The 72,089-nt window shown below is 40.4% G+C and overlaps 2 long non-coding RNA genes across 2 annotated transcripts; both read right to left on the reverse strand.

The window, feature by feature from the left end:
- Positions 1–8,578: 8,578 nt before the first annotated feature.
- Positions 8,579–14,497, reverse strand: LOC115344731. Its single transcript, XR_003924627.1, has 4 exons — positions 14,171–14,497; positions 12,951–13,023; positions 10,118–10,197; positions 8,579–8,727 (listed from the first exon to the last, which is right to left on the reverse strand). It is a non-coding gene; the product is annotated as an uncharacterized LOC115344731 (long non-coding RNA).
- A 13,073-nt stretch (positions 14,498–27,570) lies between these two features.
- On the reverse strand, positions 27,571–29,439 carry LOC121233503. Its single transcript, XR_005933081.1, has 3 exons — positions 29,404–29,439; positions 27,794–27,912; positions 27,571–27,662 (listed from the first exon to the last, which is right to left on the reverse strand). It is a non-coding gene; the product is annotated as an uncharacterized LOC121233503 (long non-coding RNA).
- Between the last annotated feature and the right edge of the window lie 42,650 nt (positions 29,440–72,089).

The following is a 72,089-nucleotide window of genomic DNA, read 5'->3' on the forward strand; positions in this document are numbered from 1 at the left end:
CTTGAAGAGACTCAGTTCAGTGACTTCGTATGCCAGTTCAGGTGCAGCAGACAGAAAAATTGAAGCTTCAGGTTGATTGAGATTCTGTTGCCCTTTTTTTACCTTTAGGTTTTGTTTCTGTCTCTTAATAGGAGACTGGTTTTGTAGATTACAAATTAACTTCGAGCAAAACCAGCAAGCAAATCCATCTGGCCTGAAGCAAGAAGAGCCTTCAGGTGGGTGTTTGTAGGCTTTCTTTAGAAGGGCTCCCTGGACACATAAAGGGAGTTCATTAGCAGTGGTTTGTATATCACTGCTGCTATCTTGTTGATAGCATGCTTGTCTCCAACCTTCTTTGTCTGAGTCCAGTTCAAACTGGAATTCAGACAGAAGTAATAACCAGAGAGGGATTCTCATTCATTTTTTCATCTCCTTCCAAATTCCTTGGTTGCAAAGGTAGTTCTTAGATTGCACTTTTGACAAAAAAGTCTTCCACTATTGCTTGTGCCTGGACCGAGATCAGTCTTCCTGAGATTATTTATTCTTTTGTGTGTGTGTGTGTATACTGAAGTTGAATATTAAGATTAAGAGGAGCTCTTGGCTCTTTCTCATCAAAGACCTGAACACTCCCTGACCCCTCAGTGACCTTTTAGGTGATGCTTTGGGGAGTCTAAAGTCTTCGAAAAAGAAAAGGCTCAAGACCATGAATGTTATTAGCATTAGATGCTGAGAAAGCCTTTGATTGGGTGGAGTGGAATTATTTGATAATAGTCTTAATACAATGCTGAATTGGAACCACTTTGGGAGGTGGATTTCTTTCTCTATGTGACCTATAGCACATGTCAGGATTAATGTAGACAAGTGAAAAGTTTTGTTCGTTTCTGGAAATATTTATAACACAGGCATATTTTATCACAAAGCTAACGAACAGGTTTTTAGCAGGAAGATTACTAAGATTACCATCCTGCTGAGTTGATCATACCTTGCTATTACAAATGTAAATCGAAATGTTACCTTTCTGAAGAGATGAGAAAAAGATTTTGCTGTGTGGTGTTTGAGACAAACTTTGGGACAGAACGGTAATAGAGAAATGGATGCATCAAATTAAAACTTGGCAAGAGAGAAAAAAAACAAAACCCTTGGGGTTTTTTTTCCCCTAAATTTTTAAAAGACACATTCTCCAGATGTAAGGAAATGAATCATGAGAGAGTAAACCTGGCATTATCCCTGTACTGAATCTGAGGAATGAAGCAGGATTCATTCAGGGCTGCTTTTTCTTTGAGGATGGCAAAGATTAGCTGATTTATGTGAGAAATTTTAAGAGAATTTTTTCCCCTAAGATTTCCAGATTCCCTTGTTTCAGGATAAAAATCAAATTTTGTGGGCTTTTTGGTTTTCTTTTTTCAGTAAGTGTCATTGTAAATCAAAACTTCTAGAAGATTTTTCAAAAATTCGTAAGTCTTACTGTCAGTTCAGCATTATAATCAGTGTAACCTTTTTGTTGCTTGTTTCAGTGTGCTAGCCTATTTTATATCTCCTGAAACCAACAAGGGGGGAAAAAAAGCCCTATTTGAACTTTATCCTGTGATGTAATATCTCTTTGTTTGTACTCCAAAATTTTATAGGCCTCCTTTGCTATTGTGCCTTATTGAAAACTCATGCTTTATTTGCTGTTCATTATTATCTTTTCAATATTTCTGCTTCTTAAGATTCCTCATCCTCTTCAACATTTGTTTCAAATGGATTTTTTTCTGCAAAGGTATGCACTTGCATTTTTGAAGGGAACTGGCATAGTGCTATTATCTATCCATTTTCTAATTCTCTTGGTCTCTGTCATGAGCTCTGTGCTCTCCAAGAGAGATGTTTGCAAAGTATATTAGTTAAGAGTCTGCAGATCTCAAATGTATGGCATGCATGGATGATGCAAACAAGTTTCAAGACAGGAGAAGGTAGGCTTGAGCTTTTGTTTACTTGTGAAACAGTAAAAATTAATAAATGGATGAGGAAGACAGTCCATTCTAAATACATATGATATTCTGCTAAAGTCAATTCTAAAACACAGTGCTGCTGTATTTTTAATGCACTTGCAAAGTTTCATCTGCAGATTTCATTAATATACTCCTGTAGATCCAGGATGGCTTCTCCTCAGGAGTCTCTACTTTCTGGATCATAAAGTTGTCTTCACTATAATTTAGGAACCTCTGCGATGATGCATGTTCAGCTGTATTTGTTACTCAACAGATGTCTGGGTAGTTAAATTCCGCCATGAGCCTTTATCAGTACTTCTATTCTGGGATTCCCAACTGGTTCAAGATGTACCTCTCCTAGTCGGCAGCAGTACCACTGCTCAGAGATCAATATCCACAGCTTGGGTCAGGCTTGTTCAGCATGGATCTAGAGTGGCTGGTTGCCCTGACCGCCACCAGTCTCGTTGCTCAAGTTGACCATGTAGGCCTGGAGTCAACATCTTGTTCGCTCCTGCTCAAGAAGGACCGGGTTATAGGGGCAGCTGGGGATAGGTCCCACGTTCATAATTCTCGAGACCATCTGCTGCAGTAACTGTCGCTGCTCTTCCTGTGGGGCTGCCGCCTGGGCTTGCTGCTCCTCCATAAATTTCGACAACACCTGCTGCTCTCGCTATTCCTTCATATATTACATCTACAACAGAAGCTCGAAAACACGGGATGCTCACACTTCAGTTAAACAGCTACCTTCCCAACATAACGCACCGATTCCAAAGCCACCCCTTCAAGCAGTGTGGTTTCAATAAAACAGGCGTGATAATGAGTTAACAACGCTGAGGGTAAACATCTCTTCAGCCCTACTCCTGGTTCTTCAACCATCCCAGCTGCTCTTCCCACTCCCTGGGTCATCTCTTGTCTTGGAGAACCACTTGTGCCTGCCTTGGCCACTGGTTTCAAGGATTCAGCAGGATGCATGTAACCTTCTGCCATAAGGATCAACACCCGATAGCAGTGTGGGAAGGTTTTAGGCAAATGATGTCAGCCTGCTCTATTCCCTTAGGCTACTTCTTTGCATTACATACTCAGGAGCTTTCCCTAGAGCTGGTCAAAGAGTAAAATAATAATCTGATTTGCAACTAGAAGTGCTGAATCTAGATTACTATGATTCACAGAATCATAATATTAGTTATTAATGAGTATTCAGCCTACTGCTGGGTATCTGTGAAAATGCTCCCAAACCCTCAGAGTTTAAGGAATTTTAGCCTGAATTATATTCACCCAGGAATTTACATGTTGTCATTATTCCATCTAGAAGTATTTGTCATCCAGAGACCAGAAAAAATCCCAGCCGCTTTTTGGTTTTCTGAGCAATCAGAAATGAATAAACACAGTCAAAATAAATGGTTTTTGAGTAAGCTGAAAAGCAACTGTTCTCCTTCTGCACTGGCTGTGCACCCACAAGTATTAAATTTACAGGTGTTGGAATTGGTTTGCAAAACATTTCTTATTAAAAAGAGGATTATATTTCCACCTCCTAGCAAAGGCATAGTTAAACTTTGCTGTAATTTCAGCTAGTCCTGTTCTGCACTGCAGCAACTGGTGAAGTAGCTCCTCTGGCATGGGAAGTTTTGACTCCATTATGGGCACCTTTCACTTTGAAGCCAAAGTGATTCCTTCTCCCACTGAAAATGGGCAAGAAAGGAAAGAGGTGAGGCAGTATCATTTGAATATTTCCATCAGTTTGGGGATTTTTGTCCCTCTGCTAATTTTTCTTCCCGGTCACTTAGACTATGCTAATAAAAGGCAGCATATGTTTCAGGACACTACTTGCCATTTAAAAAGAAGATAAAGTGCAACCAAAAAGAATTGCCTCTTCCTTTTCAACAACTAAATTGATCTCCTTTGCCTACACCTCTCACCAAGAATCTGACTTCTTCTGGCTAGCTAGCAAATACAGTCAAACACCTGTTTACCAGACACAGAGCTATATGTCTGCTGTTGCTGATCCATCTGTGGAACATAAACATAACTTTCACCAGCTGCTTCTTTTAGCATGGGCTGGTAATGGAAGCCATTATAGAGCATATCAACAACATACTTTCCTAATAATCATGGGCCAGAGCATCACAGGGTGTAAAATGGCAGAGCCTCATGGAAGGTGATACTGATTTACACCATCAGAGGACCTCACTGGAGGATGTGTTTGTTTTCTTCACACTCTTCTTCTTTTATCACCCTTATTTTCCTAGTTTCTATTTTGTTTCTGTTTTTTTCCATTATATTATACTCATGAGGCAACATGTTGTGGAATAATTCCTGGGCCAGGCTCAAGCAGTAATGGATAATTACCTTGGGTACCACACAGCCTCAATATTAATGACTCTAAGAAAACCTCTGAAGATTCAGAGGTGTGATACTGCAAAGACTTCAACTGGATTTGGGCCAAATGCCCCATTCTCATAAACACGCTCGACTCTATTGACTTCAGGAGAATTATGCCTGCTTTTGTTTGTAGCAAATGTGCTGTAGGTGATTCACAAAATCATACCTAACCATGTCCACACTCTTTAGATTTAAGTCGAGCTTGAAATCTCATACTGCAAACAGCAGATTCCTTTTTGTCTTGCATGAAGGCTAGTGTGTTACAACTATAATTAAATTGCTGATAGATCCCCTTATCTCTCAGGCTACTCCAGGATGCAGTAATGAGGCTCTGCTCTTGACGACCATCAACATACCTCTTTCCCTGTGTCACATCAGTTACGCAGGTCAGGATCTTGATGGTGACCCAAGACAACATTCATCCTATGACCAGGCAGTTCATTTTCCTTTCAGTGTAAAGGGCAGAAAGGCCGCGGGACTTTTTGACTCTTCATTTTCCAGTCAGGAGACAACCTGGAACTCAGAAAAGAAATTCCATTAGTACCTGAGGCTCTCTAATGAAAAAAACTTGTACAGCTTTAGAGATGTCAAATTTGGGGAAGCCCATCCTGTTGAGTTCAGCCCAGAAATGGTAGCAGTCCCTGACACTTACCCATTAGAATTTGCTTTCCTCTTAGCAATTTTGTAACATATGCTGAACACTGAACGGTGCTTTCCAGGACTTCTGCAATTGCAAAAATCAACGTTCACCTCTAATATATTCCGACTTAAAGTGTGCAACCTTGTTTAAAATGCACCGCTAAAGCATATATTTTCATGTATCATTATGTCTAAACGCATGATAACCAGGTTGAAAATCAAATTATCTGTGTTAAGGTGAATATTACAATGTGACTATACTGCCTGCTGTGCCACGAATGAATCTTGTAAACACAATCAAATCTCTCTCTTTCTCTCCCTCTCACACACACAGAGAGACACATGCATGCCCTTGCACAAGAAAAGGGATTCTTCACCTTCTGCCATCGTATTGTCACAGCAGCTCATGTTTATTGTGAATGACATCTTCAGCTGCAACTCAGCATGAGCTCCGGTATGCTGAGGCTGAACATCCTACCAGGAAAATCAGCAGTGACATTAAAGTTGTTTCATGAATAATGAAAAAATAAATATCACATTTACTGTAGGTACACAAAATGCTTTGTTTAACTAAAAGCGTTTGCAGAGAAATTCCAGGTCTCTGAGGGTAGATACTATTTTATTAACTGTGGATAGAGAACTTACTTAGATGGAGCTGTTTTCATTATATTGGTAATTTTCTCAATTATACAAATGAGACAACATGTGATCAGTACTATTAGTAGGATACAGACTTCTCTTTTATAAAACTCTAAACTCTCAGAAAATCACAAAACAGCAAATCCTCCATGCTTGCAGCCGGTGAGTCTTTCAGCCACTTACATTCTGTATAAGGAGGTTTAAATATGTCTCTCAAGTCCAAATTTGTGTAACAACAGTTTTAATCATTTATGGGGGCAAAAAGGCTTCAGAGACAGTAATGCAATTATATAAGTGTATCATGCAAAAGAGAATTCAATTGTCTTGATGCCATACAAGGCAAGCTTATTACAGGATCCCAGCAAAAGACACTCAAAACAACTGCACTGGGTCCAGAATTTTGCTGGCAGCATCAGTGTGTGTTCCTGCCAGCCGTCAGTTCATAATCACAAATTTCAGGGAGAAGAAACAAGCCTACTTTGAATTACGGGGTTACAGTGACCAGAGATTTATATAAAAGTTATTTGTAGTGGAAATGCTATATTTTGTCCTATTAAGGACTGAGCAAACACGCTTTTTACACAGCATTAATGTGTCAGGCAAAAGTGAAATCTTTCAATGACTTCAGGCCTTGTGCTAGACTGAAACTTGTGATCCTAAAATGCAACGGCTTTTAATGAAACGCAAATATACTTGCCTCCAGAAGTGGAAAACAGTCTCACTACTGTCCCTTATAAAAAAAAAAAGGGGGGGGGGGGGCTGTTATTCCCCATTCTTTGGAATGTTTCATCCATATTCATAGCAAGAACCCAGAGAAATGTTCCAAAGTGCCAAAAAGTATGAAAACTAATATCAAACACATTGTCAATATCCTACTAACTATTGCTTATGAACTTATCAGCATGGGAATAGTTATTCTCAGTAGAACTTTCTGAATGGCAATCATAAATAATCAGCTTCATAAATAGTGCAACTAGAAAGTACAGGCTTAATATTAGTGATTCAAAAGACCCACCTTCTCTCTCAAGGACGGTGAACAGATTTAGTTTTTAGCTTTCACTGAGGCAGGCACAAAAATGGTGTCTCTTCCATAAACCTAGGTCTTCCATTTTTTATACAGAGTAGTATAATTTATGACTTCTTTCTTGTGAGTTCAAGTTGCCTGTATTTCCTATTCATAAAGAAATGCTCATTTCCTGTTTAAAACCACACATGTATTTAGTCTTATTTGTTTAACAACATTCTAAGTGGCAGTAACAAAAAAGAGCAGTAAACAGAAATAATCCACCTTATTGGTACCTGTACACAAAGCGTCTACTCCTTCTTATTCTTTGCCTTTAAACAAGAGAGAAAATTAAGAATATTTTTTTTCTTTTTGACATGTGCCAACGCTTGCAGCAAAAAAAGTAAGGAGATAAGTCTAAGGTATCTTATCTCTTTAGGCTCCCACTACTGTCAGGTGGGCTTAGGCAGGTTGTTTAGAGTTCCTCTGTACCAGCTGCAAGGCCAAATCATGAATTGAGAGAGGGCCAACATTTAGATCTGATGTGCAGGAAGAGGTGCATCAGGTATCCCTTGTCATGCAGTCAAAGAGTTAAAAGTAAGCAAATGTAAGAGCAAGTAAAACCCATGTATTAATGGGGAATGTGTCAGTCAATAGCAATGCAAGCTGTGTTTCTATCTATTATACAAGAAAGGTAAAAGTATTCTACTAGGTCACTTAGTTACTTCAACCAGATGGAATCCAAAATGTTCAGAAAATTAAAAATCCATTTATTCCTCCAAAGTTGCATTCCATCTGTTTTCAGACATTTATGGAATCTTTTTGCATACAGGATATGGCAACCATTGGTGCCTTGGAAATATTTCTTCCCTGTGCAGCTCACAGAAAGCCAGGCTGGATATAGAGGGCACTGGAGAAAGCCCTTTTTTCAGGTGCTCTTATTTCCTTTCAAATTATAGGAAACTCTAGTCTTGTTTTAAATGGAGGAATCACAAAATCCAGTGTATTATTGTCTGAAAAAATGCAACAGGAACTTTTAATCTAAAAAAAAATAATAAAAAATCAGGCTATTCCCTGCTCTTTCCACCTTGAAAATTTTAACTTTCCTGCCAGTCTGTTTCTCATTTTCAGCTTGTGGAGACAATAAGAATGATTCAGACGCTATAAAGGAATGCAGCCTGGCATGTAGTGATCTCCACCCTGAAGATAAAAGTGACAAAATTACCCCAGGAGTTATGAGCTCTAGTCTTCATCAATCATTTTTCAAGAAATATTTTATTTCATTCAACTACATATTGTGCCTGGATCTAACTGGGGTATGGTCCCCTTCCTTCTATCCTTGTTCTCAGCATCTTCAGCTTCACCAGATGGAAGGATATCATCTGGCACGCAGGCCAGGCCAGATTTTCTGTATATGACACAAACATCCACATTTCCTCTGTTTCCTTAGGACCTTCTTTCCTTCGCAGTCAGTGGCTCATACAATAGTTCAGCATCAACGAGCATTATCCTGCTTGGTGCAGAGAATATTTTATCCCCCGGTGAAGCTCACCCATAAGGTAAGTAGAGGCTGTATCTAGACTGTCAGCTAAGTTATATTCCCACCTCTCCCCTGATTATCCACGCCTCACATTAAATGACTCCCAGTTTCTGTGTTGAAAGGAGCCAACTGCAACACTCTGAGCTGAAAGACATGCAGCAGGTAACTCTGCGCCAGGACTATTTCTTATAGGTCAAAACCACACCAGGTTTGGTGATCTTACAGAGTCCTCCAATGCTACATCAGCAGTCCTTTGCACCATAAACACCCTTCATGCCCTTATGCCAAGGCCCAGATTACTTCAGAGTATGTGACTTGGGGGGATACATGTCTTCCATTTTCTACAACTGCATTTTGTTCACCTCCCCAAATCATTTGGGTAACTGGCAGGTGACTGTCACATGGAAAGACAAAGCACTCAAAAATCCCAAGCAAGCACATCAAAAAGTAGAGAACTGACTTTTAAGCATAAGACTGCATTTAAAAAAAAAATACAGAAGAAGAAAATCACAAATGGTACATGATTTGTTTCGGTCTTTGCATTTTGTCTTGAATGTCGTGTCGTGTCTTCACATTTTCTTCTGCAACCCCAAGGGCAGGGAAAAAAAAAGGAAGTTAATATTCATACTTAGTCTCATGCCATCCAAAGCTGACACTTAACACCCCCCCCCCCCCCCCAAATTCAGTGAGAGTATTGCAAGACTCTTACTGAAAACTGGTACTAGTGACATCAAGTTCTGCTATAACTAGCCTGTACTTTTCATCACTCCAGATTTGAAATCCAACAGGTTTGACTTTGGGATTGAGGACCACAAGCTAGAAGACCATATTCAATCAGCAGCAGAACCAGAGACTAGATTTCCTCCTTTTTTGGACAAATATTCTCCTTCAGTCATTGGGAAAGCTGACACTGAGGAAGCTTGCTGCCAAGATGGACAAAGCGCAAGTGGGAAAACAGCAAAACTAGAAAAAACCTAACTGGTGCAAGAAAGGCTGCTGAGGAGCATCCTGAGAGTGCACCCATCCACGTGAGGCAGACACACATCTCCCTGGGTGTCATCTTCCATCCACACAAATAAAATACCTCTTTCTCAAGAGTTAAAACTAGTTAAAGGTTTCTTTTGATTACACAGGGGGACTTGGACTCACCCCTCCTTATCAGCTGAAGCGCCTGCACTGCTCCTCTTTAGTTTCACCCATCCCCTGCTAAGTTTAGAAGAATAGGCAATGGCTGTGGCTACTGACAAAACACGGTTGGCAGCTGCAAAACTGAGATGCCACATTTCAGTGTATAATTTTCTTTCCACAGTGTCTCTCCCTAACTTTCCTCTTTAAGAGGCACTTAAAATCCATGTGTCTGACTCAATTACTGTTATTGTAGCTATGGAACAGAATGTGATGCTGATGAGGGCCTACCTGTCTAGTTAGCTTCCCTTTCTGGATGCTTTCTTTCTTTGATTCATCATTGCTTGTGACACATGTATTGTCTAAACTATGTTCAAGAACAAGTCTCTAATACATTCAATGGAAGAAGGTGAAAAATTAGAAAACGGCTATCAGTCGCATGCATAAATTTATGTGCTAACTTTAAACACATTATTTCTGAGAAACATCTTATTTGGAAAGCATGGTTTCATTGGAAATTAAGAATAACATTTGCAGTAAAATTAAGAATAAAATTTCTTTTGCCTCCTTTGATTAGGAGAGCACCGACACTGCATAAATGCTCTGTCTTTATGAACTCATCTAGAGATTCTGCGTTCCTTCAGCATTCAGTACATTATCAAATCATATCCGAAGTACTATGAATTCATGCCCCAGAGGGCATGAACCCAAATTTAAAGTCATCATCATTCTGTATATTTTCTGCTCAGTTGAAGGTTTTATGATACAGGCTGAATGTCTTTTCAGGACAATCCTAAAAATAAGCTAATGCAGTGGGGACTGAATTTATTGGACATGTACACTCACCTTCAGTTGATGCTCTCCCTAGGTCAGTTCTCATGTGATTGGCAAGGCATCGTGACAGGTTGTATCTTCCTATGAGAAACCTGTGTAGACACTGGTAATTAGAACTGCCACTCAGTCCTCCCTGACAACAGCTACTGCAATGGCTCTGGGCCTCTGAACTAGCTACTGCCTCTGGAAAATCCTATTTCCCAGTGTCTTCTCCTCCGTAGGCACATACCTAATTGCATGTAAACATTCTGTAATTTATTACACGACACAAAAACATTGGTACCTTCAAGCTGAAAATACAGCAGTTGACAAATACCGAAAAACTACGATTCCAAAGTGTCACCTACAATGTAGCTCTCCAACTGCCGTCCCTGACTGGCTGCTGAACTAAGGATACTTCCTCAGTAATGGAAAATCTGAGAAGGGTCTCAGTCTCTTTTTTAAGTAGCCTAATTCTTAGTCAAAGGTCTGAGTGTTGAGGCTTGTAAGTCAGTTCACTTTTGGAAAAAAAAATACTCCATTTTGGTTTGAAAATATCAGTGCATTTTCTCTGTAGTATTCTACTTCAATCAGCACAAGAATAAAAAGGCTCAATTACCTATTAGTATATTTTTACCCATAATTGATTTATTCACAAACTGTTAATGACTGCAACTAACAAAGAAAGAAAATGAAAGGAAAGTAATGCAATAGGAAAATGAACATGAAGCATTTCTAGTTCATGGCTGCATTTGCAAGAGACTGAGGATAAGGCAAGATGTTTGGAAATATTTGCAAAGGAAAATGAGGCTGAAATATTTCCTTGTACTAGGCTATCTACAGAATGAAACTTGGATTTTATTCTCAGCTTTGCTGCAATTTGGAGGTATCATTTCAGATGCAGCTTCCTTGTCAGTGAAATGGGGCTAACAATAGAGCTGTAGTTTCCATGCACGATGCCCAGTTATTTAGATCTCATCATGTTAAATAGCACAGTAGGGAAAACAAGAGCCAGAGCAAGGCAGTCAGGAATCATTGAGATCCAGGTTTAAAAAGGCAGTGAAATCTAATCTCCACACCATGGAAATCAGTGGAAATTGTCTTCAAAACACTGTTGATTTCAGTGCTATTGGGATCAAGGTTTAGGAGAACAAACTTACTGCATAAAGACAAGACTGTTTTCCCAAGCACAGCTCGACTTCTTGATAGGAGCAGCCTGTCAGACGGCAACAGACTGTACCTTTGGGGCAAACCTATACTGAAGGGTTGTACATAGTTGTAGGGTGTCCAGGAACATCTCAGGGAAGGAGTTCCCCCTCTGCTCTCCCCACTGCTTGTTCAAGACAACAGGGAGGATGTTCAGGCTTACCCCTGTGGTTAAGCAGAAAATATTTGGCACCAGACCAGGTGTGCAGAGCCCTGAGGAGCAAGGAAGCCAGGCTGTGTGGGAAGGGGCAGGCACAGGGACCTGCTTCTACTTCCTACCCCCTCCCACTCCATCGGCATCAAGCCTGCTGGCTATGGGGATTTCAGATGCCTTGTGCAGAATCACATACAGGGCACTGAGTGTGCCAGAGCTGGAAGGCACTGCAACCATTGCAATGCTGAGTTCATTTTCCCAGTAGCAATCCACCCCAAGAAGAGCACAGCACAGTGTATTAAGCATCTTGATAAAGTTTTATGCAACCACGCTTCACAAAGCAACCCAGAAATGGCAGTGCTGTATTTTTAGACAGATAATTACAAGGGTACTCCCATATATGTGCTTCAAAATGAATCCAGTAGTGTAATCATGCAAGGGGTCAGAAAATACTGAGTGAATAGTACCATTTCCTTTTTAGACTCCTATTATAGCATGGTGGCAGTGTATTTGTGCTGTATTTGGGTAACACTTCAGCACAGTGCACAGGGGAATAAGTGTGGAGCTCTAACCCTGTTCACAGACACTTCTCGCTTGATCATCCGCTCACCACAGACACAACACACCCTTCACTTCTATCATTGTTAAACTATCTGTTCCCTGCATTCAGAAGTCTCACTAAATTCAACACCAAGCCCGCAGGTTTCTCCTCTATCAACTGCACCCAGTTTTCAGAGGATGCAAAACCCAATGTGTTGGTAGTGCCAAGCTCATTCAATATAGCCCATAACCCTCTTCTCAGGGATGGTGGGGGAGAACAATGTTAAGATGTAAGTAGCAAAGTATGCACTGTTAATCTGTGGAAAAATGCATTTTAGAAATGTTACAGAAAGCTCAGAACATATTATTGCAATCCCAGGTGACATAGGTGGAAGATGAAATCTAAAGGAAATCACAACATCTTAAGCACTGAAGTACAATTATGGCAGCCAAGTAATTAGAACTCTGCCCTGTTAGACAGCACACAGTATCATTGTGCTTAAGAGCTCATGGTGTCCATAGTACTCCAATTTTGAAACAAATAAGCTTTTGCTTATTCATCTCCCCCACCACTCTTACCTACTGTGTAATAATCTCTATACTAGTTTTCCACGTACTAGTAAAACTGGTACCTTCTGAGAAAAATATTCTGAATTAAAGATGGTTGCAATTTTATTTTATTTTTTAAATGTAACTGTTTAGATATTAGCAGAGGCTGATTAACGGAAAATTCTCTTTTAGAGAAATTTGTGAATGTGTTCCTTTTCAGAGCTGTTCATGTCTGACACTCCTTCCAGTGACCACTCTGTCCCAGCTCCAGCCTTTCCTGCTCCCTGTTGATGTGGTAAAGGAACTGGAGTAAGTGTGTACTAGTACCAACAGGTACTAGTAGTCAACCCCTAATTACACTTGACCCCATTTCAGTTCAGGTTTGATTCTAGAAATCTTACTAACTTTGAGAAGTACCTCATTTCCACTGGCGTGGTCATGAATATCAGCATTTCCTCTAGCAGGACAAGGTCAAAACCGTTCTGAAGGTCTACAACAGCACAAAGCATGATTCAGCTGGTACCCTGGGAATGTTCTTAGTTTACATAAAATAGAAAGACAGCTAGAAAATGATTCTTGCCGAATCTGACTAAAAATATGTTTGCAACATCATTAATGGATTCTATTTCCTGTAACTGAAAGGCAATTTGATAAATCACCCTTTGACACAGTGCCACTAATTGCAATGGACTCTGAAAAAAAATCCAAAATTATTTTTTTTAGAAAAGCCACAAATCCTGAAGGTGCACTGCTGGCAAGCCCTCAAGTGTTTATATTACAAGCCAAGCAATTTAAATAATCCCCAAGTTCATTACGTTCAGCTAGATGCTCAGAAGAAGTACTCTCATCCACTGGTTTCCAAGAATATTCCAAGATAGAGCATCTTATTTTTCACAACTGATAAGTTTTGTGTGGCTAGGACTAAATTACAGTAGCAGGATTTTAACAACTGCGGAAAAGACTATAAAACTTTCTACCCCTTATTAACTACTGTGTGACTATTAGGTTTATGGGCAATGTTAACATTGCAGCATAGGAACAAAAACATTGTAAACGGTTTCCAAAATGTTGGGAAGCAATTTTCCCCAAGAGAGGCAGGAGGCCCTTCCAATGCTGGTACGGTATGGAAAGGGTCATGTGGCACACATGTAAAACTAGATTAAACTCTCTGTTGCTAAGTAATTAAACCTAATTGTAAACCTGGGCAAGTGCTAATTTTAAAACTGAGCTCCCTGTTCAGAGCTCCAAAATCTCTATTGAAAGTTCATGGAAAATGAAAACTGCCTCTTTAAAAGAAATCAGCTTGCAGCTCCCCAGAACGGAGCCCCTGGGCAAGTGGTTCAAAATATGATTTTTATAAACAAATCTGACATAGCAAACTTAATGCAAAACCCTATGCATATAACATCACTTATGTGTGCAACTCGTTTAAATTATAGCTGTAGAGAGAAGGAAATAAAACTGGCATATTAACCTTTGGCACAACAGTGCTCACATACTAGCGATGTTCAGCAGCAGATGATATTATTGTGACTCCCACTAGTATTGTCATAGTGAAGGGTCTGTCAGAATTCATGTTTGAAACCTCTACAGTCAGAGTTTATTAATTCAGCCATGAGCATCCGTTCCAGACCTACCTTGGCATGTACAGTCTTAAGAGCAAAATCTTTTTTACTGCAACTTCCCTTTCCCCACTGCTGCTGTATTTAAAGTCACTGAATGCAAAAATAAAAAAAAAAATAATAGAAATTAATGAAATACAGCATTCCTTATCACTATCATATTTAAAAACACTGAACGCAAAAATAAAATAAACCAGAGATTAATGAAATATAGCATTCCACAGCTTACTGCCATAAGCTCATTGGATGCCTTCCTTCCCAAATGTCCTCTTTAAAGAATGGTCTGCTAATTCTTCCTCAAGAGAGAGGACCCTTTCCTGTAGTTCAAAAGGACAAGCTAAATGCATAAGCAAGATAGACTAAAAAAACAATTTACAAATGAGATTTAAGATATTCTCAGATGTTTTTTGGTGAATGCTCCACATTATGGAATACACTCCTATCTAACTAACAAAAGCAACATATAAAATGAGCTTTCCTTGTTAAATAATGACTTACTGGTGATCAGCTTTGACAACATCACTCAGGCCTTGATGCACATTCTCGGCCTCTCTATGCTCTAAAACATTATGGTCAAAAGTTTTAGACACGGGACTTACTTACACAACAGCTTAGGGTGTCCTTTGATTTGGTTTCTTTGTGCATCTTGAAAATGAAAAATGGTTCGTTACATATGAAGGTCATGAGGCTTACCTGTGGGTAAGGCTGATTTCACCTGGAGAACAGTTAGCCTTCAGAGTGACGGTAAATGGAGACACAACCCAGCACAGATCCAAGTGAGAACACTTCCTGGGTCCTTATTTCAGAGAGTGACTCATAAAAGGAAAAGCATTAAGCCAAAAATTTCAGAGCTAAACAAGTCTACAAAGTTCATATTAAGCGAACCAATCCTGAGAGGTATAAAATATGACAGCAAGACAGGTTTTGGAGTCCCATTGCACTTCCCTTGCCCACGCAATGAAAGTGAAACAAGTGCAGAGCTGCTGCTGCGCTGGAGGACACAATGGTTGAAATAATCACCTGGTTATTGGCAAACCCATTAGATTTGAGAAAAGTTACTTTACCAAAAAATCACAGGGCCATAGCAAGACACATTTATATTATATATATTTAAATGACATCTAGATAGATTGGTTTAAGCAATCCTCACTTTCTCTACTTTGTGGAAAAATCCTGAGAGCCACCTCTGTTTCCCTGACTCCCTTCTACCGGCAACCCCTTGGGCCAAGCTGTGACATGGGCAGTGCTAAGCAAAGGAATACGTGATGTACTCTTAGTATTGTGGGATTAAGTATGTGACGTCTTTTCTATCCTTATCTCCTCTGATAAAACTGGGACAAATCAGGACTGCAAAAGCTGCTATGCAAGCTGTACCTAGCGCAGGGCCAAAGATCAATGCATATGAAGCAGAAGGAAAAAAAAGACAGATTTTGAATACCAAAAATAAGCTGCGAAGAAACTTAATCCTCAAAGGTCAGATGTTCATCTGAAAGACCCAGGCCATGCCTTTGTATCAGAATGTTACGACATTAGCCCTAATGACTTAATAGCTTTGCCCTTGACTTGTGTCAACAGGAACCTATCTTATTACATGGTAAATTAGTTGCTTCCAGCCTACTCCAGACTCCTAGGTGATGGGAAGACAGAGGCACTTCTAGCAAAATCAGAAATGTAACCTAGTACCTAAACAGTGTTGCTTAGTAGTATTTAGTAGCATTTTAAGTTTTGTCCATGTATTTGAGTAAAGAAAGGCTGGACACAGTGTGGGGAAGAAGCTACCATGTTTGGTATTCAGGGGCCAAAATTAAAAGGAAGGCATCTCCTTTGCATACTGTTGTGCAGTGTCATCAAAGGTCATCATCTGCTGCAAATATCAAGGGATAATGAGCTAGGGTCAGGCATAATGATGGTAGGCTCTAGGTAAGAGAGGACGCTTTCTTATGCTCCTTCCCTTCTCTCGGAGAAGTCTGCATCTTTTACAGACTTTCTTCACATCCACGCAGAAACGGTTTCCAAGGCTGGCACAGCACAAAGCCACCAGGTGACCAAGGTGCATTAGCACCTAACTATTCAGAGCCTCTCCTTGCATAAAACAAGGACAACCAGTAGTTTCTAAAAGAGTTACTGTTACCAGGCAATTGTCTCATTCCATTCAAATTGAGAAATTCCGTATTTTCTGATTTATCTGGAAGGCTTTGTTTCACATCTGTCCTAAAAACCCGTCTCCTGTCAGCTAGACAAAGAGTTACTTTTCACAATATATACACAAGAAGGGAGAGACATGCTTATATGGTTATGTAAGTCTTCTTTAAGGAGTTTTACAGGCAAGTAAGATGCAGCTCCAGACACTAGACTTTTAAATCATTTAAAGCTGACATAAGCTGATCCTAGGCACAATTTATAATCATGTTTTTACTCTTCAGCTCTGACAATTACAAATTGTTTGTATTAGCTCCACAAGTATTCCTATTCAGCAGTATTGTCAAAGTCCATTCATTCCAGTCTCATAACAGCACACGAATCCTTTGCTTTGCCAGCCTCCATCCATAACCTTCATCCAACTGTTACCAGCCTCATGGAGAGGGGCAGGAAAGATCTACAGCCTGCAAAAAAAAACCCCTCATCTGCAATCTGTGGTAGCTGCAGTTTCCCATGTTTCAATGTGGTCTTCAGACCCTCTCAGCTCGACAGGAAGAAGCCTGGCATCCTCTAAGCATGTTGCACTTGCAACCTTTGAAGATGTTCAAAAGAAAAGGAAAAAAAAATAAATGAAAGGTCTTAGCCATTTTGCATGAAGTTGCATGAAAAGTCTTGGGGCCTAACTTGACTGGAACTCTTTTAAGTACTTCTCTACTACAGCAGCGGTGCGTCATATGAAAGGATTTGTTTGGCATCTATCCACAGTTATAAATAAAAACCATATTTATCTTTGGTCATGCATATAATTTAAAAGTCGGACAGAAGAAACCTTTTTTCTCCTTTTAAATCTGTAGCAAGCCCAAGATAAATTCTTATAAATTATTTCTTTTAAAAGGAGGAAAAGAAAAAAACAATAACAAAATAGCTTGGCTATTTGGAAATCTGGAAAACAGATTATTTCTTTGGATGGAACAAAGTGTGTGTGTGTCATCATGACTTTAAACAGTTCCACGGTTCCCCATGGAAATACTTAATTGAAGCTAATAAGATGTGCAGTTATCAGTGGTTTGCCATGATAGATTTCATATGGTCTCTCCAAGATGTTTTACCTCCTTTAAAACTTACTGACCTGAGATTGTGTTAACCGATGATCTGAGCAGCAACCACCACATATACTAAATTTGAGTGAAACCCAACTCACAGAGGAGATAGGAGTTCGGGCAAACCCCTTATAACTCCAACCTCTATGCAACACAAACACTTCTGATTTGTAGAATGTGTGACAACCTCCCGTAGAAACCTTCAAACAAAAGACTTATTGGCCTCTTAACACTTGCAGCATGTGTCAGAAGTCCTTTCTTCTGGCATCACAAAATTAGGAAAGAAACTATTGTCAGCAGACTAGAGATCCCAACACAAATCTTCCCTCAATTACCATGCTTCATAAGGTGATCCTACAAGTTCACCCCCCTGACACTACAGAGGACCAGGCCCATCTTCTTCCACTAAGCAGATTAGTTGATCACAAGTACATGCTAAGAAAACTTTTGACTAGTTACAACAATTTAAAAAAAATGTGCCCTTCTTACATGCCAGTTTAGAAAAGTAAATCCCTGCTGTATCTGAGATGGATATATAGTTTGCATAGACAGTAGAGCATTTTTAACCATAAGCACGCATCTACACAACCTAATGGAGAGCCAGTAAAGCTTTCTGTATGTGCAGAAACAGGTTATTTGGCATCTGCAAAGTACAGCTGCTTTATAAGCATCTGTATATACCCATTTCTGATAATATCTCAAAATAAATTTGGCTTGAGCCAAGGTATCTGTGTCACTATACATTATTAAACCATTCTGAAGTTTATGAAGGAGGAAAGGTTTTTCCTATACTCATAGCAGCAAAGTTTATAAAGGACTTTGAGTTTGGCACTCATTTCACACCTACATTTTAGGTAATTAATTAAACTGCCTTCCTAAAATTGTCCAAAATTAAGCAGCTTATAATTATTTTCCTTCAGGAAGAGAAATTTGTAGACTTTTCTGGCAAAACCACCTTTTGCCTTCAGCATTTTTTTTTCCTGAAAACTTATTCCCTGTGCCTGCAAATGCATCCACTGCATATGTTTCTTTTTAATATTAATATTCCTTTCGAATATACCATCCCCACTGATAAAGTCAAGAACATGTCTATGGGCTGTAGGGTCAAGTTCAATGTACCACGTATCAGTAATTACGTCAGTCAGCAGCAAGCACAGTGCATTCATTAACCTATAAGCAACCTTGGTATTTAACCTACACTGACCAATATTATATTCAGTATTAAAGAAACTGCATGCAAATACCATGATATAGGAAATGCAAGGATACAATAAATACCATGGGATAGCATCGCGTTTGGAAATAGTGAAGTCAACATGAAGAGTGAATCATAAGATGAAACAACTACTTTGCAGCTGCTTATGGACAGGGACAGCCTGGGCAACCGACACTCAGGATTAATACAACCTTCTTTAGGCGGTGAACAAGGTGAATAGGAGCTCTGCGTTCATTTTCTAGCTAGCAAAGAGTAAAAGTCACCTCCTGAAGGCAATTCCCAACTTAGGTATCCAAACTCTGTGACACCTCTGACTCCTCATTGACTATACAGGGAAGCAAGGGCAACGGAGCTCCTAAGTCAGGTATCTTGTGTAGTTAGCAAGAAAAGAATCCAGGCTGAACTTTTTGGCATATTTCTGTTACCAGTTTCCCCGTAAGACAGTCTGTAACTTTATGTGTGTTCCCTAAAATGCAAAAGTGCCTAAGATTTACAACATTAGCAATGTACGCTGCTGTAAGCAGCACGCAAACTCAGATGCTGTGGGATTCTTTACCAGTGCAAGTTTTCATCCATCTCAGCATATGGATGAACTGAGCAGAGAAGAAGCAAGCCTGATTGTAATTACATTAAGCACTTTGGCAATAAGGAAAAGTTTGTACTTGTACACAGATGGCTTTATGTTACAATGCTATAAATGTGCCAAGTTTCATGGCTTCACTGCATGATGCAGGGAAGGGGCTTGATCCAAAGTTTGTGCAAATCTGCTGAAAAGCTCTCACTGATTTCAGTGCATTTGTATCAGGTTTATGATAAGACCACTGGGCACACCTGGAAAAGGGAATAGCCTTTTTTACTACAATGCAATTATTTTTAGACCATTTTTAGCCTGCTTTGCCTTTTTTAGCCCAAGTCTTCGTGCTTTGGTGACTCTGTTTTCCTTTAGAGGAGAAACAATAAAGTCCAGTTCGGGTTGATTAAAACTACTTTGACTGCCCACTGTAGCTCTCATCTAAGCTGGAAACTTAAACTTTGCAGACCTCATGGAAACTACCTGGGGGAAAAAATACTACATTCTTATTCTATGAGGCCTCCAGAGTCCTTCTGGTGTTTTTGATTCAAATCCTCTTTTCTGTGACCCTTCCACCTCTACTACTTCATGAAGGTAAGAGATTTTTAAACTTACTTTAAAAGTCCTTAATTTAGAAAAATAAACAAAAATTCTGTCAAACCATTCCCCAGTGTCTCACCATAACTTATTTTAGAGCAATAAATCTTCACCCTGACAGCTCTCTGATGATGCATTACATTAATACATCATAATGACAATACTTGTGATATATGATGGATATATTTTCTGAAAGGGATATCACCTATACATTCCATCTTCCCAGCACAGCAGAAGATTGTTTGGGAAAAGGGGGAGAAGGGGAGGTAAAGGATGTTCTTTACCCAGAAGGCAAAATCTCACAAGAGAATGTGGAATTAAGTTGATTGCCCTTGTTAAAATACCAAAGAGAGTAAGAAATAAAATGCCTTCCGTACACAAACAACTTCTATCAGTAAGATGACCTGTTTGTTCCTCAAATACTGATATTCAGGCTGGAATATACAAGGGAAATTCTTTAATATACTTGTATCAGTCATGGTAATACAGGAGAAACAGACTCTAGGAAATAATCATGACAACTTCAATAGGGTTGAAAGACTGTAATGACAGGTGTAATATTTAAAAGAGTAACTAAGGTGGTCTGCAAACAGAAATAACTGGCAGCCTCAGTGAATAACCTGGTGAGAGTTGTGTACACTCCAAAGAGTCACCCATGACTGACACAAACCAAAATCTTTTCATTGCCCGAGCACGGACAAGGCAATGACAGGGCTTTCAGTAGGAAATAAAGTTAATTTTTACATGGGTGTCTGGCCTTCCACAACACCATTGCACGTAATAACCAGAACATAGGCTGGTATTTGTTGTGCTAGGCTCTGCATAAACAGAATGAAAACAATCCTCGCCTCAACCAATTTAAACTTGATTTCCAAGGTTTAGAATGCAAAATCAGCCCCTGGCTTAGAAGAGCCTGTTGCCAGGGCAGAAGGTAATAGTAACTTTGCTCCAAAAGCTCACCTTGCACATGTGACTGTGTGGGCTGAACAGTATGAGATTCGACAGACACCTTTGACAAAAACTGGGCTAAAGTGGCCCTCCTGATGCACTTGGCTTGTGCACAGATAACTCTGACAATAACCTCAGTGCCCCTGTTCTTGGCATAAAAATCACAAGGGCAGTCAGAACCTACCTTAAGTTTACTGATAGCCTTGTTTTTTCAGAAACACGGTCTTTTCATTCACTACCAGGCTAGTGAATTCTTAGTATTCAGCTTAGATGCAGAGAAAAGCGGAACAATGGGCTTCTGGATTTTTAGGGGTTCTGACAGTGATCTGATATTTTGGTGAAAAACTTGACTTTTTCAAAACACTTACAGCAGACTCCCTTCAACACTGAATTGCTGTTGGCTACCCATATTCCACAAGTATTTGAAGTCCATTTGGACCATGCTATTAAGATTCCTCAGGTCTTATGCTGTGTGTGACTGGCAGAACTGTCTGAGAATAAACATCTTCCATGATTTCTTCTTCTCTTACAGACTTACCCACAGGTACCCACTGTGCCATTGAAATGGAGTCTGATGATAAATGTTCTGGCCTGGCAAATACTTCCCTGTATCTCACTGGACTAATATGAAGAAGAGCATACGAAGCACTTTCTGTTTCTGTTTGGTCTTGCTGATGCTGCACCAGAGGGGTAGGTTGGATGCCTGTTTTCTGAAACAACTCAGAGGCCTGAGGCATTCCTTTGTTAGTTGAAGAATTAGTAAACAAAATTCCTGTGAGACGTTTAATGTGAGAAAAAGATGTTGTGATTAAGATTCACAGAAAAGGATTAAAATATTACAGTAAGAGTGAAATCCAAAGAAATATGTATCTAAGCATATATTTCAGAGTGCAATTATCATAGTTGACAAGCAAAATTGAGTTTGAACGTGGTGGCCAGAGTATCGGCTCCAGTGTAAATTTCTGCATAAAGAGAGGCCTTGGACATTGCTGTTTTGACTTTGCTAGAAACACTTGAGGGAAGACCCCCAAATTCCTGATAGGGACTGGCAGGTCTCGCTCTGTCTCAGAAGATGGAAACATCAAGAGGGCAAGCAAAATGACAGGAGTGTCGATGTTACTCTGTTGAACACATGAAAACAAGCGACGATGCCCAATGCAAGGCAGTGCAATAACCACATTCTCTGAATCGAATTCAATCTGCAGAAGAGATATGAGTTATAATGAATATAGGAAGCCACTATGCAATAGCCATGGTGCCTTGCTAGCAAGCCTATTTCCTGAGGGTTGATTACAGGCAAAAAGCAAAAGGTTCTAATGGAAATCAGCTGATACAATCAACCTTACTAAATCCACTGTCACTTTTCTATGACCACTTGCAAGAGCCTATTGTAATGTTATTTTGCATTGCAAGCATTTGTCCTTTAGTTGTTGAAGGGAAACAACCAGCTCATTTTGTAGATGAGCCATCAGTTTCTGGATACTGCTGCTCTGAGTCAAGCAAACTGCATTACCAAGTCCCATCAATGCTAGATTCCTTGGGCATGCCAGATGTCCTCTCACTTACAGAAAAAATAAAAATAAAATCAGTGTCCTCAAAAGCACCAAGAAAAATGCTAACTGACTTGCATTGGGGCCAACTACATACTTAGGAGTTATAAAAAAAACCCTTCTTACTGACTTTACAGCAGGGATAGCACCCCATTTGTTGTCAGCAATGCGAAAGTGCTATTTTTTGTCCTAGCCCAGCCTACCCTGCTGTCTTACCCTAGGGTGAGCTGGGGAAGTAATAGTGCAAAAGCTTTTCAAAGATACTCCATGTAAACAAAGCAGAAGTGTCTGTATATTTTTCTCTGATGTCTTCTCTTAGAAGCAACTTTTGCTCTTTTCATCGAACATAGCTCTGGATAAGGTGCTATAATTTTAGTCGCTATTAGAGTCTAAAGTGATTTTCCTGTGTTCACTTGTTCCTGGCATTGAATATTCATAGCAGAGTTCTGTTTATTCTTTCACCCTCTTTTGTCTGATGTTATTGTTGTTGTGAAATTTGAAAAAGTGTCACAACTGTATTGCTTTTCATGCAGGAATACAGTGACTTCCAGGTTCACTTTTAAACCCAGTGATATGGGTTTAAAAGAAACTGTTAAAAAACCTGAAACAGGGCATCTTTATTACTAAAGCTAGCTGTCTCAAATGAATTTATTAGAATGTTCTTTCCTATTTTTCCTTGTATGTTAGGTGAGAAGCACATGTAGAAAGTCCTGCTAACCATCATACAAATCCATAGATCATTATTGGAAAAAAAGCTGCTCAGCTAAAGTTCACACAAAACAAAAGTGAAATTACTCCAAAGGAATCTCTGTGTTTCAAGACAATTTTCTTGCTGAGTTTCAAATATTAAAACTCTCCCAGTTGTTAAATAAAGAGTGATGAGAAAATGCATGCAATTTTAATTTCCACTGGGATTACGCCTGGTGTGAGACAATCATGTTGTTAGATATTTTTCTAAAGACTAAAATAATGTTATAGCATCTGTGAAGGATGTTATGAAGAACAAGGCACTGAAATAAAAACATTTTTATCCCAGATTGACTACTTGTTATGCTTTTTGCTGAAATTGCTTGTATTAGAATTTATGCAAAGCTTTATTATTTAAGACACTTAAGCTCAGCTTGGTTTAACTGTGGTATCTATTAGCTTATCTATCTTGTAGTTAGTGAAGGCTTGATACATCAGCTAATGAGAATCCATGCAAGTCCAATGGATATTTATAAAAAATGACATAAAGTTCACTTGTTTAGCCCCCCAGCAGCGCCAAAGCAACAGCATACTTTAAAATCAAAGCTGATGTTCATGATGCTCCTTGCAAAGCTACTGGTTAGTGGAATGGCTGGGTATTTGCAACACCTGTGCACCCGCCTTTGTCCTCTGGGGTCTGGTGGAATTTCAGATGCTCTTAAAAGATATTTGTAGGGAGACCAAAAAATGGGGAATGACAAAGAGGAACTTTAAAAAACAAATTACAGTCTTAAATATAACTAGTTCATAATCCCTAGCTCATAATCAGGCACTGAGAAACAGATATACAAGGTATGAAGTATCACATTGTAATTGTAAGGAGGAATTTGCTTGGGAGATGACTTTGGCTCTGGCTGGGAAAGAATTTAAAGGGACTTACTAAACAGCTCCATTGTCAGAAAACTAAAAATGTCAATAGTGACTATGAAAGCACACTGCCAGAAAAGCAAACATTACCTTGTTTAATTTTGTTTATTGTTTTTTTTGTCACATTGGTAACTTTTCCTAAACTGCTTCAACCTGGAGGAAGCAAATAACACTAATGAAAATACTTATTACCCGAAAAATGTGTCAGTTTTGTAATTTGACAATACTGACAAAATTGACATTAAATACTGGCAATAATGTATGCTTTAGTCTCTGCACTTCATTAAATGTGGCAAAGCAAAAAGACATGGGACCTGCCTTCTTCAAACTTGTTTTCCTGCTCACACAAGGGCCCATCTTGAACAACTTTCAGGAACCTACAAAGTCATTTTCTTCTTTTCTATTAGTGTTATTCAGTAATATACTTAGGACAAGGATGGGATAGGAAAATTACTAATTTTCATCTCACTCCACTTTCAGACAGTTTTCACAGTCAACTGCTCTCTAGGAAATGCGTAACCCAGCCAAAGTTTAGATGAAACCAAATTTTTCCAAATCCCCTTATATTTGATTGTCTCGATGCAGGAGTTTTCCAACGGAGATGTTCTAGAGGAATTTCCTAGGTTAGAGGGCAGCTTGTTTGCTTTGTGTTGTTTCCCGTTAAATTGCAAATTTCTTCATGGAATGGGTAAAATCTAGACAAGCAAATCACATTTGTGGATCTTGGCCTAACACTCGTCTGAGTGTAAGAAATGGGTAACAGTTGGAATTTTACCATGTATTCCTTGACAGGCAGCTGCATAGCTGAGAAGAGCTGTGAGAGTGACAGGGAGTTTATGTATCCTGGAGATATAGAGAAAAACAAAGGGAAATAAGAAAGAAGGGGGGAAAAATTAAGCAGCAAAATCAGCAGTTACTATAGCGGAACTATACTGCTGGTTCATTTTTTTTGGACTTGATTTAGAAAGAAAAATAATAGGCACATTTTTTCAGATTTATTATGTTTGGAGGTAGTATATTTAAGCAGAATAGACAGAGTGGGTGATATGAGTGAGAATCTAATGATAATACTAATTAAGGGGAATTTCAAGGCCAACCAAGAGTGAAAGAGACAAACTTTCTGCCCGCCCCCTACTGACAAAGTGGCACCCCTTCCATTTCTGGACATTTCCAAAGACAAACTGGGACAAAACAATACAAGAAAAGACAAAACAATGCCAAAATCAGGATCTAGGCAACAGCTTCAGCAAAAGCTGTTCCAAAGCCAAGTCAACAACGACAGCAAATCCAAAAGCAGCAATACGGGCTCTAGGAGGCACTGCACCTTCTTCCTTTCTTCTGGCCTCTAATCAGAGCCATCTGCAGGGTGTTAGTCCACTTCAAGGCTGACATGAAAGATCCTGACAGTTACATTCACGCCAACCCAGCAATGAATAAATTTCTCCAGATCAGTCCTACATGACTCATGCCCAGGAGGTAGAGAGCACATAAAGCTATTCCTACAGCCTGTAACTTTGGTAGTCTCCATGTGGGTTTCTACAGGGCTGCCCTGTGCTGTGGTAGCCCTACACTTCATCTCTAAGGTTTCTCCAAAGCCAATGCAAGCCCTTGACAGCTTTTGTAAATGACACAAGAGCTTATCTAGGGATGCCAGAAAGCCTGTACCAGTTCCAACAGCAGAGCTCAGACCTGTGTGGGGGCATTACCACATACCAGGGAACCCGTTTTTCCACCAAGTTGCTACAGCCTTACAGCTTGATAAACCGGTACCAAAGGGGGTCAACATCTGGCTCATTTCTCCTAAAAGTCCAACAAGAGTTTTTAAAACCTGCAGGGTCAGAAAGTTTCTCCACTGTGCTTCAGAAATGCAATGCCACTTGACCTGGTTCTTGATTTACCTTTACTGTATCTGAAGCCCCCAAAATAACAACCTCAAAAAATGTGTAGGACAGTTTTGCATGTGCAAGGACAGCAGTCAGTTACTTAAAAACTAAGAGAAGATCATTGGGAATAGAACAGTTCACAGTTTACTGTATGACACTGCAGCTGTCAAAAACATAAACCATAGAAACAAAAGTTGAAGTTAGAGACTAAAAGCAAATCTAAATGTCTTTGATGACTTCTGTGCAGTAAGGGGGGGTTCAAAGCTCATGCTGTTATAAACAGGAAGGAAAGAAAAGCCAGTCCCTGAAACTGCGAATAGGAGTCAGGAAAAGTGAGGTCCATTCCCCTCTACTCCATAGTTTGTTTGTGTAAACAATGGGCATATTTAAACTCAAGTCTCAAACACAGAGAATGGGAGATTAATACTCTCTTCTTCCATCCTGCCTAATGAGATTGTAAGATCTCTCATTAATTGTTTGTCCCAGTCATAGCACAGCTGAGACCAGACCTCCTTTGGGGCCCCTCTACTTTATGATGCCATTAATGCACATAACCCTATGCCATTTATAGTTCTCGAACCCTAACATGTAACGTGTGCTGGGATGATGGCTTTTTGTGATCAGCAGTGTCTCACTGGCAGCAGGCCTCCTTTCACTTTGCATCTACCTGTTCTTCTGTGTTATAACCCCTCTAAGCTCCTGAGTGCTGGAGCTGATGAAAAGCAAGAGCATCCTTTCATAGGCCAGAGTAAAGCAGAGATGCACTAGGTAACTACTCACAGACATCCAATGGGCCAACTCTCCCTTATTTTACTTACAAAGGAAGGTTAAGTGGAAAGAATGGTAAAACTCCCATTGACCTCAACTGGGCCAGCACTTGTCATTCTCATGTAAGTGACATTATTCATCAGTGCAAGGAGGGTTTTGCTCACTCTTTCTGTCCCAGCTCACCTTGTCCAACCACAACTGTTTCATCATTACATAAACTGCTTCTTTGTGCCAGAAAGATTTCATTCTATGTATTTGTTCATTTAATCTGTGTACCCCCATGAACTAACACCTTCTTTGCATGTAATAGGCAGTAGCAGGGCATGCAAAATCAAAGCTATGTTCTGCTGAAACTGCAAGATGAAACCCAAGAGCACTCCTAACTTCAGGGAGTGTTTTTCAGAGAGGAAATAGGAAGTAAAACAACTTTAAAAAATGCACACTTTTGTAATGTGTTAAAGCCTTCACTGCTTTTGCCAAAACTTCACTTTTAAGAAGAACCAGCTGTGGATTTGATTTCTATGTTTTTCAGACATAAGTCAATAGAGGATTCAATTTTAAAGCACAAGACCTATAACATATAGTGTGAATCATCTCTTGTCTGCATATAAGATAGCACAGATAGATAACATGCTTAGTGAAAGCTTTATCACCAAGGAAACACATTCATAAGCATTGAATCTAGCACCTTAACATTTACAACTCACTTTAAAAAAAATGCCAGCTGTAAATAAGTCCATACTCATAACTACAAATATGTGGTATCTATCACTTATGCCTATTTTAAGAATTACTCATTGCCTAGGACTGGCAATGGGCAAAGCCAATTTGCAAAAGTTCAGAGCTTCTGGAGATTTGGACTCTGATCTACCAGAAGTTAATTGTTTCAGAGAGATAATAATTTTTTGGTAATTATGTCCAACCAATCCATAAGTAACCCCTCACAGAATAGGTTTTATCTAGTGCCACTTGCTATTTCCTAAAGGTCATGGAATCTCTTTTCCTCACCTCTAACGGCTCACCTTTCCTGGGTGCACTATGGGGAAGCATAATTCCAGCAGAGTGGAAATTCAGTCAGCAAATGAGGCATCGACATAAATATTCATGGGGGAAAAAAACTTCTGAAAAAATGTTGAGAAAAGAGAGTAGGTAAATCATGGCATCCTCGGGAGACCACTAAGATATGCACTGACAATTTACATAGATTTGCTTAAAATTTTGTCTGTAATTTAAGAAGTGTTATCATACTTACCGACTTGCCACCTTCTTGCCAGTATTTGGGCAACTCTTGAGCACTGGACACTTGATTGAGGATAGAACAGTTGCCCAGATGCCATGCAGCACCCATTTGTCATATCCTTGATTTACAGTCTGGGAATTAGCAAGGGAAATTATTCTGGATTACTCAGGGAAATGCTCATGCCTCAGTCAATATGTAACAGTTGTTCAGTTTTTACAATGTGAATTTGACTTCCTATCTAGGATTCTTTGCCCACTTTGCAAACCAAGAACCTGATATGAAGGCAAGCCATGGGAGAAGCACATGATTCACAGGGACCATCTGCATGTACAAGGTTAAGTTTCTGCACAAGTGCTAGAAGACACGCTGGGCACTGGGTGTTATCTCAGGGTAGAGTCGCCGTGGAGTTCAGCACAACTTAATATGGTAATGATTCAGTTTCAAGAGAAAAAATTGCAGGAATAATTTTGAAAATGCTTGATTATGAATTGTTCTGCTTGTGGCTGTGGTCACTTTTTTGGTCACACTTTTATTGACCTTGGTAGGAAGAGAGGGAAGCTGATGCTATGTGCCTTTAGAAAGCCAGCTCTGAAAACACACAATATACTTAAAATATTTGACTCCTTGCAGCTAATCCTACAAAGACACATATTCATAGAGACCTTTGCTTAACTGAGAATCCTCTGAACTCAATTCATGTCTGGGTCCTGTCTGGTTCCATGAGGCTAAATAGATATAAACTAAGGGAGCCATTTGCCAACTCAGGACTCAAATCACCAGCAGTCATCATAAAATCCAGTGCCCACAAGAGTCTGAGGTGTAAAATACCAGACTCCAGCACCCAAATTTGACCATTCAGTGAAGAATAAGATATAAAGGATTTCTTTAAAGCCACTGACCATGAAGAAAGAGAACATCCACTGTTAGGTAATGACGCAATCTTGAACTTTCACACCACATCTCGGTAAATATTACTACACTGTAATTGAGTTCATCAGGTTCCATGAGCATGCCTGTTCTTCCTTCTCCATTTCCGGATGATTTCCATTGGTGTTATGCAAAGGACACTACTGTCTACTGGGAGGTTGTGCTAATCTGAAGCACATTCTTTTCAATTGTTTATATCACCCTTGTTTGCAGATTTTAAGTTCTCAGATCCTCCCTAATAAGGACAGTGACCAGAGGGCTAGAACATGTGTACCTTTTATAAGGACAAAATGAGGAGCAATAATAAGGTTTCCTCCCTTTTTTCCTTTTTCTCTTTTCTAAAGAAAACCTTTTATTCAACCTTGATGCCATAAAAGAAGGTGATGTCATAATTTATGATATTAAACTGGTTACTAAAATGTCATTACACAAGTGATGTTTTAATTGATGATGTTAAACTGGTTAGGAGGAAAGTGTCAAGTGTCACTTTCATGACATAAACTGCCAGTTATGATTATATAATATCAATTATTCTTCAGAAAACTGCATTAGATCAGTTAGTTCTGAACCAATGTAGTTGGGGCAGGTTCATATTTTTTTAAACGCTGTTCATCCAGTTCTCATTATTAGGAGTAAAATATACTTTCAATACAGTTTAGACTTTTATAACTCTCCCCTTGAAACATAACACCTACCTTTCTCATTTGCCCTTTCAGCTGCCATCAGATCAACAGCGAGCTAAAAAGAAAGCAGTGAGATAAATTTTATAACCTTAACTGAGCTTGCCTTGTTCTCCAATCTTACAGAAACCAAACTTTTGAGTTGAAGGTAGACAAAAATAACAAAACATAATTTTAATAGTAGGTTAAATATAGAACATTAGGATTTGCTGACAGGATGTTGGTAACTATGAGCCCTGCTTTGACGCTGGATCTCCTAAAGCTTTAGCGTTCAGCTGCTCTCCAAATTCCTCTAAATCTTATTCAGGCACAGAACCAAAAGAACGCATTAATATCTGAAATGCATGTAGCCAGATCTTAAAAACTTAATCCCTTCTAGGGATAGTTACAAGTAAAAGCAGCAAGTTTAGTTCATGTGTACTGTCTGGGTTCAATAGCAGTAGGCTGATTCACCGCTGGTGCTGATCTGATCTAGCAAGTTTATAACTTTTCCCTACGTCAAAGCTGCACTGTGTTCCTTGCTGTCAATGACACATCTCTGGCTAACTGGCAAAGCTATTCAGAGATGCCCTGATAACAAGTTAGATGCAACATAACAGGATGAGATTTTAATGGGAATTTCCCAGCTAAAATCTTATCTATTTTATAGGAGCACAGGTACATTCACATTAATGAGGGAGAAAGCAACAGGCAGGTCTATCTCTTGGTCAAGACTATTGGATTTGTCTGAGTTTAAATAAGAGGATTGCTCCCATAGATTTCCCCTTTTGTAAAATGGCAAAAAATTACAATGGAAAAATAAATGATCTACACCCACGCAACCACACTGACCCTGAGAAACAGTGAGGACTCCAAAGCCAACAAAAGTTGGCTGCTAAATAAGCCACACTATTACTTTCCTGAACAACTTTGGGCTCAGACCAGTGTTGCTTTATAATAATGAAAGCTGGGTGTGGAGATGACTAAAAGGGCCACACTTCACTCCGTTACCCATACTTTGATCAGATCAGAAGCCACACTTCATGGGAGAGGTCTTGGAGGTTTGATCAAAGTAGCTGTGGAAGGTCCCAGGGAGGAGCTGCAAAGAGGCAAGGGAGGAGCGTGCTAAGAAATACCCAGAAACACACACGTGATTTTCATTAGGCTTAATGGAGATGGTGGAAGTTAATCTGCAGGGCAAGGCTTTGAAAACTTACCTCATTATTTCATCCATGCAAAAAGAGTCTGTTGTCTCCTTTTATGTCTTTTGTTCTCTACATGGCTTTGCAAGTAATGGATTTGGGTGTCATCCCACCTCCCCCATCTTTCTGACAAGCTTAATGATGATTACGGACCTGAGTTCACAAAAAAAAAGTAAAAAAAAAAAAGTAAAAGAAATACAGAAAAGGAGAAAAAAGGAAAGAGAGATATTTAGTACTGATTATCCACATGTACCAGGTGTTTTATTACCCACATATCTCTAGGTAGCAATCTACCTGTCAGATTTTGGGGATGTACAAATTGCATTAGATATCAGATCTTTAATGCAGACGGCCAAATAATGCCAGAATTTTGAAAGTTTATCCCCTTAACCTGCTATCACATCTACTCTATTCCACAGACATTCTCATTGGAGCCAGTAACTATTGTTCTCTCTTTCCTGATTGGTTATAATTATTTAAAATACACTTTCAAGCCAGAGAGAGCTTGCATCAGGCATAAAAGCAATGCATCATATCATTCTAATTTACGTAACAAGTCAGATAAAATCTAAGCATTAAAGTGTGCACACCTGTTGACATGACAGAAGGTTGAACTCCTGTCAGACAGATGCCTCTTACAAGAAAGATGAGGATAAAAATTCTTTCAAAACCTTAGTAGGTCCAATCTGCCCATCCATATAGTTGCTGCATCATGGAAACATACCCATAGCGCACGGCAGTACCAATCAATCTGCAACAAGGCTCCAGCTTACAAAAGCAAAATTCCTTCTAACATTTCATTGTAACTGAAAGAAGGCATCCAGACACTGGTGGGTTTTTTAAAAGTTATATCATAATTTATAATTGGTTGTTAATTAATGTCAGATCACAGTGGAATTCCTATGGAATTACAGTGGAGCCTCTTTAATTACCAGTTTATAATTATAAATCTCATTGGAATGAAAAACACAGGAACTGTAATAAATGATGATGATCTTGGAAGACTTCTTTTGACTAATAAAATCTTCAATTATGCATCCTGAGGAATTTTAGAACAGTAGTCTTCATTTGGGGCAGAAAACATTTTCCATGATGCAGGATTCCCCTTCTTCCATTATGCAAAAACAAAGAGAAAAAAATCTTAAATGTTATTTCACAACTAGAGCAATTACATCTTGTGAAATGAAAAATACATCTCAGGTCTCTTAGCACTACATCTTGCAATCTGTGTACACCGTAGATCACTAAGGTAAGACCTTTTCCACTGTTCCTCTGTGGTTTTGTCATTCTCTACTGATTTGCCTGCAAAAAGCCATGGAACTAGCCCCAGCTGCGAAAGATCCTCTATGCAATCATATAGTAGAGGCCTGCAGCTTACTGTTCAGGTTCTCATGATCTGTGCTATACTTGCATACAATCAAGGATGACATGATTAGTATTGTTCATGTTCACTGTTAATTAAGTGTACCCACAGCAGTTTGTCCTATGTTCTGCTGCACACATTTGTACCTCCCTAACCACCCGTGGGTGGAGAATTACAACTATAACTGCTTTACACCAGTACCCTACAGACCAAAAGCTGATGCAGTATGTATGTTGTTATGACTCTATTCAATCATCTTTACCTCCTTTCAGTTTAACTTTGGGTTGGATGAAATGAAACAGAAGTTGGGGTGCCTGCCACATGGAAGCAGCCCTATAAGAAGAGTTCTCAGTGTAGGAACTCATCTCTGCAACAGATACAAGACACAGGAGGAGGAGGAGGCAGCTGCCTCCCTGTCTCATCAGTGCCATCACATCATGGGACACCAGCGCAAACCTTGCGCAGACACATCCCCTGCTCTCGGCCAAAGTCATTCACAAGGAGCCCTTGAACCTTATCTTCAGAGCTTGGTTGGGACAACGAGGAAGATACTGATTTGAATTCTGATACTGAATTTTGAATTCAGCAGCAGGTCCTGACCCTCACCAGCTTGTTTATATGTCCCAACAAGCCCAGTTACTTTCTCTCATTCTCCAGACTGCTAGTTACTGCTTTCAGCTATCCTCCTAAGACTTGTTTTTCCTCCACAAGGACATACGTAATTCATATGTTGAGCCCCTTCTCTGCTGCTTCTAACAACATTGTTTTCTCTGTTACTTGCATTTTCCCCCAGTCCTCTCATAGTTCTGTTTCTCCATGCCTTTGAGACTGCAGCCCTGTGCTTCTCCCCATGTCCCATGTACAGCCGTGGGAATCTGTAAACCTGCCAATGTGCACTTTGTAAAAAACTTGCTGCAGATCTGGTGGGTTTCATTTTGCAAGCCAAGAAACGTGGGCTTACAACATAATTGATACTAACAAATTGAGAGAGGAACTATGGTCCTTACCTAAAATAAAAGACACACACAGTGAATTAAAGGTCATGGTATAAAGAACTGTGCAGAGGAACACTGGGAAATAAGAACAAATGTAATACAGGCTACAGCGGAGTTAAACCAGAGATGAATTTGGCTTAATAAACCATAAGAAACCTATTTCCTGTACTAATTACTCTGCTTCTTAAAGAAGTGTAATGTTGGCATCAGCCTTCATACTAAATTGTACCACAAAACCCCAACACTTAACAGTGTTTTAGCCTACACATTAGGCAGGCATTTACCAATTCTTATTTTGCCTAGCTGTTGTTTATTCACTGACAAATTTTCATTGCAGGTTTTGTCAAGTGGAGAGATGCTCCTTGAATAGCAGAACTGCTATTCAAGGACTTTGAGAAGTAACCACACAGTATTATTTGATTATCCGTTTGTTTTTCATTCCACTTTGCAAAAGTGTCCCTTTAGTAAATGCAGACCAGCAGCGTCAACAGGGCAACTTCCCTGCCAGACAGTGCTTTCCATGGAGTACATAGGTTACAGTCACTAATACAGGCAAAAGGACGGCTCGTTTCTTCTCATTCATTTTGTCAGCAGAACAAAAACAATGGCACATTAGCAACAGACTTTCATATGGACACTGGAATTAATCAGACTCAAGTTTGCCTTCCCTTAATTCACAGGGTCATGCGAAGGTGGGGAGAAGAATTTGCAGTTTTATCATTGCGGGACTGCATTCCTAATTCTGCCCGAGATAACGGAGCCCCAGTGCCTTGGATTGCTGATTATTACAATCACCAACAGACACACATACATATTCAGGGAAAGTGTTCGAACTCTCACATTTGTATTCATTTTACTTTGACTTGACTGGAATCATAAAAGGAATGTGTAAACGAGGAGAGCCTGTTGCTGAAATGAAGTTGAATTTTTTCCCCACAGAAACTTGGGTTCATGACAGCTTTTTGTTGGGCAGGACATTAGCCTTTTGTAATTTATTGCTTTTAGATTAAATCTGGGGAAACTCAATATTGCAGTTGAATGATTAGAGCAATACCCCTCGGAGTAATAAATTTTCTTTGGTGCTGTGCATCTCCCGATCATGTTTCCCTTCTAATTACATTTACATAAATGATATTCTGCAAAATTAAATTAACATTCAAACCGTTACGCTGGCAAGGAGAGACAAAAATTAGTTACAAACTTACATCCCTAAAAAACCGAAATGACACCTCGTTCTTTCCACAAACTGAATCACAGCTATCCCCCAAAGTGTCTCACACACAACTGACTATTCTAGTTGGTTAATCACCAACCTAGACGCTCTGCTCCCCCTTTCAGAAGTTTATAGGGTAAGGTCCTGCTTTCCACAGGGTCTCATTAAATAGAAGCAATTGGTGACAATCCAAATTTGGTCAGCAAAGTGCTCTATTCAGACCTAGATTTGATTTCTACAGTTTTGGCTACAGCCCTTCCTCAGGGCTTCCCTGTCTTGGCTCCTGCGCACGATTCCTCTAGTACAGAGCCAGAAGGTGTTTGGCGGGGCTCCTTGTGAACTTAGAGTCAGTGCTGTGCTAACACCCTCCTGACCAGGCTGAAGAAAGATGTTCTTGCTCTTCATACATCCACACCACCACGCTGGCTGGCTAGCAGCGCCGTGCTTTCCTGGGCTGCTCTCCAACTGACGCATGGACGCAGGGTCTCACGGAGCAAGTTTTGACTTGCCAAGAGGAGGAACCATTATCCTGATGAGAAAAAGAGTGCCAGCCTACTGCTGGTTCATGAAGCCAGTCTTCCAACAGCTTTTCCAAGATCTGAAGTTTAAATGGACTGTGATATGTAGTGTTGATTTGCCTAAGGCCACTAATCTCCTGACTACTCAATCTATCTTCTCAGTGCTGTATCAGGAACAGTAGCTTTTGCAGAGAAAAATTGTTTCCTAAGACCTACTTGGAAAGGCATGATTTTTGTTGTTCAGTAGAGGATTTGCCCCTTCAGATACCCACCCACTGTAAAGACAAAGTACATCCATCCCCTCTCTACTCTCTTTTGATGCCATTAACAAACCATCAATATACTTACACAAAGAACACACATCCAATTCTATCAGTGTGAGGCACCACTTGATTTTTTTGTTGACCACGTGCCCACTACACTGAAAATCACAATATTTTCATTCAGGAATTCGATTACTGAACCTTGTCCTGCACTCCCTTATAATAAAAAGCATATACTGCCACATCTCTAGTGATATCAATTCTTACGCAAGTATACTCAAACAATTTTGAGGCGTTAGTAACAAAAAAGGAAAAAAAAAAGTATGTACTATATGGCACATACGTATATACATATATAGTCACATCTGGAACTAAATCTGTCAGCTCTACTGCAAGTGTGTCTATTTGAGTGTGACTATACTGTCTGTAAATTGGGCATATTTCAATGGGGGAAAATACAGTATCTGGAGAAATGAATTAGCGTAAAAATGTCAAAGCTCCTGATTAAGTAAAGACTGCATATATATGACCCTACTTTTCAGTTTGAAATCTGGATGATTTCAACATTTCAATTTTTGAAAACAAAGTTTGCATTCAGCGATTGAATTTCCTTGTTGAAACACATCAACATTTGCATTTTAGTATATTTCAGTTTACTTGGCAAAGAGATTGCTGGTTTTTTCCCCCCCAAAAAAAGCTGGGCAGCCTGGCATGTGTTTGAAAACCTAATTTAATTTTCCCTAAACTTCACAGTTTCTATATTTCTGTAGGTCCTACAATAAATACAGTTAATTAGTTGTAGACATAACATTTAGAGACCATATTTTCTCAAAGTGTTTGATTGCAGTGAGTCATCTGCAGGACAGTCCTCTTTCCAAGACTGCATTTCATTCCTGTTCGCCTCACCCTGGTAAACATAATGTGCCAAACACTCTAGAATTTCTGTTAAATAAGCTCGTCTCACAGTGTTATGGCCCAGGCCCATTCAGAGCCATAATTGAATTCTTTGGCACACAAATCGCTTGGAAAGACTGGGCCTATTTATATGTTTAGGACCATATGACAAACATCTGTTTCACTGCAAGGAATGCTAGGGTATAACCACAGGTACCAAATGCAAATCACATAGGAAATCTTGGTGCAGGTTCATTAACCATGACTCCTGAAAAGGACATGAGACCCAAATTTCCATTTAATGGAACAGACTCTTAGCCTGTGCAAGACTATGATGAACTTTCCGTGAAATCTACGAGTCAATGAAAATTCAGAGCAGTCAAGGAGATGGGGAACATAATAGCACCAGACCAGCAGGTACATTTGCAACAACAACATTATACAACAAAATTCAAGAAACCTTTCCTTCCTCAAGGACTCCAAACTATAGTTCTGGAAGACAGAACAATGTAACTAAAATGTCATAACTAACTTCCACTGCTAGCATTAAACTTTAATTTACTTTCTTTCATCAGTCTGTTACATTATTCCCATTACCATTGCCATGGTATTTCTTCCCCATATTTAAAAAACAGCATAGCTTCAAGACACGTATCAGCAAAGCACAACAAATATATGTCTGAGAGAGCACTCAGTGAATATATGTCTGAGAGAGCACTCAGTGAATGATGGGAGAATCCTTATGATTAAGAAAAGCAGTAAAGAGAATATGTGAGGCTTCAGCAACGTTATCAAGAATTCATGACTACACACGGGTGTGATTCAGATGGCTGAGGTTATCAGACTCCAGGCGCATTGGACAGTGCCTGTGAATAAGCCAGGACCATCTGCCATCCACAAAGAGAAAAAATACATCTCTCTAGAAGTAGGGTTCTTTACAAGCTTTCTGAAAAAGCTTCAAGGTGGGGTCCAAGCATTTTGAAAGGTTGTGTAAAGCACAGATACCTCATTTAGCTCCTGATCCAGGAGATACTGTAGCTCTGAGGAATAGAGAAGGGAGAAGAAATACAAATTTGCCAAAAGGTATCTCAACAACAAACGCAAAGAACACCTGAAGGAATGGCTGATACTTCCTGTTCTTCAGAATAGTGGAAAATTGTGATCTTATTTTATCTCTCAGAAATACCATGGAGAAGACGAGATTCAAAATTGCATTTGGAGACTAATAGGAGCAACCAGAATGATTATGAGCTAATTTTACCATAAAGGCCAGGCTCATCCCTGTGTATCAGAGACTATATTAATAAACACTCTTGACCACTTCAGTACCTCTCTCATTTACCACCCTTTGGCACCTGCTTTGAGCAAGAACCCAACTGCCGAGGAGATGGGATGGGTGGGGAGTGGCTGCATTTTGGGCTGCTCTTCTCAGAAGGTAGGGGGTTTTTTTATTCTCCTGGTACAATCCTCAGGGACTCCCGAGGGCAGGCTACTGTAGCTGCAAGAAGAGCACCACTGCGTACACAAGGCATGGCAGCAATTAAGAGGAACTGAAGCTTGCTCTCACAGTGCCCATGTTTCTCCACTTCTACATTTTGAACTGCCTGATTTTTGGTGTTGTTGATGATGTTCGAAGATTAAATGTTATGTGCAGCAACAGCTGTTAGTGATCTCATTCAAAGCTGAATACCTTTTTACACATGGTTTGGTTGTGCACCAGGGGCCAAGAACTTTGGCTGTAGATAAGCAAAATCAAAATCTGTTTTAACTGGCATATTGAGTCCATTGTCTATAAACATTTGCATTATGAGAATGAGATCAAATCTGCCAAGGGACATTATTATGTCGTGAAATATATTTGACCATCACAAAAGAATGACTGGAAAAGAGTGGAAAAGTGGTGATTATCGAGCTATGTACCAGTGGCCTAAATCTGCTCAAAAGCTCCACTAATTGCAAGCAAACACAGTCTTGGGGAATAGAGAGAGTCACAAATGTATGTATAGAAAACAACCAAGAAAGAGAAGGCAAGGACATTCTTTGAGCAATAAAGCAAGGAAATACTAGAGTTTGGCAGCTTCTGCCCTGCTTTGACTGGATGGGTGGCACCTATTAAAGGGCAGTGCCAAAAAGATCAATGTTAGGCTGGATGGGATTTCCCTAGGAATATGTAAAACAACAGGCCAGGAAACAGAAATGCTGCGATACTGATCCATTTTTTTCAAGCAGTCACAGATTCTTAATGTAAATACCCGCAGACCACATCAGAAGGGAATCACCAGGAAGATGTCCCGGGAGCTCTTGTTAGAACTAATGTATTTAAGGATTTATATTACTATTGTTAGTAACATGGGAGCTGTGTTCTCTTTGGAACAGTTAAGGAAGCAGCTTGAGAAGGAAATGTAGGGTTTCAAGGCATGAACACGCAACTTTTGCATCAAACTGATTTTGATGGATTAAAAACTGGAATCAATTGATAAGAAAATGGCTGCAAGTATTTGACTTGTCTCAGGGGAAATCCCTGGGAATCTCACACACCTTTGCAAACTGGATTCAAACTGTAAGAAAAATACATTTCTCAAAAAAGCAAAGACAAGAAGTAAGAATCTAGGTGGTATTAAACAGTATCATAGAAAAAAACAAAGGAAAACCATACAACAGCATTAGGCTTTCTGAATAATCTAGTGCACTCAAAGCAACTTCCTACAGATTTGTCAGCCTTAGTTCATGTCTACAGACGTGTTTCTCCCCTTCCATTGCTCCACTTACTTTTAGACAACACGTGAGCTTGGTGAATGTGTGAAGAAAGCAGAGAATAATTATCATCAGTCGTAGCTTGAGGTATCTTACCTATTTAGCAGTCATGCTAGTGGCCTAGAGGGTCCATCAGGTGACTTTCACTGAATTCAGTGAGCTAACAAAAAAAGATATCCAAAGCAAATTCATGTCTCTTCTAACAGAACAAGAGAAAGATGACACTCTCTCCTCCCCAAAACCAAACACAAAAGTCACCCAAATCCCAAACCTACATTTATATTCACTAAAAGATGGGGATTTCCTTCCAGACCCCTGTCCCAAAGGGGAAGGGGCTCTGCTGAGTCCATGAGGTAGAACACAGACACCAGCAGTGTCTTCATAAATGCCCCAGCTATCTGCTCGGCCTCAGATCTGCATCAGCATGATGCAATTGCTGAGCAGGGTAAAGAAAGTGTTTTTCCCAGGGGTCTACTAACAGGGACCTGGGAGATATGAGTAGACATCATGGAGAGACTCCCATTGACTTCAAGGTTCATTAAGCACAGTCAGTGTTGTCAGAACTGAGCTCTTCTTATAGAGGCAAAGGAGGTTTAATGGCACAGTGCTGGAGAAGCCCTTTTGTGCCTCTTTGGTGTGGAACACAGTGTTATTCTCAGAATCACAAACCTGTTCTTTGGCTAGAATAAAAACATTTGATTGTGTTTTGCTGTGAAAACATTTTGATTTGCTGTACTGTCCATGATTAATGTTGGTCTTTCAAAAAAAAATGTTTTCCTTTGTGCTATGTAAATAAAGCTTCTTCCCAGTGTTGTTGAAATGCTGGCTTTCATTATGCATGGCAAAGGAGAGGCTGGTGATGCTTTATGATCTTTAGCAAGCACCACAGACATTTCTGGAACACGAAATCAAAAATAAGAGCAAGTAGCATTAAAATGTTCTTTGAGCTAATTTCTCTAATCAGAACATGAAAGTTCTTTTTCATTTAGTGTATGTGAACAGCGTTCAAAGCAAAATAAAAATCATTCTGAAACTGAGTCTTTGTTTTTCTGGAATAGAGTCAGAGTGCTGGAATACAGTCAAAGTAAAACCTTCTTTTTATGACAACTGAATTTGAGTATTGGATTTCTTATTTGATGTGACATCTCATCACAAGATCCTCCAGGCACTGTGCATGGATCACCTCTAAAATATAAACATCCGAATATTATACTTCTTCTGTTTCTCTGTGGTAATAATAATTCACTTTCACATCAACTTCTTGGAAGGAAAAGCCAGAAATGTCCGTAACTTTTTATACCATATACATCTCTTAAATAAAGGTGATCATGAAGACTCTTTCCCTCCCACTGGTAACCACATCACGTTGCAGTGGCAATGACATTGCTGCTGGCTTTCACAGAAAGGGATTTTGAACAAAGTCTGGGAACAGGGACAGTTCTTCAGGCAAAGTGGGGCTGCATGACTGCATTGACTCCTGTCAAATTTTGCCAGTCATATCATCAGCTGATGATATGTTTCTCACTGGTGAACTTCTTTGAACATGATTTAATAGCTGAACCAAAGCATGAAAAATGCTCAAGTTAGCTAATCTCGGCAGACCTTCAGGTCTGTGGATCACAGTTTGGAAACTACTGATTTAATAAATCTTCCATCATGATGGCTAACAACAGATTGTACCTCATCCCTAAGTGGCCTAATGAACTACGTTTGGGCAATGTGAGAGGTGAGTAGTATCAAGATCTCGCTGTTTACTGAATAGCAGTGCGATGCATATGATTTAGATGACATCAAAAAGGTGTCATTTTCAGGAGATCAAAAGGTAGAGTGCCTTCCAGAAAAGAAAAACGGTTGTATCAAAATAAAAGGAAGCATTCTCAAGTTTCTGTTTGTTATTACCCTGAGGAGTTTGATTAAACATGGAGATACTTCTGCATTAAAGTAATGTTTATTTTTAACAGGAGGTTAAAGCTGAGATGCCAACATGGCCTTGTTTGCTGTAGAAATGTGGCAACTCAGGGATATACAAGTTATGTACATCCAGGCACCAGAAGACTGAAATTCAACCTGTCATTCAACAAAGATTTTCCTATTTCATACCAGCACAAATTAACCATATTCTCCTGACCATCCAGGACCTTCCCAGACCCAATTACTACGTCTCGGATCCTCTCTCCATTGCCCCCTACCCTCACCAATACACAAGTACTAACTCACAGACTATTTCTCACAACACATTGTTTCTTCTTTGCTGCACCCTACCTAGGAAAACATTTTCTGAACTGATCTCCCAGGCTTCTATTATGTCATGTCTTCAAAACTCCAGCAACATTATTTTTTAACAGGTTGTGCATCCTTTGAAACAGAAAACGTTTGCATGATCAGATGAAAAAAAAGCCAAAAGTCAGTGGACTCCTTTACAATGGACCTCCCTGACTTTTCAGAAACTCTTGTCATGAAGAATATAACCTCACTGCTTTCCTGTTCCACACATCTCCCAGCAGTACGTTGCTGCTTAAGGCAGAGAACGCAGTACTGTAACTAATCTGAAATGAAGGAAAACATTTAACCTACAGTCCCTCATATTCAGAACAAATAAGTGTCTCCGTGTCCCGTGCACATGTTTGATGGAGTCAGAAACAGGTTATTAATGAAGAGTAACTCCATAAAAATGAACTCGCTCCAATCAGTCTTCTGGCACTACAACGTCAAGTGGAGATGCCAGTCAAGCAGCTAATATTAAACCTGTAAATCTTTACCTATTTAGGATGCTTTAATCATTTCCTATGAATTAATACCATAAAATGTGATTTATAGCTTAAGGAGGAAGATCCTTATAACCATTAATACACAAATTCAATCAACAGACATTTGGAAATTACAGATTCACTGGAACTGCGTGCTGCTCAACAGAAAACCAATCCTGCCCCCTTCTCTGCAGAGAAAGTGGGGCTTCAAATAATGGTATGGGTGCAGTTTCATCAATGCTGCGTTCCAGGAAACCTCCTTACACAGGCTTTCTTCAACAGATGGTCTTCTTAATTTGGTACAAGGTACAAGATTTATAGACAACCCTCAGCAACATGGGGAGTGCTTAAGGTGTCAGATGTAGCAATAAACAAATGGGAGAGCAATGGTCTCTTAGCAAACAAATTCTCTAACCTTTCAAGGATTGCTATGACCCTGCTGGTCCTACACATATATCTGAGAGAAAATACAAAATCGTTTAGGGTTGTTTTTTTAATATGGAAAAGTTATTTTAAAGTTTGTCTAGTTTTGCTGCAAATTAATAATGGCAGCCAACAAGGCCATTGAAGCATAAAATCCCAGATATGTTGAGCTTATCAGAAACAGAGGTCTGCATGCAGTCTATCTACCAGTCTCCAGTTCACCTAGAGATGGCCCAGCTGTTTCCTCCTAAGCAATCCTACCTCTCAGCCTCTAACATTTTCTTGTGACTGTCTTGTCACCACCGTGTACCAAACATGACTAGAAACAGGGACACTTGTTCGACATTTCCTTCTCTCTGTCACCACAGGTGACTCTGCCAAGTGCCCATCACTCGGTCTCATCTATCTTGGCTATCACTTATTTTTCTCTTTCCTTTGCCCCATACATACAGGCTCATTCATCTGCTGGTCCTTCCTCTGTGTCAGTGATTCTAATGACCCTTTTTCTCTCTGGCATCCCTGCAGATTCATGCACACTGTATCCCTTAAGTATATACAAAGGACCAGTTTAATTCTTTTCAAATTTAAGCATTTGCTTGAGGTGCCAAAAACAGAAATTTAGTTGCCCTTTGTTTCCTTTATTATCCATGAAGAAAGACAGTATGTTGACAGGCTGACTCGGGTATTAGCTGAGCAGAAATGCTCTTTGGAAATACCTCCTGGTTTCTACTGACAAGAGAAAGCTTAGGGTTACTGGCTTTCTAATACATCACTAAAGTGCTTACAGGGGATGGATGCAGGACAAAGTATAAACATTTTTCCAATCCCTGATTTGTGATTCTTCCTCTCTCAACCTCTGTTTCTTTTTTCAAGATTCAAGTTGCTTTGCCTTGTCTGTTTTATAGGGACAATCTTATTTTAACTAAAACAGAAGCTTGAGCCACCAGTTCAAGAAGAGTTTTTGTAACAGCTCTCCAGTGTGGAGAGAAGGCAGGTGACACGCTCTTTACATATTATTGTAAAGTTTTCCAAACAACTTTTTAACCTTTGACTGTTTCAAAAGCCAAACTACCCTACTAGTACAGGCTGATATTTATGCTTTTATGGAGAGAAGGAAAAAAAAATATAAATTGGAATCATGAGTACTCATTCAGTAGCTGAGAGCAAGAGGTTTTTCAGACAGCTAGAAACCGCTGCAGAGGAGAACAGCTAAGCTTTTGCCTCAGGGCATTTAAAAATTCCCTTTCTCCTGCTCCATCTTTTCCCTTCTTCCCTGATCCCTCTTCCAGCATATGTCTGCTAAAGATCTCAGCCTGAGGAACATAACTGGGAGGATGCCAATCTCCAATTCATCTTGGGATCTTAGAGTTTGATTTAATTTTCCATACGGCCTGACTGCTTCTTTAGTAATGATGTACATCCTGGCTAGCCTGACAAAAGCAGCACTGGTTTTCCTGTAGAGCACCAGCGTGATGGAGTTTCATAGGCAACCTGATACATTTGCTACTGGTCCAAGCGCAGCAGCACTTAGACAGCATCCGGCTTTGTTATAGACAGAGAAAATTGCCAAAACATCCATTAATTTCAGTGGTACCAGACTAGGCCCATGGAAACAAGATGGAAAGGATAAAAGTCAGGGAATGTGATACAAGTGGGAAGACAGAGCAGACAGCATGTTTTGAAAGAGGATGCAGAAGAAGAAACACACAGTGAGAAGGACGGGTAGGTGCAGAGAAAGGACTGTTATTACAGGAAGAGCAACAGACACTGTCTTGAAAAGAATGCAAGGAAATTTTATAGTTATTGTTCAGCAGTATCTTCTTCTCCTTACTAGAAGGGTTATGATTGATGATTTATTTTTTAAAAATGAAACATTTAGCTCAGAGTGGTTTTGGAGGGTTTCAAAGCAAAGAACAGCTGTCCATGGCAGGAAGAGCTGGTTGGATGGTTCAGACTACAAGTTCAGCTCCTTTTGTTCCCAACACCTACAAAACCTTTTAAACAAGAACCTTTCTGACATAGAGAGATGTAAAGGAGGAGAGAAATGCATACAAAGAAATGGAAAATGGAAATATATAATAAGGGCTTTGGCTGTTCTCTTTATTTAATATCACGGGACTATGAATTTTCCTCATTCTCCCTGAATGAAGTCTCTAACTATGTATCTTTGGCAGCTGACACAGCAGCAATAGCTCCAGTTTGATCACTGTGAACACTGCATTGGCTGCACTTTCAAATCATCTCAGCACCCAGCGGCTGCTGATTTTGTTGCCAAAATAGGAGACACACACACTTTCCTACCTGTGTCCTAATAGCAGAGATTACACTGGAAAATACCATCAGAACAAGAATGGTTTTACTTGGCAGAAACAAGATGAAACCATGTTTGTTGAGCAAATCTCACCTGAAGTCTGAACTGGTCAATCTATAGTGAAGGTCTAATTTACAGACAGTAGAGCACTTGAGTCAGTCATTTAAAGGCAGTATTGCAGTCCAAATACCTTTTTACTGAATATTATTATAATTTAGGAGTGCACAAGGACATGAGAACTGTTAGCAGGACAGTGATTTCTGGAAAGAAAATATCTGACAGTCAGGTAAATATTCACCTCAGTCTAGATTAAAACCAGCAGAACCTGCACTATTGAACTCCATCTTCCACACTGCCACCCTCGACACACACATTTATACACCTTTGTTCTGTACTCTTCAAGAGTCGACAAGCACAATTTACTGTAGAAAATTGAAAATGTAAGCTCTTGGCTAATGTCAGCAAACCAAACCAAACCAAAACAAAAGAAACCAATTTGCTTGCCCATCAAAAATACAGTATTGCATTTAACAGAGACCACATAGTTGCAGTGGGAAACACATTATACTCACTTAAGATCCAGTTCATTAAATATTCCCTATATTCTTGGTATAAGAAAGAACAGACCACATGTGTGTGGGAGCATAATTTCCTGGAGGCAACATTTTATCTTTGATTTCCATTAGGTCTTTCATGAACACACCACTCAATCCTCTCTGTCTAACTGCCCCTGCTGTGCCAGTGATCATATAGTATGTAATGTCAAGTCTGTCTTCGTCAGGACTGGGATCAATTAGAAGGCCCAATATTCAAATTATATGCTCGACTCCCAAAGCGTTGCCACACTTATTCCCTGAGAATAACAGAAGTATGGCAAACTGTTCCACTGTACATGGTTTTCCGACTGCAGTTTGCATTATGTTTTCACAGTAACCCAAACCAAATTTGTACCCACTGCTTTCCATGCCCAAGAGGGCTTTGAGCAAGAGCACCACAGGCCTGGATTCACCCATCCTCACCGGTGGCATCTCAGTTAGGGGATGACTCACCCAGGCTCCATAATTAACAGTGGGCTACAACCTCTTTAGGAGATGATTCATGTGCTAGGTGGGCTGAAAAACTGCCTAAATATGCTCATTTCTCTCTAGTAACTGTAAAAGATTGTCTTTGTTCACTGGGCTATTAATTTAGTGAGGTGGGATTAACCTGGAACACAATTACAGGTTGTGGAGGGAGAGGCATGTGGAATCAGTGTGTGGAAATCCCATTGTGGGAGCAGCCGTTGGTTCAGTGATACCCCCAAAACTGGGATCAGAAAAAAAAATTATGAGGGGCACAAAGTTCATAAGCTGCTCCTGAAATCTCCAGCCTCAGGGAAGAAGACAGTAAAAGTTTGTGAATATAAACAGGAATTTTACAGGAACTTGACAAAACCCATACTTTTATAGTTATTTGCACATAATTGCCCACCACATAATTCACTGCAGAAAAGAGATTCCCTTTGATTGCAGTCAGAACTGGCGTGAGCCCAGGCATTTCTGAACAGGGAAGGAGCCAAACCCCACTTTAATCTGGTCTGGGGAGCAAAGGGAAGTCCTACCACTCCACCACACTGCGAGTCAAATTTATCTAGCTCCTTGTAACTCTGCTTTAGCTATGATTTGTAATGGAGACTGACTTTATTCCTATTTGTTCTCTCCAACAAATAAGCTTTCAGTTTATGTCCCTTCACTGGCTCCCTCTCTCTGACCTGAAACCAGTCTCCTGATTAACGAGATATGGAAAGTTTTAGGAATAGGGCCAAACTGGGGTGAGAGTTTTCTTTTTGGCTCTTTTCAGCTTGCATAGGGCTGTATTATGGAAGACTGCCTTGCTACTCAGAGCAAGAAAACCTCGCAAACATTACTGCAGAGTTTCATCAAAACTAAAAGACTGTACAGAATTCTTTTGTCGACTTGAAAATATGCAGCAGTAACCCCAATTCATTCACCCTGAACAAAATAGCTACAAACATTCGTTTTGCCAATACACAGACCTTAAAAAATGTGTAATTTCACAGCAGCAACAGAACATTTATATTGCAAACGTTAACCTAACTTCTAAGCTCCTGTAGGAAACTCTAAAATTGTTTAGCAAGAAAGGCTTTCTAAGCTGAGAATCAAGCTGTGAGAAAGAATAAAAAAAGAGCATTCATTTAAACATTTTCAGAAGCCCCTAAAAATGCCGTTTTCACACAGTAAATCCGCTGCACTTGAATGTCTGCTGGCTTTCTGAAAGGAATGCTCTTCACTGGGATGCAGCCTGCTGTGGTCAAGTATGATGGAAATAAAAGTGTTGCTAATGGTGATTGAAAAGGATTCCCACTGCTGCTGGCCAGTATTGGTTTTAGATGGGCCAACTCCGTCGAACGGAGAGCGACGGGAGACAGTAAACTTTCTCTAAGGCTCTCTAAACTTTGAGTCACCTCTGCTTCCCTTCCTTTTAACGCTAGCCTGTCCCGTTGTTTCTCCACAGAGCTTTGTATTAACTCAGTCTGGACCAGACTATCACTGGAAATGTAAAGGTGCAGATTTTCACACAAACGGAGCAACACAAAAAGAGAAATGAACCATGGGAATGAGCATTAGCATAGCAGCAAGTCAACAAGCTCAAAATACTTCTTCATTGTGGGTTACCCCAAGAAACAAAGTTGTTACTCAAGGGTAAATATCCAGCCATCCACTTTAACTGTGATATTTTATATTGACGGCAACTATCGGGAACAGGGCTCGGTTGTGTCAGGCATCTTGCATTTCTAAGAAAAATCAGCTTTGCACAGGCACACAGAAACTTTGCTCAGATAGTAAGTGGCAAGCCTAAGGGCAGCCAGCAAGGCTGAGGCAGGGAATCTGGGAAAGTGGGAATTCGGCTTCCGTTTCCTGAATCCCTGTTTGAAGCACAAGACATACCTCTCCTCCTCAGCAGGACTGGACTTCTTTTAATGGCTTTTCTGCCTCACATGCTGCAGGATCAGCACGGCTCCGCTGCAAAATTCCAGTAGTGGCTGATAGTTTAACAGGGCTCCGTCTCTCCTTATAGCTCACTAATTACATTGCCTCGAGATTTCAGAAGTATCCTGTACTTTCATCCTCAGAAGGAACTTGGTAATCCAGGCCCTCAGCCACAGTGAAAGAAAATCAATTAATGACATTAAGGAGGAGAAAAAATCAGAAAGATTAAGGAAAACCTGTCTTTCCTGCAAGTGGACTTCAGCTGCCTGAGCACTAAAAGGGCAGGTATCTCCTGGGCTTTGCAACAGTGATAATGCTGAGGACATGTGGGGTCCTCCGTGGTTTTACTTGGATGTACAGGTGTCCCCCATACCTTATGGGTCTCTCCCCCCGGGCCACAACCAGAAAGCTCGTATGGCTGCATGGCTGAGGAACCTGAGCCAGCTGAAAACTAACTCAACAAAATACAATAAGGGGGTGCTCAGGCTGGGGCGATGATTGCCTCAGCCAAGATGGTTGTCCAACAGCACAACTTTTAGTGTTTAAATAAGTGATCAGCCTAGAGCCTCCAAGGTAGGAAGAGCAGGGTGTAGAGTGGGGGGCAGTAGCAGGTTACACACTTTGTCCCAGATGCCTAATTTCTGCCTGAGTTGAACAGCAAGGCCGACATGCTTTGTTTTATCCAGGCTGTCTTGACTGATCCACCCCAGCCCAAACCATGGACCCCACCAGCATCTGCTAGGATTTCAGCTCTGCTGTGCTATGTTTACTCACTCTGTATGCCTTGACAGGGGACATAAAGAAGATGAGTCAAAACTTAAATGTACTTTTAAAGGAGATTTTGATGGCTGCAAAATACTTTCAATTCAATGTATACAATCCCAGCAATAAAGCTGGCCCTATTTAGGCTATTTTCAGTATGCTAAGAGTATACCAAGGTCTAGGAGACAATCTCACATGGCACAATGCAAGTAGTAATTGGTCCCTCTTCACACTGCTCTTTTTTGATCAGTCTAGCTTAGCCTTCTTCAGCAAAATGCCAAGATGTGGATCAAAGACTCTAGAGAGCACTCACTTTCAGACCCCCAAATACACACAGATGTGCAGCAATTCTTGATGTGGTTTGTTTTTTTTTCTACTCCCTCACAGGTATCTATTGCAAGTGGTAATCATTTTGTGCTACCTTTTAACATACACTTACTGTTACATTGATAACTGAAAAATACAACTTTTGCACATCACAGATATTCATTCACCTAATCCCAGTCTCTGGCAAACTCCATTACACAGCTGAGAGGGTAGCTAGCTCTCAGTCAGTCATTGTTAACCCAACCTGTTTTCTCTACCTGTGGAAGCTGGCTGGGCCACTGGGAAGTTGAATGTGCCAACAACTGGTTTGCCAAGAAAGATGTAAACTGGCCAGAAGACAGAAGCCTAGAAACTACGGTGAAGCTCTCATTTTGCATGCAAAAGTATGAGTGTGCAGGCACTGTGCAAGGAAAGCACGCAGGACTGGTTGGAGTAATGTCTTTTGCTCTTGCCCTAAAAGCAAGCTACCTCTTCAGTGGGTTCACAGCCCTCCCTTCTGCCTCCAGTCACCAATACACTCCCCAGCTTGCTCATGGGAAACCTGACACTAAGCAAAGAGCCTCACAAATCACTAAAGTGGGGATGCAGTGGACATGCATATACTGAATAGGGAGAGCAGCCCTCAGCCTGGCTCCCAGGTCAGAGAGCCAACAGGCCTGTGGACACAGGCTTAGGTGCGGCTGCAACACACCCTCCAAAATATGTTCAAATGTCAACTGTGAGCGTTGCAGAAAAATATCGCGAAAGGGCAAACAATGCAGTTCTCCCGGTCAGGGCAGTGCCTGCCACACCTAGGCAGCTCTCTGCACCGAGTGTGCCGCTGGCCTGCACAGTCACAGCGGGCAGGAAGGAGAACACACGATCTGCTATTGCAAGTGTACAAGTACTCAAGGCGACCCCAATGACCGCTGTTTCTGAATGGCCATAAACCATCAGCCAAGATGTTTTTCTGTTTTTTTTTTTCCCCTCTGTAAATCACAGGGCGAGGAAATGAAATAAAGAAGCAAGAACAGCTGGGAAGAGCACGTAAGAAGCTGTGGCATCAAAAGCCCTGGCTTTTCTGTCTTGCTACACCTTCTCCTGACTTTTTAATATATTCATTACACTTGCCGGACTACAGCCTCATCTTCATCCTGCAGATCTCACTGAGCAACCAGGATCTACCTCAGAACTACCGAACTGGAAGTGTCTAAAGAGGAGGAGTCTGTGCATCTCAAATTTATTCTTCTCCTATCTCCCAAGAGAGTCATTGTGCTCTCTTCTGCCTCCGATTGCCTTTTCCAGGTTCACCTTGCACTCATTTTAGACCTTTGCAGCAGTGAATTATCTGGATACTGGTGTCTGCAACCTAGTCTCAAATGCACTCTTGTCTTTACAAGAAACTAAATGTGCAAATAAAACCCCACTAAGACTTCTTTCTTAGGCCCAACAGAATTCTAATAAAGACTTGGTTTCCTAATGAACTAAGAAATTTCTTTTATAATTAAGGCAAGACCAGAACTTGGCTTGGTGGCCACAACAACCTCCATGTGCCTCACCTTTTCCCCAGTAAAAACAGGGTTGCTGAACTATGCAGAAAAAGCTACAAGTGAAAACATCTAGGTGAGAGAAAGTCATTATTGTGTTAGGAAACTTCTCAGTATATAACACAAATAACCTCACTGTGCTTTTAGGACACTGAAGGGGAGGAGCAGTTTCCTATTGGAGGCACCAGCAAACATGAAGTCACACAGAAGAAACAGCTAAAGATGGGGTGCTACTGAGTAAGGGCTATGCTATCCCTTATCTCCTTTGGAGGTTGGTAAAGGGCTTTCCAGAGTCCTGCTGTGAATTTGCCTCAGTGCTTTTTAGGGGCCCTTAAAAATGTCATTTGTCACAGAGTAAATCCTGGATGTCTGGTTACTTTCTGCGGGGAATGCTCTTTGCTGGGCTGCAGCTTGCCAAGGGTCAAATATGACAGAAATGAAGTGTTGCTAATAGTGATTGAAAAGGATTCCTACTGTTTGTGGCCGGTGCTGGTTATTAGAGAGGCCAAATTTGTGGGACAGAAAGCAGCAGGAGACAGTAAACTTTCCCTAAGACTTACTAAACTTTGAGTCACCTCTGCTACCAGTGCTATTCTGTCAGACCTATTTGGAGTAAACTGATATTATAATTACTGATCTCAGCAAGGGCCTAATGTGCAACCTGAGGCACTCCTCTGCCTGGCTGTATAATTATGGATGGGCTGGGGAGGCCTGCAGGCACTGCCTGTGCCCCCCACCCCTCAAATACATGCGATTAGGTTACCACTCTATCCAAGCTGCTGAGGACAGGTAAGTGAGCGGCAAAGACGCTGGCCTGCAATGAGAGAAAATTATTATTGTCAAAACCAACTGCCCACTATTAAAGGTTTGAATGTCACCTCAAAAGGGCTCCTTTTCTGACCCTTAAGTGGTGGCATCTAAAGGGCTGTTTGAAGCAGGATTCATCCCCCTCTCAGGCAGCAAATACTGATGGCTGAGAACATTTTTGTTTTGTTTTATTATTTCCTCCACCCTTTCCCCACCCTACTGTTTCTGCACCTGCTGGATTAAACTTTCACATAAAATCAGTTTGGGCTGGATATAAGTTAACTTTATCCTCTACAGTCTCTTTTATACATTGTAAACACATTCCTTTAAACCCTAGGCACAGCTTATTATTAACAAGTTCAGTGCCGAGAATGTTTGTCCACCAAAAGGAGATAAACCACTGATTTTTAAAAGAGAAATGGGGCCTTATTCAAGTAGACTGTAACAAGGAAGATGCACTAGAAAGCAGCAACATAAAAACCAAACACAGACTGAGGCCCTGGTGCTGTAAACCCTATATACAGGCTGACCTAAAGCAAGCGAGTGGTCCTTCTGCAAAAGGCGGTATATATCTGCCTAAAATTAAGTGAGGACAGAAATGCTGTACAGGATCAGGCCTGGAGGACCAGGCCTGCGACAGATTGATCACCTTTGTGGGGTGCTGAGCAGGCTGCTGTCCTATTGATTTCTATAGCAATAGAGGGGGCTTAGCACCTCAGAGCATCAAATTTCCAAGCCTGGAAGGGACCTGGGCTCTGGAATGGATTAAAGCCACATATGATGTATTTGGAAAGGCCTCAATTCAGTCTCAGCACTCAGTAACAGCAACCACCATTTATTCTGGTTACTACAATTCATTTGGACAGTGTTTACAATATTGTCCCCTTCCTCCATTATTAGACAAACAACTTTGATAGGTAGCCTTTATTTTTTACAGCATTTCAGAGCAGAATAAACGCACAGCCCAAGTTATTTATGGAGTGAGCTTTCTGTATGAGGTGCCTTTGCCAAGGAAGTGTGAATTCACATAGTGCACACGCTGTGTAAGTTCAACCAGACAACAGTGACCCAGCAGTCAGCGAGGAAGGGGAGAAAGGAAAAACACATGCAAGACACCATCTTTTACATGTCATGTCATCAGAAAATCCTCCCCATAAACTTTAGGGATCTACGTGCCAAATAGTGTTTTACTGACTCAGAAATGTGATCAGAACAGTATATCAGTATATAGGGCTTTTCTCATTGGGCAGGGTAGCAAGAGAAAAACCTGACGCTTCATTTCCCTGTTTCTGCTTATTCCTTAGGGAATGTCATGTCAGTTGTTTGGGACAGTGTGGCTGGCCATGAGTACTCCAGATGGTTACAGAAAGGTATCCTCACTCAAAAAGCCTTTTCTAAAACTTTAGGATGAAGATTTTTTTTTTAATTAAAGGAGTAGAGATTCAGAGGAAAGGAGAAAGAACAAGATAAACAGGTTTTATTTCACATGATTTTGACATCTGCTACTGCACAAAAACTTTTCTGCAGGCAGAGGACTTCATTCAAAACTAAATGATTGACAAATTCTGATTTCCTGTTATATCCAGCAGTTAAAGTGCAGGCTCTATCACTTTGTGTTTCTTTCATTTCTGATTCTTCATCCCACCAATAATGTGGGATTATGCAGCAAAGCTGCACGGACATTGCCAAAGGAGCATTGGGTCATGGTCTCAGAAGCTTATGGAACAGTTTAGCAGTCGCAGTAAGTTTAACTGTATGCATATTTATAAACATTAGCCATGGACTTGCTGTATTTCCTGATTTCCATTAAAACACACACAAAAATGACCATACAAACAGCTCTTGCTGCCTCATCCACTAATTAGACTTCCAGTTACAAATGCTGGGGCCACAGCTGAAAAATCCACCCCAGCACACCCCTAGCCCCCTACATATACAAATAATGAATTAACTCAGCACATCAATAAATCAAAGAGGCTAAACAGCTTGTCAGAAAAGAAAAAAAAAGTCAAATAAATAGCTTCGATTGCAAGCTCAGATGCCTTTGCCTTTTGGAATGAATGCAGTTCAAATGTTTACTGTATGTTCAAGACAGAAAGTTGATTTGAGGTCAAAAAAGTGAAGAAAAACCTCAAAGGCTTCTCTGTGACAAAGACTGCAACATATTATTGTCCTGCTCCGAGGACAGGTTTTTCAATATGACTAGGAAGTTTTGAAAAACCTTCTTCTGGCTTCCATAAAAAATTGTGCTCTTAAACCCAGATGAACCAAAAAACTGTACTCTGCATTATTAAAGACCAGCCAGTCCTCCCATTCCTTGCAAAGCACTTTTGGAAACCATCCCCTCCATCTAGACAAGATCAAAACCGATGTTGCTTGTTGCTGTAATGTAGAGTTAAATAATAATGCTAATTTCACATGTCATGTTACAGGAATGATTGATATAAATAAATCTGGGGTTGTTTGATAAGAAATATACAAACATGTCCCCTCTCTTTCAGAAAAGTTCATACGAGCCAAAGCCAAGCCTCTAATGTTCTTTATCAGATCATTCCTCATTTTGAATATTTTCCCATGACTTAGTGCATTTTTTAATAAAAAGATAAAGTCTTTTTATAGGATAGACTTCTCCTTGCACAGTTAATACTGGAGCAATCTCAGGTCTTTTTTCAAAATATTTGAAACCAGACTTGCTGCATTAACAAATATGAAATAGGGCAACAGTAAAAGATTAACTCGTGTCAACTCTCAATGTCTCTGCTCTTAAATTATTCTCACTTATAGCACAGCAGCACCTAAGAGTCTTCCACATGACCCCTTGCGCTAGACTCCGTACAGAGCTGCATAGGAAGATGCTGTCTGAAAGACTTCCGACTCAGAAACTCTGATCTTCCAGTGACGTGTACACCATCTCCAGCTTTGCGGGGAAGAGGCTCTTCCAGCTCAGAGATGAAGAGTGGCAGGAATCACTGTTTGTTTTATCTGGATATCAAAACTGCCTGGAGTAGCAACACTTGATGCTAAGAAACCTTTTGGTCAAGGCATAACACCTGCTATTTCAGGCTATAATGCCATCCTCACCTCTAGATGATTAGAGCAAGACTAACCTTCAAACAGTGGCAATTATCCTGCTGTGGCTTGATCTTCCCTCTGAACCAGGTACTGCCAAATTCAGAAGACAGACAGACAAATTGGCACACCCTTTCAAAACTTATCACCTTTTGTGAATACAGATAATTTTCAAATTACTCCCTCAAAACTGAAACACAGTGCTTTTCCTTAAGTATTTGTCTTTGAACCTGATTCTCCTTGCAGCTGGCATGGCTAATAGCATGCTGTTCTCCATGCTTGTTCTTACACAAAATAGAAGCAGTACAAGACATGCAAAGGAGCATGCAGAAACTCATGAATGTATCTGCTCCAGGAGTCTAGTTTTACAGATATCTCAACTGGCCATGGCATTCCCAGCTGTGTGGGAGTCTGAAATCACAAAGACGAGGTGTGCTTTCTTAAAATAAACATCAACCTCAACTCCAGAGAAGATTCCTTGGTGTTATTCACTGCAGCTGTAGTTTGCTACATGAACATTCCCTCTAGAGAGGGGAGTAACTCTCAGACAGGGTAAAGCTACCTCAGCCAACTTCATAACAGACCTGGCATAAAGACCTTTTTAGGGGATGGGACATGTACAGGAGGGACTGTGACCAAAATAAGAGCATGCACCAGGAATTTGCAGGTAGTGTCTCCAGGGAGACAGTTATTGTCCTTGTGCAGAAGAAAACGTAAAACTGTTTTGAGATTCCTGCCACCTTTCCTCCACCACATCAAGAGCCAACAGAGTAGGGGAGGATAGAGTTCAAAACCTGCCTTCCACATCTCATTTGTGCACCTAAAGGTTTTGTCCTCGTGACCTGGGCAGCTAATTCTTCTGATCTGACATGGAAGGGGAGGGACTTGTTTACAGAGAGAATGATTTCCTTCTTTACTGACATGAGTTGCCTCAGTGCTGACTTGTTTTATTACTTTTAAATTACAATCAAGTACACCATAATTTGGCCAAGATTGACATCTGCTTTCACTAGCTCTTAGTATTTGCAAAAGCTCTTCAAGAAATATAAGGGAACCACTTTGGAAAAGCAAAGCGTTCACACCTCAGCATACACAATTAGAATGCAAAATTTTTGACTCTTTTTTAGGTTTTTTGCCCTGTTCAAGCTTCACTTCAGGTTTCTTAACATATGTATAGCAGTAAGTTAGGTCTATGAAGCAGTGCATCCATCTTGTATCACACAAAGGTACATTTGCTGCTGTGACAATCTAGACCACTTGCTCAAACACACCATCATAGCCCAGTCGCACACGTCAGCCAAAATCTGTAGCCTTTAAAAAATCTCTCTGGGGAAAAGACCGCAATACAGTACAAAGTCCTCCTTAAAATGCAAAGCTGTTGTCTAAGTAAGCCTGGTTTTCTGTATGTAGTTGCCATTCTCTTCTTTTTTCTAATGCAGGAAGATGTTATTCCCCTAAACGAAGGCAAAAGGAATGCCTAGTATTCCTTTTTCCTAGTCCTAGAAAAGAATAACAAAAAGAGGTTAACCACTAACCCAACTGTCACACCTTAGGCAAAATAAGCCAGTGGGATCCAGCAGGTATGCTGATTTACGCGTGGCAGAGCGCCAGTCGTTTACCCCTTGCTGCGCTGAGGATTCTGAAGCACTGTATTTTCCTTTGGTTTATTTTTTGTGTGTGTCAATATACATGCTGCTATGTGCTCATGGAAAAATTAATGCTGTAGCAACATTGTCCCTTCTGAATGTACAATCAGAAGCACAGTGCAAGAAATCCAGGGAAATAACAGGATCCAATCCTTGGAGTATTTTCGAATCAATAGTCCCTTTATTTATATTGTAGCTGCATTCCAATTTATCACTTACAAATATCCTCCGTAATAAATAAGGGAAGGAAATGGAAATATTACAATGAAATTGTAATAATTCAATCCTAGCTCTGCACATAATAAAGTTGCAGAGGGAATCTCTGCTTTTTTGGTTGCCACTAAGCATCAGCAACAACTGATGGTCTTAAGTTAACAAGCTAATATTTCATCCATGGATACCAGAGTGATAATGGCTAAATATGCCAGTCGAGGGAATGAGCACATGTGCAGCTATTTGCCTGACACAACTTCTGCTGTCATGGCCTATTAAAACCAGTTTACATGTGCATGTCGAATTTGATGAATATGTATGTGACCTCTTTCATAGCTATCACTCATTGGACTGTAGCCCTCATGGCAGAAAAAAACAGCACCTCTCATTAAACACAGCTTGAGTTACAGGCATGTTATGTTAATATTCCTTCAGAACTTTAGGGGGTTTTCTTCTCCTTTTAATAAATCTTCAGAATAAAATAATTTCAATGTATAATTAAAAAAACCCCTTTGCTATTTCTCTCCTCTTTCACTTGGTGAATGTGTTTTGAAATTTTCCTTATCTAGTAGAAGAGACGGTAAACGAGTTTATAGATAACACATTCAACTGATGGTAGCCAAATGCGACTTCTCTTATATAGGGTCTTGAACAGAATTAGGTATTTAAAAAAACCAAACCAAACCAAACCAAACCGCTCACCCAGAACAGAGTAGATTTTTTTAGGTAAAAATGGGACAGCCTGTCTTGAACATCATACTTCACCCAAATCTAAACAGTACTATGTATTACGAGTCTAAACAGATGCCGTGAATGTTCCCTGTTACCTCGCAGTTATCCCACTTTTTCTGCATGTAGATGGAAGGAGAACTGAAAGTATGAACTACATTGCTACAGAAAGTGCTTTCACCAAATTTCTTACAGAAATTGTAAAGCCTCAAGAGGCAGAGGAAAGCATCCAAGCTTTTGGTGGTTATGAGAATCCAAATGAACCTCTGAATCTTTTGAGGTTTCTTCATTGCTGTTTAAAAAGCATAAATTATAGAGTACAAGCAAGAATGCAGCCAGATTGTGCAGTCCATATATGGCAAATATTTACTCACATGAGCATTTCCACTCCATCTGTTCTGCAGATAGAGTAAATATTTCACAAACTGACACTTAATTTGGTAATACCAAACCAGAAAAGGCACATCTACATAGGCATTGGTACTTTGCACCATCCACAAAGAAAGCCACAATCTTCTCCCAGTTACATAAGTTTGATACACCAGCAATTGGAAGTAATAAGTAGGTTTGCACCGCTATACAGAAATTAATGCACTAATTTTTACAGGGAACATTGCTGTATCCTAGACCACCATGGGCTCACTGTGCTGGGATAAACCAGACACTGAACAGTTCATTTGAATGAGTCCCACCTCTACACCAAGAGGTGTACGGAGAGGTCATTTCTCTTTCATTTGCAATGGGGAATAATTTCTTGTGACTTACTGGGTCCCTGACATCCAGATAGTTTGGGATTCTTGATTTAGCCACTAAATAAATGGCCAAAATCTGTTTGACTGCTAAAATGCACCCCTTGACCACTAAAACCAAAGCCTTGACCTCAGCAGGGGAATGCCGTAAGTAAGGTGAGAAGAATTCAGTAAATGACTGAAGCTAGCACTAAAATGATGCATTGGCATTACATGCTTTCTGGACTGACTCGTGCACGAAAGAAAAACAGATTTCCATCAGAACATTCCACTTTGGGGAAAAAAAAGAAAAAGGAAAAAAACTCCACCATGGTAATTTCAACAATATTTTTAAATTTTCTAAAGTAAAGCTTCACAACGAAGGTCTAACTCCTACCTTATGCCACTAATGTAAAAATATTTATTTTGCCAACATTGAAAACTTTTCATTAAGGTAAAAACATTTCACTTTGATTATCAGTGTGTTTAATTTAATTTAACGTTGATTTTATATTCATTTTATTTGAATTGTATTGATTATTATGTTATTTCACAACATTTCAAGAAAAATGAAAATTTTCAAAGTTCTCATATCAACTGCTAGGGGTTCTTCTGCGATTTGCATGCTAGAGTATAAACAATCACTCTTCTTTTTAAGTCTGTCTGAAAACAAACCTGGAATTCTTAGAATTTCCATTATCTAGTTATGCATAAAACTATTTTCTGCAACTGAAAAGTTCCCAAAGACAACAGATTTGAAAGAAAAGAAAATTAAAAGAAAATTTACAAGAAAAATAAAGACAGGAAAAAATCCAAGCCATTGCCACGTTCAAGTTAGATGAGATACTGAGATGTAATCTGGCCCATGAGGGACATTTCTATTAGCGGAAATTCCTGCCCAAGAGCTTTGAATGAAGAAAAGGAACCTAGTCACCCCCCTTACATTTAGCAAACTTGACAATGGAAAGAGCTAAAATTTCTCATGAAGGTGCTGCTATTGGTAGAGTTTCAAGATATGGATAAAACATTGCTTATAAAACTTGATTTTTTTCCTCCTTACAGGTTTTTTTTTTTTAAGGCAGATTTTTCTATGAGAAAAGAGTCAGCAGCTCTCTAGCAATATAGACACATTAATTTCCAGCTTCTTTTCATTAATGCAACGGAAATGTAGATGCTGAGAAAGGAATGATGAGTTTGAACAAACTCTTGCCATGTGGATAAGAAACACACTGAGGTAGGGAAGTACCGCTGGCTCTGTTCTGCCCTCTCATGATACACACAAATCCCCACAGCATTCACCTACCCTTCACTGCAGTAAATGGTGGCTGCTGCTGCTGCTGCTATAAAGCTGCGATAGCTCTATGGCTCAAAACCAGCTCTTCATTTTGTGATTGATCCCAACACATTCCTTTGCCTGCTGCGAACGAGGCAGTTCCCATGCCGGGGACACCTACACACCGGCTAATTCCTGTGCATGGGTCAGAGCATGTGGCATAGAGCATCTACAGTATAGGTGCCTGCCTCGCTCTCATCTTCTCCCATCCCTGCTCTTGGACAGCAGGATTCAACCCCATCAGCCTGACCCATGTGGCCTGAGGATTGCAGAGCATCCTCCTCCAGGCTGAGCTTAAGGATGGTACAGATGAAGCCAAAATTTCCTGTGTTTCATTTGTTTGGTTTGGTTTTCTTTTAAATAAAGAAAGATGTGGTGTTCCTACACCACATCTGTGCAGCACGCAGTTCCCACTGCATCCTTTCCACGACAGGCTTTTCTTACACATTTCTCACTGGCATATCTGCATTGTCACTCTCTGCAACATGAGCATGTTTTTGCCTCATCCACCTGACCTAGAAAAACAAGATAAAAACTAAAACCAAACAAAAAAAACAGTACTGTCAAAACAGACATTTTAGCCCATATAATCCCATGGGTTTCAATTTTCTTAAGGTTTTGGAAAACACTCCTATTGCCCTGAGTGGCAGAGAACTTCAGAGGAGGTTTGTGCGAAACATCCTTCTTAAGACACTAGCCCTGCAACGCAGGCTTTCATGCACACTCCGTTTCTGAAGGGAAGCCATCAGTAACGCAAAAGCTGAACGAGGCAGTTCGTTGTGCTTTACCACCGTACCAAAAGAGCCTTTGCACCAGCATGTCCATGACAGACCTTAAAACGCTTTTCCATACACAATCCTACAATACTTTTTTGACTTGCACATCCCCTTTTGGAGTATGTCTGAGATGAGATTACTTACATGCTCCAAGTTCAATTAGTGAATGCAAAGCCAGGGATGCAGGTACGGTATATGCAAAATGAACTCATAAATTCAATTTTTTGCAGGTGCTAAGCATGCGAAAATGACACACAAATTCTTCTAGAAATACAAACGCCAGGAATATAAGTGACATTGTATAACAGCTAATGAAAAAACCCCACAACCTTGACTGATTCAAAGAAAGAACAGAAATAGATATGACATAACTTATGGATTTGATAAGGAAAAATACCACCAGGATGCCAGAAATAGATGACAAACTCAAAAAGTATCCACTGTAGCTCACCCCAGGAACTGATATACACAGAGAGCTTTCCACAGTCTGTTTCGAAGGTTAGAAAATGTCCGTATCAAATTACAGGGCGCTACACATTTTCCCTATCAGCTCTTCCTTAATTAAAGTAATATTGAAATAAAATGTTCCTGTCATATTCCCTTGTGGCCAAAGAGAAGTATAGAAGTATCTATTCTGAGTCTCTGAAATCAGATACACATTTTCCTTTAAGTAGACACTTTCTGGGTACATATCAAGATAATTTAAACAAAACTAAATTTAATTCAATAAAAATCTTATCATTCTCATGTGGAATAAAACAAAGAAGAGTTTAAAAGATCCCCAGGGTAATCTTCTGGTACCCACAGTTATAGTCAAACATGCAATCTCTGCTAATAACTCTTATTTACATATATATTAAACATGTATACCATTAAAGAGATAAGTACATATTGATAGAGCCATGAAGTTTAGTGGTTCCTTTGAACACATATTTCTAAAGTAAGTACCTTACTTACTATTTAATAGAAATTCTGGTTAATTTAGAGATTATGAACTAGATATATATTTCTAAGAGTTTCTGGGAGGTTAAGCCTTTGAAAAAACAGAAAGTTGCTAGAGATGGGTATGGGAGAAAAAAAAATTCAGCTTTTCAAGGGGCAGAAAAGATGTGGTGGTTCAAAGCAGAAATGCACTCACTCACCCATTAGGAAAAAGCGAATAAAGAATAAACCCAAAACTTCCAAATATTTTTATACCTTTTCCACCTCCCAAGAAAAAAAATGGAAGAATCTTTATCTGGCCTCAGCCTCTTCCCCACCATTTGATATGAAACATGAAAAATCATTGAACTGAATTTCATAAACCTGAGCTTTACATTGAAAGTGGTATTACATTAACAGAGAAAGGAGAAGCAAAATTAGAATTTTAGGATTAAATATGGTCTGAGCTAAGACTTGAACTTGACAAACACAATTACATTCACTGAAAAAGACGAAGTGACATCTACTTGATACAAGAAAGTACTTCTAAAGGAAAATGCCTAAACAGTCTTTTTAAAAAATCTTTGAACTTTACTTTGGTATTGCAGATTTCAAAAGGCACTGCTTTCTGCAGGGTTCACTAAGTGCTTTTGGAAATGCAGCCCTAAACAAAGACATTTGGAATTCAGAAAACTTTCCTCTTAATCAAAGTATTGCCGGCATCACCATGTGCACTCTGAAAAAAATTTGTAACGCACCATCTAGTGCACAGACACAGGTTATGAACCACTATTTGAGAAACCAGGAGAAGGCCTGGAGCCTGGCTGCACCCCTGGGACAGTGACGTCCTCCGGGGCTTCTGCACCCACCGCCCAGCCCTGGACGGCATCTCACATGGGAGCAGGGTGGCAGCTGGGACACCACTCTCCCTCCCTTCACAGGCATGGCTTGGGGTCCCTGAGCTGCCTGCACCCCAGCACTTCTGTGTGGCCCAGCACCGCTCCCAGGATAATCCAAGCTGGCCAGCACAGGCTGAGCAGTGGCATTAGCCACCACGGCCCTCCAGCTGGCTCCATTGTGCCGCAGGGCCCTGCCGCATGGCCGCGTCTTGATGCTGGTGGCTCCCAGTGACTCATTTTCGATGAAAGTAAATTGCTACTTTCAGCCACAGGAAACGGTGGCCAACTTGCCACGTTAAAGAGCTTGGCGTAACTGGCTGTGCCTTCTCCTTCATGCTAATTCAGAACGCCTTCCCCGAACTGCACAAATAGTCTGCAGAATTGCTAGGCAACCCTTTGCACACGTTTTGCCAGCATATATATTTGTGCTCTCCCTTTTTAATTCTATTTTCTTTTCATTGGGACAGGACTCTTCCCTTCTACCCATGTTTCTCCCTGCACCACTTCAAATGAGATTAAGTTTTAGGCAAAGAGGGAAGTCCGTGCTTGCGGCAGGACCATTGTGCATTAAGCGAGTTTATTTTGGTAGCACTGTGTTCTGTCTCTAGTCACTGTCTTTTTACACATAATCAAAACATGAAGATTTATTACAGGGAGCACTAAAAATACGGCTTGAAAAGAACAAAAATAAAACCACAAACTTGCTTTACAGCTGTGGCCTTAGGAATGCAACTGGATTCAGTCTGCAATGGGGAGTGGCAACACTGTCAGGTTTCAAATGTGACTTATCTGCTCAGGCTCTCAGAAGCCAACTCTCTGACTCCCGGCATAGCCCCTAGAAAAAGAAGAGACTTACAGGATATTTCACAGCAACGTGATACAAAGGCCACCGCACCTACAGGTCAGTCCCTAGCAGTAGGTCAGCAGTCATCATCTTTGTCTTGCCACATTTTTCATTATAAGGCTCAAGGCTCCATGTGTATTTCTTGAAAATCCAAGGTCTAGAATCAGGAAACTGTAGAAGAACCCCCCCTCCTCCCCCCCCAAACCCCCTAAGGTTCCATTTTTGTTTCTTCATTTTAAATATATTATAGCCCTGATGGTTGTGGGAAAAAACTACATCTTTAAAAAGGATAGTCCCTAGCCAGATCACACATGAAAAGACAAACTGAGTAAAAAAAAAATGCTATGTGAATTATTCTTGTAAACTAACAAATGAATGCCTTCAAAGACTGTCTCATGATATTCTGAACAACTGAAACTGGGCAGCATGACTGGGGCCCATCATCACTACACCTGGTATCACAGACAATAAATCACCCTAAATAACTCAGAGACTACGGGTTCTCTTTTTTTTTGGTGGATAGCTACAAATCTGATATTCAAAGGTCTGAAAAATATTTTTCAAAAACAACTCAGTCAACAACAACTAGCTGTCTGTCAACCACATGACTTGTACACAAGGATCCTGGAAAAGAATTTCCCCAAACAGTAATCTCGTCTGTGATGAGCACTCTAGGCTGACAGTGAGGGCATCCTCTGCTCTGCATTCAAGACTCAGCAACAACATACAACCCTGGGGATGCACCTCTCATTGTTTCCCTTATTCCTGCCATACCTGAGCTCCTTGTTGATCCAAGTAAGACACTTGGAGGCCATCTTAGCCCAACCTGGAAATTTCAGTAAGCTGATCTTAAGGAACAGTCAAGCACACATGCTCTTCAGTGGTCAGCAAATGAACTGTACATCTAGATTACACAGTGGAAATCACTGCAACTCTCCTGCCACCTCACAGTTAATCAGCATAAGCCGCACATCTAATTAATTTATCCTCAACTTTTAGCAACAGGAAGAGCTGAATGAAGCTTGCTGTGACTTTCAGCATGTAGTCAGTAATACGTGCTGGGCTGCTGGAGTGCTCCAGCTTGGATGGTTTTCCTAGATGAGTCTCTCCTTGTTAGTTTGTTAGAACAGCGGTGATGAAAAATCAAAAAGAGAAAGGAGCTGACACTCCTAAACACATTCTGCGTACAATCATCTGACCACTTAGGAGGCAGATTTTCTCACCGACTGCAATTTAGACATTTGTGGATCTTGAATAAAGGAGAACAAAAGTTATTATGAAACTTTTAAATTTATGAATGATAACAGAAAACAACTTCCAGAATTTAGTTTATTATCTCTGTGTACTGTAGTAATCCATTCACATAATGCATGCGTATAAAGTGAGTATAGCAGAAGATGACATGGGTAAAGCAGGGATGCAACAGTCTTGGTCAGCATTACACAATAAATCAGGTTTTATCTCCTGTTTCTTTGTCTTGTGCTCTGCAACTGTGCCAAACCATTACACCCTAAAAAAATTTCCATTAAGATAGAAGTTGAAACCAAAGGGAAGCCAGGTTCAGAGGTATTTGGAGCTTTTATTCACAGATGTGATAGCCTTATGTTTCAGTGCATTTGTTCCCTTTGACAGATTACATGTGCTCAAAGAGGCAGTTTTCAGATACATACAACATACATTTCCATTTTTTAATAACTTTTCCAGGACTTTCAGAAAATGTTGGTCTGGCTTTTTATGGATTCTTCCCAAAGAAGGTAGTAAAATGTTCATGAATTTGGCATAGAGTATTCCAAGTGTCCACACATTCTGCTCGACATATGTAATACCAACACCATCTTTCCTATCTTTAAACTCTGGAGGGAGACATAGGCTCCACAAAGCACAGGAGAAAATCCTGACTAGTTTGGATTAGAGGTTTCAGTCCTAATTTGCTTCTTTGATTCGTCATGGCCAGAACAAATATATGCAACTCATTATATAAGCTGGCCTTCCACATCTAGATACCACTGCTGACGTCCTTCAGGAGTTATTTAAACTTGCATAGAAGTTATTTGAATGGTGTTTACCCCTGGCCTCTCTCTTTCAGGCTCAGATGGGTCTTTAGGTGCAGCCTTAACACAGGAAGGGAAGCAGCTCCTGTTTCCTGTGGGCACATGTGCAGAGCAAGATGGCTGAAGGCTCCACATTGTGAGTGAAGGTGCATCTGCTACTTTACTCACTGACGTTTCCACAGGATGGCTGGGCTGTTCAGCCTAACAGCATCCAAAAAAAAAAAAAAGTAATTTCCTTCTTTCCCTCACCAGACACACTGCAGCAGTGGCCCCAGTGTAGTCTCACACTTGTCAAAGCCTACAACTGACATAGGCTACATAAGATATTGCAAGGATCACTCTCACTTTGTGGAAAGGTTCCAGAACAACTCGATGGGCTAAGAAATCCTTCTTTTAAAATACAGAGGCCTAGGGTTTGTACACAGTGATAATGTATTAATACCTACTTTTTATGTAAGGAGCTAACATCCATGGAAGACCCAATATATCTCCGTGTAACCGTATATCCCCATTTTCACAGAGAATGAAGGGGGGTCCAAGCAAGGTCCTGGGCATCCAGCCCAGAGGATGCACAATAAATATATCACCAGTTTTATGCTCCACTTGAGACTGCTGAGTTGCCCTAACTACAGGACTAACAATGGCAACTGCCTTTTCAGATTTTTTTTTGTTAATAATAAAAAAGACAGCCTTGCCCTAAAGAATAAGCTAATACTTATAATGAATTTCCATTGAACTCCATCATTGCTGGGGTGAAGAATCTGTTAACACTAACATAAGGCATGTCTGGAGATGGTCTAGTCCACTGCACCTGCTCAAAGCAGGATCAGCTATAGCAGGTTGCTCAGGACCACGTACAGTCAGGTTTTGCAAAGCTCCAAGGATGGAAATACTACCACCTCAGAAAAAAAAAAAAAAAAAAGAAAAAAAAGAAAAAAAGCTTTTCCCCACATTTAAACAGAATTTTTTGTGTTTCAATTTGTGCCCATTGCCTCTTATCCCATAACTAAGCACCACTGAAAAATGCCTGGCTCTCGTTTCTTTACTTCTCCCCATCAGGTATTGATACACATAAGTAAGATCCTCCCTAAGCCTTCTCTGGGATGAACAGTTTCAGCTCTCTCAGCCTCTCTCATATGAGAGAAGCTCCAGTCCCCTCAGTCATCTTTGTGGCCCTTCTCTGGACTCTCTCCAGTATATTCATGTCTTCCTCGTACAGGGGAGCCCAAAACTAGTCTACTATTTTGAAAAGACACTGAGCTGATGCCCTATTACCCCTTGTGGTGGATTGACCCTTGGCTGGATGCTGGTGCCCACCAAAGCTGCTCTATCACTCCCCATCTCAGCTGGACAAGTGAGAGAAAATATAATGAAAGGCTTGTGGGTTGAGATAAGGACAGGAGAGATCACTCGCCAATTACCACCATGGGCAAAACAGACTCGACTTGGGGAAAATTAACTTAATTTATTGCCAATCAAACCAGAGTAGGGTAATGTGAAATAAAACCAAATCTTAAAACACCTTCCCCCCACCCCTCCCTTCTTCCTGGGCACAACTTCACTCCCAAATTCTCTACCTCCTCCCCACCAGCGGCACAGGGGGACGGGGAATGGGGGCTGCGGTCAGTTCATCACACGTTGTCTCTGCTGCTCCGTCCTCCTCAGGGGGAGGACTCCTCACACTCTTCCCCTGCTCCAGCGTGGGGTCCCTCCCATGGGAGACAGTCCTTCACAAACTTCTCCAATGTGAGTCCTTTCCACGGGCTGCAGTCCTTCAGGCACAGACTGCTCCAGCGTAGGTCCCCCACGGGGTCACAAGTCCTGCCAGAAAACCTGCTCCAGCGTGGGCTCCTCTCTCCACGGGTCCACAGGTCCTGCCAGGAACCTGCTCCAGCGCAGGCTTCCCACGGGGTCACAGCCTCCTTCAGGCATCCACCTGCTCCGGCGTGGGCTCCTCCACGGGCTGCAGGTGGATATCTGCTCCACCGCTCACCTCCATGGGCTGCAGGGGGACAGCCTGCCTCACCATGGTCTTCCCCACGGGCTGCATGGGAATCTCTGCTCCGGCGCTTGGAGCACCTCCTCCCCCTCCTTCTTCACTGACCTGGGGGTCTGCAGGGTTGTTTCTCTTACATGTTCTCACTCCTCTCTCTGGCTGCAATTTCTGTGCCATAGCAACTTTTCTTTCCCTTCTCAAGTATGTTATCCCAGAGGTGCTACCACTGTCGCTGATTGGCTTGGCCTTGGCCAGCAGCAGGTCCATCTTGGAGCTGGCTGGCATTGGCTCTATCGGACATAGGGGAAGCTTCTAGCAGCTTCTCACAGAAGCCAGCCCTGTAGCCCCCCCATTACCAAAGCCTTGCCACGCAAACCCAATACACCCCTAAAGGCAAGCTTTCAAGCTTTATGGAATACACGTGTGTTAAACATTGTTTAAACGCAGAATAAACAGAGCAGAAGATGTATCTGGAGAAGCAGAAATTTACGGGCACTTGCTAAAGTATCTCCTTGTTCTTTCAATCCACTCCTAAAATACAAGATTATTTTTGGCCAGTTTTATTGACTTAAAATCACTCTTTGCTCTTTATTTATTTATTTTTGTTTTTTGAAATAATAAGGTTTGACTTCCTTCCTTTTACCCTTCAAGTGTGTTGTCCTGGAGGTTGTTATTGCTATGGAAGATTGTGGTTTTTTAATTTAAATGTACATTCCCGCCACCATATATTGGTGCAGTGACTTTTCCCTCACTCAGCTGCTGCAGAACCATAGATCAGTCATTATAAAACCAAGTTTGAAAGGAATAATGAATCTTGGCTATATTACTGAATAAATCTTGGCTATTTTGGCAGTGTTGTTTTGAATTAATTTTTCTCTTTAATGCTTAAGTTTCTTGAGTATATTTAGCTTTTTTTCATTAAACGTTATTTGAAGTGCAAGCATTTCTGATGAAACTTAAGAGGTGAGCTTGTGGAGCTGACATGCACTAGCTTTCTCTGCCCATGATATATGCTACGAAAAGTTATAAACTCTCCACTGTAACCTCAAAATATTCTGTGCTTAAGTACCTTGCTTGATGAAATCTTGGCCACAGTCTTAATTAAAAAAAATTAATAACATCAATGGAGCTTTTCTCCCACAAGAGAAATACAGAAATACCCAGATTAGTGTGTTCTGCTTCCTACCTTCCATATTTCTTTTTAAATCTAGTTTGAATATTTTTGCAACAGATTTGCAGATAATTTTCCAGTCCAATAATGAGAGATTCCATTTCTAGAGTATAAGTTCCATGCAAGTAAAAAAAGGATTTCACATGAACTGTGTTTGAAGTATTCTGCTATCAGGAGAGTTGACTCCATTTTATTTCAGTATCTTTGAAGGACTATATTGCAGTTCTAGGTTCCTCACAATGCCAGTTCTGTTATATTTTTTCCCCTCTCATCAATGCTTCTACTGAGTAGCCAAATGATGAAGTCCACAATATTAATGAGATCATGAAAATAAAAAAATAAATCACATTGCCTTTTCCCCCTAAGAAAACCAGTTTTCTGTGAAACAAGCCTGCTGCTTTAATGCCGCTTCCCTAGCCATGACATTCAATTCCAGTTTCCTATGACTTATCATTTGACTGTCTTTCCCCCCAGCCTTTTCCAATTTCTTCAGTGTGGCCTCAGAGTTATTAATACCGAACACTCACATCATCAGGACTAGAATGTTTTATCATTATACACCAGAGACTTAGCTGATTTTCAACTAAAGATTAATGCTTCATTTTCTGTAAAACGGCACAGTATCATGTTGTCCACCCATCCCTTGCAGATTTTTTTCATTCTCTCCAGCAGGGAATGGGACAACTGGAGGGCTTGTCATGTGCCTGCTCAGTTGTCTTGAGTGTTGAGATCAGAAGCCTCTATCAGAAGCACAATCAGAGCACAATTCATTGTTACTTTTCACACCACTATATCCAAAATGGCAAATTCACACCCTCTTCTTATCTTGTTTGTTATTCACTGGGACTGATCCCAGCCTAGGTCTTTCCAGCTATATAATCCTCCCAGACCAACAAATAGATCTCCCTTTGCATACTTATTCAGGGACCAAACACCTAGTCATATGATTCTCAGAAACAACAAATATACAATTCAGAGTTTGTCTGCTTGGTAATCTCTCTGCCTTGCTGAGCACACAGTACACATTTCAACCTGATAAAATGCCAGGTCACATAGCCAGAAACGAAACTGAATTGACAGAAATTATTCTGTCCTCCTAATTGGTACTTAGAAGTCACTGTGAATAATAATTTGTGGGACATTTTGCTGGAAAACTCTGACAGTTAATGTGATCTGTTGCTAAACAACCATATGAATTGCAAGAAGGTATAGAGGAAAGCAATGCGACTACATCCTTGATTATGGTGGAGGACCTGTTGTACAGATACACTTGGAGCTTATACTTTGGAAGGATGTTGAAAAATTGGAGAGAATTCAGAGTCACATGTACGAATAAAAAAATGGAAAATATGCCTTGAAGTGAGAGACTCCTGGTGCTCAATCTATTAGCTTAATGAAGAAAAGGTTAAAGGATAATTTATTAGTCTATAAGTGTCTATTATCAAAGGGAATGAAAATTGATAATTGATGACTCCTCAATCTAGCTGACAAAGGCTTAACAAGATTCAATGGCTTGAAGTTCAAATTAGACAAATTAAGGTCCAGAATATGGGGCACTTCTTATTTTTTTTCTTTACAGGGAAGACAACCGGTTAAAGGTTGCAATAGATGCTCCATCACCGGAAACTTTTAAATCAAAGTCATGTCAACAAAGTCATAAAAGGTGTCTGAAAGTAAGTCACAACTGTTGGACTTCAAGAAAGCTTTTGGGGAAGTCGCTTGAGTGATGTTACACAGGCCATTAGCTCCCAAAGGTCCCTTCTATTTGTAAAATCCTCATAATTGTTCTACCACATCAGAGTTATGTAGACCACATTTTTTTCTTCTCTGAACATATAATCCTCTATCGGAGTGCAATAAATGTTTCAAGACCTCTTTCACCACAACCAAAAGAATAGTGGAGGAACAAAGGTGAGGAGCTGTATTTCCCAAAACGGCACCATGCAAGTGAGAGTGTGATACAAATCACTGGAGTTGCTAAACATTTTTATTGAATAGTTACGAAGCAGAATAAATTAGAAGCCAAAGTTTAGGCTCTTCTTTAGAATAAGTAGCTGGTATAACCCTTCTGACACTAGATTACAGTCTCTGCTTTGGCTTAATAGTTAAATAGTGATTACATTTCCGTACAGCCTACCTTTCCAAGGAAAACACATTCTCTGTGCACTGCAGTCTTCGACAATGGGATTAAGTATTACTGGCAGACAATACCACTTAAAATGTTAGCTGCATCAACCTCTATGATGAATGAAAGAGGTATTAGTCTGCAGTGCCTCTTTTAACAGGAGGACAAAAAAAAAGCCCTTATGCTCCCCGATAGGGAAAAAAAAATACCTAGAAGGCAATATACCTCATGTAGATAGAAAATGTACATGAAAAATGGTTGCAACAAGATTATTTACATTCTTTAGTCATTAGGGATAAAGAGGATGCTTACTGACCCATCTTTCTAAACAACAAATTGAAAATCCTCTGTGATAAAATCGCTCTGCATTGTGATTTCCAGTTCTGCCAGATACTCCAGAAAAATGGCATTCACTTAAACATATCTATCTACTCAGTGACTGATTTGCGGTCTTCGCAATTTAGATACTCAGCCTCTCTTTCAACTCCACACATCTATTACATTTGCTACAAATTGTATTAAGCGAGCATGTGCTCAGGGAGAGTGGAACTGGAGCCTGGAGAGCCAGGTAGTCTAGGGAGATTGTGTTTCGGTACCCAAGTGTTTCAAACGAAGGCTGGCTGCGTTGAACTTGGAACTACTCAGCCTGGGATTTGCTGCTGGTTAGTTTCACTACTGCTGCTGTAAGAGGCTCTGAAGTCAAGCTGGCCTCATTTACTCAATGTTATAGGGGTGCAGGAGAGGTGAAGAGGTTACTCCATTGACTCGGGCTGTGAATTGTAGCGTGTATAGATGTCTTGGGCTCACAGAGTGCTATTCTGCCACAGCACTTCAGGAAAGGAGACCAAATTTTTTGGAGAGCCTGTTACAGAAGAAATAACATAAAATGCCTCTATTTTGATACAGAAGGATAAGAGCAGGGAGGACTTGGGTACCTGCACAAAGACAACTTACGAATTCACTGAGCACAAGACTGAGCCTATCTTACGCTGTTTACCCTGAATGCCACAGAAAACACATCGTATGTAATATGTCATATCCTGCTAGGACCTCTGCCTGAAAATTCCTGCCCCTCGTTTTCCCTTTTACAGAACAAACATGCTGCTTGTTTCTCAGAGTAAACACCTCAGAAAGACAAAGCCGTGAATCAAATCTGTGCATCCAGGAAGTACAGTTCTTCTGACCGATGCTTACATTATTATGTCATCCTAGCCAGCAACAACCTAATTGTAGATAATGTGAAGCAGATCAACTTCCGTAATCTTCTCTAAGGAACTAAAAAAAAAAAAAAAGAAAGGACGAGGTTACTACACTCTGAATTTATCCTGAAGAATTTAGGAAGCTGTAACATAGAAGAATAAAATCAGCCTATATGCTGCCAACATTTATACAGACTCCGAGGTCACTTAGGATATGTCATGGTTAAAGCACACATGCTACCAGATATCAGCTGACCAACCTATGGGAATGAATACTGTGAAAAATATCAATGTGAAGGAGGGGGGAAGAAGAGGGTCATTAGTGCAAGATGCTTGAAACATCAAGATGCAGTGAGCAGGACAGAGCTGCTGATGAGAACACTCAGGGGATGCAGTACGAAGATCTCTGGACTGAGAGAAGTGTCGTGGTCAGGGAAGGATAATAAAAAGACTGGAACATACACCATCTGGTATAACAGAAGGGAGGATGGGAAACATCAACAGGGAGTTATATTTGCTAGGGAAAGCCAGACGGTGAAAGCATTGATTAAGATTATTTTGTTGATCAGGAGGAACTCTTTGATTTATGTGCTGGTGAAGGAGGAGCATTTACTATGCAAAGGCTGTGCCATCCAGGCAGCTGAAGTAGGATTGGACCCGGGGGGATTTAGTGGTTCCCCCATGGAGCTGAAAGGAAGGGTCACACAGAAGCAGGGCTCACTTGTGGATTTGGGAGGTTGCACATTCCAGTGTGAAGAGAAGGAGCCATGAGGATTTGCAACAGTGATGTGATTCACCTCTTCCTAAAGTAGGGAAGTGGCATGTAGAGGGAGCGCAAGGCACTGGGGGGAGAGAGCTGCAATAAGAGAAATCATTTGGAAAATAACTGGTTGAGCAAAATATGTATACATTTATATCTCCATATATATATTTGTACATATATATATATGTATATACATTCATATTAATTCAGGGACAAAGCAACAAACGATGTAAAGCTGTTGAGCTACACTGACACCAAATGACATGAATTTCCTTTGCCCAGAGACCTGGGCTGTTCCTGGGACAGAAAGGGTTAGAAATGGAAGTGGGGATGTAGAAGTGGGGATATAGATCAATGACTCAGATTAGAGTCGCTCCCAGCTTCAAAAGTCCTCAATGACAACACACAGCAGGGGCAGTGCAAAGGGTATGCAATAACATAGCTAATCAGATAAATTTAGTACCCACCTCACTAAAAGGTGGCACCCTTTGTGGATAGGAAGCCAAGAAATAAGCCAAGGATTTAAGGGAGAGGGCTTGCACAGCACAGTATTATTGGTATCAATCGATCAGTGGGTAAGATGGGAACAACATGACATCAGCAGCAATGCACAGCCAGTGAATCAGCAGAGGGAAAAGGGCAGTAGGTGAGCAGCACCAGAGAAAAACATTCGGCTTGCCTGGAATAAGTCACTGAGAGTGTTTTTGTAACACTGACTCAAGAAGGATGAGCAGTACAGCAGGATTTGCAAAACCCCAGTGGCACACCACTGCTCATTTCCCTCACTCTGAAACTGCAGGAAAAAATCCTGGAATGTCTGAATGCCAACAAACCCTGGAGAAAAAGCAAATGGGCATTTAGTTGTTGTTTAAGTAAAAAGAAAAAAAAAAAACCAAACACTTTTCATGCTAAGCTCAGAGGGTTTTTTCCCCCCTCAAGACATAGGACATGTTTTATACTACACCAGAAACACCATGTAAGGAAAATCCTGTTTTCCTGCAGGTGAAGTGTCACAAAGTGAAAAATGGCAAATTCCCACAGATTTATCCACCAATAAACACACACACACACACACACACACACACACACACACACACACTCCTTCACAGCTCGCAAATCTCATCAGCAAATGTTGACCAACCTCCAGTTACTCTAGATAAGCTG

This window comes from Aquila chrysaetos, chromosome 8 (assembly GCF_900496995.4).
Source record: "Aquila chrysaetos chrysaetos chromosome 8, bAquChr1.4, whole genome shotgun sequence".
Lineage (NCBI taxonomy): Eukaryota > Metazoa > Chordata > Aves > Accipitriformes > Accipitridae > Aquila > Aquila chrysaetos.